General features: G+C 45.5%; 2 protein-coding genes across 2 annotated transcripts; both read left to right on the top strand.

The window, feature by feature from the left end:
• Window positions 1–27,047: 27,047 nt before the first annotated feature.
• LOC140187554 (cytochrome P450 2J2-like) lies at window positions 27,048–59,477 on the top strand. Its single transcript, XM_072242954.1, has 9 exons — window positions 27,048–27,263; window positions 42,208–42,376; window positions 45,491–45,643; window positions 46,333–46,493; window positions 51,354–51,527; window positions 52,263–52,404; window positions 52,801–52,988; window positions 58,738–58,879; window positions 59,296–59,477. Exons 1-9 carry the CDS (start codon window positions 27,054–27,056, stop codon window positions 59,475–59,477), a joined length of 1,521 nt encoding a protein of 506 aa, XP_072099055.1. The 5' UTR covers window positions 27,048–27,053.
• Window positions 59,478–59,966: 489 nt separating this feature from the next.
• Window positions 59,967–71,679, top strand: LOC140187867 (uncharacterized). The gene is made up of 4 exons (XM_072243662.1): window positions 59,967–60,113; window positions 65,238–65,790; window positions 66,804–66,930; window positions 71,497–71,679. The coding sequence occupies exons 1-4, from the start codon at window positions 59,967–59,969 to the stop codon at window positions 71,570–71,572; spliced, it is 903 nt and encodes a 300-aa protein (XP_072099763.1). The 3' UTR covers window positions 71,573–71,679.
• Window positions 71,680–72,089: the final 410 nt, after the last annotated feature.

The following is a 72,089-nucleotide window of genomic DNA, read 5'->3' as shown; positions in this document are numbered from 1 at the left end:
TTCTTGATTGACTCTCGTTTGATTCCATATGTAGTTGATTGTAATTATGACAGTATTGTTATTTCAGATCATGCTCCAATGAAACTTTCCATCAAGTTAATGGACACCTCTTGTACTAGCAGACAATGGCGATTTAACCCTATTTTGCTTCAAGATCAGGACTTTGTCGAATTTATAAAGGAGCAGATTGAGTTCTTCTTTTCAACTAATACTATGGAAGAAGTTTCCAATGGAACTGTTTGGGACGCCTTTAAAGCTTATATCCGTGGTCAGATTACTTCCTATTCGGCCGGTTTGAAAAGACGTGTTAACAATGAAATACTTTTGATGGTTGATAAAATTAAAGAAGTCGATAAAAAATATGCTATTTCTCCCAGTAAGGAGCTGTACAAACACAGAGTTGAACTCCAATTGGAACATAGCTTATTATTAACATCCTTGATGGAAAATCAATTAATGAGAACTAGAAGTGATTTTTATATTCATAGCGATAAATCGGGTAAATTACTGGCCAACCAATTGAAATTTGATTCGGTTAAACGTCAAATTACTAAGATTCGCAAACAGGATGATACTTTCACAGTTGATCATGTTGGGATAAACCAAACCTTTCAAGAATTTTATACCTCTTTATATCACTCTGATTTTCCTCATGATTCTAATTTCATGCATGATTTTTTTAGGTAAATTGAGATTTCCGAAATTATCAACCGAAGAGTCCCTATCATTAGAAACTTCCATTTCAGAGGAAGAAATAATAACTGCAATCTCATCATTGAATTCCGGTAAAGCACCCGGTCCGGAAGGGTTTACAGTGGAATTTAAAAAATTTTTTTCCTCCATTCTTTCTTCTAAGTTGTCTAGAATATTCAAGGAAGCAATCAGTTTAGGTAAATTACCACAATCATTTTACGAAGCCTCTATATCCTTAATTCTTAAAAAGAATAAAGCTCCTACTGATTGTGCATCATACAGACTGATATCTCTTCTGAATGTAGACTCTAAAATTTTTTCAAAAATTCTAGCAACTAGATTGGAGAAGGTGTTACCTCAAGTTATTTCTATGGATCAAACCGGATTTATTAAAAATCGCTATTCATCCTTTAATATTAGGAGGTTAATGAATATTGTTCATACCCTCTCATTTACTACCCCGGGATGTATTATCTCTTTAGATGCTGAGAAAGCCTTTGACAGAGTTGAATGGCCTTATTTATTTAATGTTCTTGAGAAATTTAATTTTAATTTGACATTTATATCTTGGATTAAATTGTTATATTACTCCCCGGAAGCCTCGGTTTGTACAAATAATTATAGATCTCCTTTTTTTCGTCTTTTTCGTGGCACTAGGCAAGGTTGCCCCTCAGTCCTATACTATTCAATATTGCTCTTGAACCTTTAGCAATTGCTATTCGTGACTCGTCAAATATTGTTGGAATTACCCGTGGAAACGAAATACATAAATTTTCATTATATGCAGATGATTTGTTGTTATACATCTCTAACCCGGAGAAGTCAATTCCTGCTATCTTAGATCTGTTAGCTCAATTTAGTAACTTCTCTGGTTACAAATTGAATCTTAATAAGAGTGAATTATTCCCTTTAAATAAGCATGTACCTATTTATGGACGTTTACCATTTAAATTGGTTACTGATTCATTTATATATTTACGGATAACAATTACGAAAAAATATAAAGATTTATTTAAAGCTAATTTTTTACCTTTAATTGATCAGATTAAACTTTTATTTACCAAATGGTTGCCAATCTCTTTGTCTTTGATTGGTTGGATTCCTTATACTCCTGGATGAGGCTTAAAGCTCCAAGTTTAGGAGCCTCTCCCTTAAATGGGACCTGGCAACTTGATCTCTTAGGCTTGGCCAGTGTGGGCTTGCTTGTCCTTGGAGGCAGGGCGGGTCTCCCAAAATTTCCAGGCTGTCCTGAACAAAAGTCTGCACCTTCGTCGGCTGCCGGTCTCGGGAGAGTTGGGGGGTCGGAATACCAAGCCGAACACTTCCTTCTTGCAATGACTTGACCATGCAATGATCCACCCTTCCTTCCAGTTTACAGAATGGTTATGCTGGGACAGCCAATGGTGTCCGAGGATTAGGGGTATGTGAGGGTATCTGATGATATAGAAACAAATGTCTTCCGCTTGCTCTGCTATCTTCATTTGCAAAATGCTGCAGGATCTGCCTGGAACCAGGAAGGTGACCATCCAGGGCTGTGCGGGCATGGGCTGGCTCAAATCATGCAGTGGTATACTGAGTCACCGGGCAGTCCCCAAGTCCAGGTAATTGTCAGCTGCCCCAGTGTCTACAAATCCATTCACTTCTCGTCAGTTCTCACCCCACACCTTCAGCGTTACACCAGAATCCGTGGATTGGGAGTAGTGGCTGCTACCATCACAGTCCTCTCAACACTGGACCGTCTTGACAGTTTCCCGATGGCTGCAGATTCAGACATTCACCCTCCCCAGGTGAGCTGCTTCCCCACAGTAATAGCAGCAACCTCGACTCTGAGGCCAGGACCCCTCATTGGAGGAGAGTCTTGTGCAGTCCATTTGCACGGGCGCGACAGGATCCTGGGCAGGAGACAGGAGGCTCATTGTCAGAGGTCAGGAACTGGAACCATGATGCATTGACGCCGGGCTCGGGAGAGGCCTTTTCGACCTCTTGAGGTGATTCCACTCTCGATCTGCTAGGCAATTAACAAGGCGGGAGAGCTGGTCAATCAGAGACTCCAAGTCCTCTACAGCTCCCCCAAGGCAAGGACATCTTTTAATCCATGGCGGTACATGGTAGCCAAGGCCTCCCCATTCCAGTCAATCCAAAGACCATTGGGTCAGGAAGCTGTGGCAAGAGGATGGTTAGGACCCTGGTATCAGAGGCTAGAATCGAGATTGAAATAAAGATAGGGTTCGAAGCCAGACGTGAGATGAGAACCCAATGTCGAGCTGATGATTGAGCTCCAAACCTCAGTTCAGGTGCTCTTTAAATATTAAAATTGTGGCACCAAAACAGGGCTGCCAGTTAGCCAGGTCAGCCTGTGTCTTTAAAGGGGCTGAGCCAGCCTCCCATAGTCTGGAGAGTAAGAATGTCTATACCTCGGAGGCTGGCATCGTGTAACGTTGAATTGGGTTTGCGAGTCTGGCAGTTGAAACAAAAAGCACTGACTATGAATGGGTGTATTACTCTTTTATGTACAACAGTAAAAATTCCCCCAAATAACAGAAACTACAAAGCTTAATATTCACCGAACATCTTTAGCTGAAAGCGCTCGCAGGGCATACCTTCCCAATGGTCCTGGGCACCGCTCACCTTAAACAAGGGAAGAGAAAGGAAGTACCCACACGTGCTCTCGATATACCAAGGACATTTGTAACTGGATACCAGGCAGCTAGCCAATGGGAAAAGCAGATGCAATTTCTAAACTAACCAATCATGACAAAGCAACTTTCGACAGTCAGAATGAGCCATGCCCCCACAGGTCACATCTCCTCGAAAGTTTCAAATGCAATGATCCAACCCTCAGACTAGTATGATTCTTGTGATCTCCTAACATATAAAATACAAAAGTACAAAACCCAGTACTGTGAACCAAATAATCACCCCAGGACACTGCAGTAGTCCATCAGCCCCTTGGTGCCCCACCGCTCTGGCAAGTGAGGAAATCACTTTAAGAGTCAGGACCTTCCAATTAAACAAAGAGTAGATAAGGAAATATCAGCCCTTAAAGCACTTACTCCACCATGGTTATTAAGTCTCAAGTCCCTTCAGGTTATTACCATACTCTGGGTCAATGTTTGGCTGGAAAAGTCTACTCCCTCTCACCTCCTCCAAAACAGAAGGCCAAAACCCAAGAACCCAGATAATATCCTTGACAAAGGAATCAATATTCGTGGCATCCCTTCCGCAGTGCACTAAGGAGTCCTCATACAAATTCAGCAATCTGACCTGTTGATCCGATATGCAAAATCAAACGCTATCGCCAGGAATGTATCACAGGATCTGCCATCACAACTCAGCATCCACCACTTTGCCATTCTGTAATGCAGGGAGATACAAATACACTTGCTCCTGATTAGTCACTGGATACTTAGAGAACACAAACAGAACAAAATTACTAGAGTTTCTCTCCAAATGCTCAATTCCTTCTGGAGTGTGGGCATCTCATATCCGGAATAAAGTTGCCCTAATTTCTACCCCATCAACTCAAATTTCATATAGCCAGTATGAAATAAGCCATCCTTAAAATCAATTGCAAGGGGAAACAAGTAACAAATTAACACAGTAAACACGTTACAGATTTTTTAAAATACCAAACAAAGTAACTGACTGAAGAAACACATAAAACAACGTAACAGATTAGAATACTAAACACAAAGGCCAGGCTGTACTCCTCTTTGTTTAAAATTCTTTTGGAACTGCAAAATCTTAATACAGACAGTTAATTTCTCACAAAGAAACAGCACACTTATCAGAAAACAACTGAGAAGGGAAAAGCAACTGGAGATATGGAGAACAAGCTGTTGCTCATATAGAAAGCTCCCCTTCTCCACCTATCTGATGAACCTAAAAGAACGTCAGAGACCAATACAGTTTGGTATCAGCAGCGTCGGAGGAGTTTCCGGTCAGCATTGAAATCAACGTTAGAACTGTCTTAGGGATTCCAGCTCTGGATTTTTCCCTCGGGGTTTACTTCCGAAGTCTTCCCCATGAGTGGGTACAGCAGCAAGGCAGCGGAGGTTTGAGATCAGAGTTTTTTATCACCTAGATGAGCTGCCAACCTCGGCTGAGGAGCCCCTTCTGCCCGAAGCAACTAGTATTAATGCGCCAGTAACCCGCCCTTGCCCATTCTCCTGTCAGTAGAAATGGTTCCGTTGGGATTAGTAGCTAAGCCACACGTGAAAGCCAAGGACCTGGACTTGGTTGTCAGAGGCTATCTGAGGTGTACGCCAATGGGAGCATTTAATAGGTAGTGGCAGCTTGTTTCCATTACCACCACCGGCTATAACAACCTTAAGGAACCTGAGAGTCGGGGTGCGAACCCCATTGACAAGCTCCTCTGGGACCCCAGCTCTGAGCAACGGTAAAAACATTTCCTCATGGGACACGCGGGGTCCCCACTTCCCGTCTGCGTATCCGACCTCTATCCCTGGCTACGCGCATCCTCTTCTGCATACTCTAAGCCTTGTAATAATTCAATTGCTGTACTTATAGGATGGCCAACAGCTGGTGCTATTAAAGACAGCACTACTCATTTTATTGGAAAAATTGCAACCATAAGCACGTGTCTTATCATTCCAGAAGTTGATTCAATACCCTCTGGTGGGCTACCACTATCGGGGTACTGTATAATTCTGTGATAAGAGCCCACTGGACTAGAACTTTGGTGCCGCCTCCTCTACTGTGCTCCATTCCGCATGGGGTTTTAAATTCCATTCAGTAAATTTAAATGCTGCCGTTGCTGAACCTATAGTGATGCATTATGCTCGGGGGAAGCAAGCAGTGTTCTCAAGGCGTTATTGATCGCGTGTTTGGACGGTAAGCTCCCTAGGGCACCCCATTCGTCTATTAGGCTCAACCCAGTACCCTTCGTCCCATATCCTCAACAACCAACTGGCCAAAGGCTCCCCAGCCTTTTGTCTGTACCTACTCCCGGGTATGGAATGCGCTGTTCGCGACGATTATAAGACATCAGTACAAAACCATAGCGAATGAATTGGAAAATCTCAGTCAGCACTGTATTATTCTGAGAGAATCGCTATTGGCGTCTCAGAGTACGGCTGAGGATACGAATGTACAGATAGCGTGTGTAGAGCTCTCAGTATTGTATTCATTTGTTAGCCAATGGAAGTCACGTTCTGTTATCTTGTATACGTGTGCTGAGTTGAGGAGAGCGGGCTTTTTCGGGAGGCGAGCAGAGAGGACGGAAGTGTGAGGAACGGACGGGGTTCCCGGGCGGTGGACACCGAACCTCGGGGGTTCAGAGGGTGGCCGGAGTCTCGGAAGGACGTGTGGATGGAATCGGAGGCGTGAGCTCCAACGTATTAAATTGTTATGTGCACAAGACTGATAAGTTACTTATGTGGCGCCTTGTAGTTGTTTCTACTAACCCAACACAATAAAATTTGCTATAAAGTTTAATCCTTTACTCGCACTTTGTATATTGTTTCATATTTGTGCCGTGGCTGATCATTGGGCGACTCACACCTTATCCACACCAAAGCAATTGATCTTTTGGCGGGGTTGATGGCTACTCGCCCTAGGCAACGGGGGGGGGGGTCAGTGGGGGCAAAGACCCTTACATTTGGGGGCTCGTCCGAGACTTGAATTCTGTCAAGATAAGGGTTAAGGCGTCCGGGTTGAATTAAAAGGGATAGACACGGATAAGATCGAACTTTGGTGTGAGATCGAGAATGTTCCGGTTACTCATGCCTGCGTATTAAGAGGGTGGATATACGTACCCCCGATGATGTGTTAATTCGATGTTTGAGTACAGTCAGAGCTATCGGTAAAACTGAGATTGGAAGCAGAAAGATTGGTAAAGCCGGCGACTCAGCCTTTGTGCTGGTACAGACGGGTGCTGGCGTCAAGGACTTGGGACTGCCGCCGTGTATCGGTGACCTCGGTGAGGCGGGACCATGGGGCGTGCACGCTGTCACAGAGGAATGGTTTGAAGAGACACCAGAGGGGATGCCCGAAGCTACGGTCGGAGATTTCAGCGAGCGGGTCCAATCGTTTTTGAGGAACGAAGGAAGGGAGAGGTCAGATTTGAGGAATGTAATTAGTTCTCATTCCCCACGGAAGGGGGAGGGCTCTGAGTTGGCCTCAGCCATCAACTCTTTGGTGAACCGGGCGGTGGAGCCGCGACAGAAGTTAAGAGTTTTCTCAGGGAGGGTACCCATCCGCGATGGGGAGGATGATTACGAGTCCTGGATAGAACATACCTCTCAGTTGCTGGGTGAGTGACAGTGTTCTGAGGAGGAGAAGCGGCAAAGATTGGGGGGCAGTTTGAGAGGGGCGGCAGCTGTCGTGGTGAAAGGGGTGAGAGTTAAACAGCCCCTGGCTTCTTGGAGGGAGCGTCTAGTCGCCTTAGAGGAGGCGTTTGGGCTGACGAGAAGCCCAGGGGAGCTTTTAGGGGCGATTCAGTATCTGCATCAGGAGAAGGGGGAAAAGCTTTCTGAGTATCTTCTCCGACTTGAGCGTAGACTAAATTACTTGAGGCGCCGGGGGGGGGGGGGTCATTTCGGCCGCTGAGGTGGATCGGGTAAGGATCGACCAGGTAGTCAGGGGCGCGCAGAGACATTATGCGATCGCTGAGAGCCTCAGGCAGTCTCGTAGACTCTACGACGTAGGGCGCTCCCCGCCCCCCCCCCCCACATCTTTTGTTCAGTTGCTCAGAAAGGTAAGGGAGGAGTAGGACGAATTGTAAGCGGAAAAGGGCTCCGTTAACAAGGTACAGTCCTGGGTAGTAGCCCCCTGTGGTGAAATGACCGGGGCCAGCTCCACGCGGGAGACACGTAAGAGGGTCGCGGCTGGTGGGGTCCCTCTATGGGAGGGGACTAGTGGAGAAGGCCCCTCCCAGAAGGGACGGACGGCACTGAGGCCAGGCGGAGGCCGGGGTCCGGCGAGGCGAGGCATGTGCTATAACTGCGGGGAAGAGGGGCACTTCAGGCGGGAATGTGAACGGCAGGGAGCCCCTCGGAGGGAGAGTCCCCGGGTGTTCCAGCAGAAAGGGGGGGGAGGGGATCATGAAACTTAGAGGGGACTCAGAGAGGGAACGGACTGGAGTCTCTGGGAAAATACGTTCCCAACCATGTGCCGCGGGATCCTCGCGAGGAAAAGACCCTGTCCCAGAAGGATTGGTGGGGCTCCGATCCAGTGTGTCGATACGGATCGAGGGGATAGATGCAAAAGCCATACTCGACACGGAGGCGCAGGTCACATGACTGTACCGGTCGTTCTACGATCAGTATCTGGCACATTTACCCCTGACACCTTTCAGTTCACTGGAGATATGGAGCGTCAGTGATGGTGATTACCCGTACGATGGCTATTTGTCTGTGAAACTGGAGTTCCTGGAAGCTGAAGTGGGGGTGTCTGAGGCTCATGAGAACCTGGTACTGGTTTGCCCAGACCCCGGTGAGACTGGGGGTGTGTCAATTGTGGTGGGGACCAACACCCCTATTGTGCGGGGACTCCTGGGAGCCTGCAAGGAAAAGGCGGGTGAAGACTTTTTGGAGACCCTGTCAATGCACCCAGTGTTCCAAGCTGCTTTGAGGAAGCGTGGGGTCGCCCTGGGCTGGACGCGGCGTGTGAACGAGGCACTGTGTGGTGTGCCCAGTCGAAGCCCAGGGTTGTGCGGCCGGGTGAAGTAGCGAGAGTGATGGGGATCCCTAGGTTCCCGGGGGTGCCTGAGGGTGAAGCCCTTCAGGTGGACACCCCGGAAGATCTCGAAGGGGCGTCGAGATACCCTGCTGGGGTGCTGGTGCGACCCGAGTTGCAGAAGCCCAAGGTGGTACAGGCACGGAGGCTAATGGTGATCGTCAAGAACACTACTGCACGGGAGGTCATCTTCAAGAGAGGAATGCCTCTGGAGCATTTGTTCCCGGTGACGGTGATGCACAGCGCCGCCGTGAGGCCAGTTGGGGAAGAGCAGTCGGGAAAAAGGCCCAAGTTGACTGCTGAAGCTTTTAAATTTGGGGCATCATCTGTACCGGAGGGTTGGAAGCAGAGGCTGGTGGAGAAGATGTTGACGATGACAGATGTTTTTTCCCTTGACGAAATTGATGTGCGTAGTTCCAGGAGCACTCGCCACACCATACGGGTGACTGAGGATACTCCGTTTAGAGAACGATCATGGCGACTGACCCCTGCAGATGTGGAAGACGTGCGGCAGCATTTGGGCAAGTTTAAGGAGGCCAGGATCATCACGGAGTCTGGAAGTCTGTATGCGTCCCCTATCGTAGTGGCCCGGAAGAAGAATGGGAAGGTTCGTATGTGTGTGGACTATAGAACATTGAACAGGCGCACGGTCCCAGATCAGTACACGGTCCCCAGGGTGGAAGAAGCGCTGGCTTGTCTGAGTGGGGCGAAGTGGTTTACTGTGCTGGATTTGAGGAGTTGGTATTACCAGATCCCGATGAGTGAGGCCGATAAGGAGAAGACAACTTTCATTTGCCCTTTGGGTTATTACCAGTTCGAAAGGATGCCCCAGGGCATATTGGGGACCCCTGCCACGTTCCAGAGGGTCATGGAGAAGACAGTGGGGATATGAACCTGCTTGAAGTGTTGATATATTTGGATGATCTCATGGTATATGGATCCACCTTGGAAGAACACGAAGCGAGGCTAATGAAGGTGCTCACCCGGCTGAAGCAGGAAGAGTTGAAGCTTTCCCTGGACAAGTGCCAGTTCTGCCAGACGTCTGTTAGCTATGTTGGACACATTGTCTCACGGAATGGTGTTGTAACGGACCCTGCTAAGATCAAAGCAGTGATCACTTGGCCGAGGCCCCAGATCGTGAGTACTCTGCGCTCGTTCCTAAGGTTCTGTGGGCCCTATCAGAGATTCGTGAAGGGCTACACCAAGGTGAGTCATCCCTTGAACCAGCTTCTGCGTGGCTACCCTCCCCTAGGACAGAGGGGGAAGGGGAGGACAGGGCGGGAAGTGGGAGAGTATTTGAACCCGTCAGAGCCATTCGGACAGAGATGGGATGACAAATGTGAAGCGGCTTTCCAGTCACTGAAGGAGATGCTGATTCAGGCGCCGGTGCTGGCTTTTGCAGACCCCCGGTTGCCTTATGTGCTACACACTGATGCTAGTCATGAGGGGTTAGGGGCCGTTCTGTATCAGGATCAGGGCGCGGGTCTGAGGCCTGTAGCGTTTGTCAGCCGGACTTTGTCACCTTCAGAGAGAAACTATCCCACTCACAAGTTGGAGTTCCTGGCATTGAAATGGGCGGTGGTGGATAAGGTGAGTGACTATCTCTACGGGGCCAAGGTTGAGGTGCGGACCGCAACAATCCGCTCACTTACATCTTGACCTCTGCGAAACTGGATGCCACAGTCCATCGGCGGCTGGCAGATTTGTCTTCATATGATTTCAGCCTGAAGTACCGGCCGGGGAGCCGGAATGTCGACGCGAATGTGTTGTCCCGACGGGGCCATGAGAAGCCGGGGAAGGACAAGAAGTGGGAGAGTGTTCCTGCATCCGGGGTGAAGGGATGTGCCAGTTTGCTATCACCGTGCAGGCTGAGCAGAAGGAGAGGCCAGATCGAGCAGTGGACTCATTGGGGGCATCCGATGACACTCTGCCCCGAGTGTACTGTGACATGACTGCTCTGAAGACCACGCAGCTGCCAGGGTTAAGCCCTGGGGAAATAGCCGCTGCGCAGCGAGGTGACCCAGACATCGGCCCGGTCTGGCATGCCGTGGATGAGGGGGATGTGACACGGGCGGAGAAGGCCAAGCACGGTTCCGTGTCCCCGTTACTGAAAGAATGGCTTCGATTGAGGTTGAAGAACCAAATGTTGTACCGGGTAACGTCACCCCTGGACCGATCTCGGTGTTGGCAGCTGGTCCTGCCGGAGAAGTATCGGATGGTTGTGTTGAAGTCCCTTCATGATGACTCTGGACATTTGGGAGTGGAAAAGACCTATGGATTGCTCAAGGATCAGTTTTACTGGCCCCTAGTGAGGACGGAGGTTGAAGAGTACTGCAAGTCCTGCATTCGTTGCATACGGCGGAAGACGCTGCCTTGGCAGGCTGCCCCTTTGTCCCACTTGCAGAGTGCGGGGCCTTTGTGTATGGATTTCCTGTCCATAGAACCCGATGCCAGCAACACGGCAAATGTCTTGGTCATCACGGACCACTACACCAGGTATGCTCAAGCTTTTTCTACTGCGGATCAGAGGGCGACTACAGTGGCGAAAGTGCAATGGGAGAAGTATTTTGTGTATTATGGTCTTCCTCGGCGGAGCCATAGTGACCAGGGACGAGGCTTTGAGAGTAAACTCATCTATGAGTTGCTGGGCATGCTGGGGGTTGAGAAGTCGAGGACCACACCCTATCATCCGCAGGGTGATCCCCAGCCGGAAAGGTTCAATCGGACGTTACTAGACATGCTCGGGACTCTGGAGATCAGCAAAAAGAACCGTAGGAGTTGACATATTGGGCATCTTGATCACTCTTACAACTGTCCCCGCACTGAAGCTACTGGTTACTCGCCCTACTAACCTATATTTGGGCGCGAGGCAACGTTGCCCATTGACCTTAGTTTCGGTACTGATGCGGGTGAGGTGTTGCCGAAGCCTTACTTAACTATGTGTCTGATATGAGGCAAGAACTGAAAAGAGCTTACGAGTTGGCCAGGGAGGCTGCCGCTTGGCAGAATCAGGGCAATAAGAGGAGCTACGACCAGAAATTAAAGTTCTCTCAACTCCTGCCGGGAGACGGAGTCCTCATTAGGAATCTGGGTTTTACCGGGGAAACACAAACTGGTTGATCGCTGGGTAGCCACGCCCTATGTAGTGGAAAGTCAGCTGCGAATCCTGCCGGTTTTCCGGGTACGGCATGAGGATGGAAAGGGGCCTGTCAGGATCCTCCATCGGAATCACCTGTTGCCCATGGGGGCAAGTTGTGCGGGTAGAGCAGGAGCCTGAAGAGGTGGCTGCACCCAGTACCAGGACTCTGCGTCCCCACAGGGTGGAGGACTTGCCTCCCCCGGGAGAGACGGGCCCGGGCCCAGCCCCTGCGAGGGATACTGATTCAGAAGATAATGACTGGGAGGGTTGGTGCATTCTGCCGTTCGCTGATGCTCCCGGGATGGAGAAATGGACTCCTGGCCTTTCCCCCACTGGGTTAGAAGGGGCTACTGAGGGGCAGTTCGTGGCACCACAGGGCGCTGGAGGAAAGGATGTAGGGCCTGGACCAGAGATAGACGGATCCGAGGTGCAGAGCGGCTTGGGTGACCGCTCAGGGGAGGATTTGCCTCGTAATTTCAAAGGGTCCCCTGTGGTGTCCGAGGCAGAAGGGGTAAACGAGGGGGTGCGTACGCCTCAGAGAAGTCAGAAACCCCCAGAGAGGTTGGCCTACGTAGCACCCGGGAAACAAGGTGTGATCTCTTCTGTGTTGGGGAGTCAGATCACTGCTTTCTGCACGTGGATTAGGCTGTGTGTTCTGCAGGAAGGGGTGGCGAACTATCTGAGCGTCATCGGGGCATGACTTATTTCGACGGAGGGGGGGAGAATGTAGGGCTCTCAGTATACTAGATGGACTGTTAACTGTTGATCGCTTCCTACCAAAATGACTTCTCTGAAGTGTTATATAAAAATGGCTTCTCGTAATTTTAACTGCTGAGCAAGGGGTTCTCTGTAACTGCAATGTTTCGGTGATACAGTGTGGTAATGGAAATTGTATTAACTTGTTAGCCAATGGAAGTCACGTTCTGTTATCTTGTATATGTGCGCTGAGTTGAGGAGCGCGGGCCTTTTCGGGAGGCGAGCGGAGAGGACGAACGTGTGAGGAACGGACGGGGTTCCCGGGCGTCGGACACCGGACCACGGGGGTTCGGAGGGTGGCCGGAGTCTCGGAAGGTCTTTGTGGATGGAATTGGAGGCGTGAGCTCCAACGTATTAAAATATTATGCGCACAAGACTGATAAGTTACTTATGTGGCGCCTTTTTTTGTAATTCTTCCAACTAACCCAACACAAAAAATTGCTATAAAGTATAATCCTTTACTCGCACTTTGTATATTGTTTCATATTTGTGTCGTGGCTGATCATTGGGCGACCCACACCTTTTCCGCACCAAAGCAATTGATCTGTTGGCGGGGTTGACGGCTGTTCACACCAGGCAACGGGGGGGGGTCAGTGGGGCAAAGACCCTTACACTTGTCAGCTAATGACGCCACATCTCTTAGACGCCGCCCGCCGACATGGATGGCAGCCTGACCCTGTTAAGGTTCGAGCCACGATACCGCGGGGCGATAATCCTACTGTGCGGCTGGGGGATGGGAACGTCTGGGTGGATAATGAACATGAAGGACAGAGGCTAACTTGAACCCCTTCGGTTAATCCTCGAAATGATCGCCCTCTCCCTTGCGTGTCCGAAACAGGACAGACCCGGCCGGTGATCACGTGTTCCCACGCCCGCCTTGGGCGTCATCTTTCCGCCTCTTCTTCCTCCTGGGAGGGTGATAGCTACCGACAAAGGGCTGTAATACCATTGTCTCTTAAATGCCTCTAATTTTTCTACTTCTATCACTACCCCTGGAAGAGAGTTCCACGCCCTCATCACTGCCTGTGTATAAAACTGTATCTGACATGCCCCCTCCCCACGCCATACTTTACTCCAATCCCACTGAAATTTTATGCCTCCTGGAATTAGCCATTTCCACCTTGAGAAACAAAAGTCTCTGGCTATTTACTTCATTCTATTGCGTCTTATCACCTTGTCCTTGTACACGTCTATCAAGTCCAATCTCATGCTCCTTTGCTGCAAAGAGAAAAGTCCCAGCTCAGTCAAGTTATCGTGAAAAGGCATGGTCTCTAATCCAGGCTGCAGTCTCTGCACCCTCTCTAAAGCGTCGACATCCTTCTCATCATGAGATGACCGGAGAATCTGCTGTATCAGCTCCAGTGTCGGATTGGTCTATAAAATTGTTGTTTTCCTCTTGGTTTAATCTTTCCCATGTTTGCTTGTATTTTTATATAATCGTCTATATACATAAGAGGACCAAGACTTCTTTGTCACATTCAATGAGCAGCTGTGAGCAACAACTTTTACTTGACTTCCAAACCTCTGGATCGCAAAATCGTCAAGATCCAAAAACGTGACAGAGGTGGGAGGACGATTGCAATTATTTAAGGACGTGGAAAAATCCCAGACGAAGGGGAAAGCTTTAGTGTGCACGTTTAAAAAGAGATAAGACCATCCAAATAGCTCTTGCTTTAACACACCATCTAAAACAGCAGTTCCAAACCTGTGGTCCACCGACCCCTTGCTTAATAGCATAACCGAGGCTGGGAAGCCCAGATCCAAAGGACGTCATAGAGGAAAAGAAAAACTATTCTTCTTTACCCTGCTGCTTTGGTGAAGTTTAACGTGCATTAGGATTATTATTGTTTGATCACACAAGGTGACAGTACTATTTGTGTGATAGTCCATAGAATATTCATTAATTTGACTGTGTAGTATTGGTGTGGAGTTTGGCTACACGGATTTAGTGATACGACAGTTTTGTTTGCAATCTAGAGATATGAACAAGTGCAGAATAAGTGCTCGATGTATATAATTTCTCGGGGGTTTGACACACTAGGATCACCGGGATCCATCAGTAGTAATCACCCCCAGGTTTCATTGCCCTGGGCAGGAGAGTGACACAGTGAGTAGGGCTGCTGCCTCACGGCTGTGAATCACAATCAGGTTCATAATCATCGGCATGTGACGTGAATTTGTTAACTTAGCAGCAGCAGTTCAATGCAATGCCTTATATAGAAGGGCGGGGTGGGGGTTAAATAAATAAACAAACAAACAAACAAATAAATAAATTACAATATACTTACACAGAATAGATTAAAAATTGTGCAAAAAGCAGAAATACTGATGTAGCCCCCCTTCGGCCACCCTCAGGGTCGCTCAGCTCGCTGTCGTCTAGGGAAACAGCCTCGGCCCAGCCAAACTGGGTAATTAGTTTGTGTGAATGCTGTGTGATGTATCCCACGCCGCCCAAATAACAGACAATACACCAGATACAATTAAATGATTTACAGTTCATAGGTATTACTGGAACTATATAATTAAGAGAGAAGAAATTATAAAAGGACAATAAAAGGCGCCACACTTATCAAAGTTCAATCTCTTCGTGCACAAAAACCGTTGGAGCTCAAGGACCTTCTTTTTCACCCTGCGACCCCTCGGACCACCTCGACCGGCCGCCTGGGGCCAACGGTGGTCGACCATACGCTCCACACGAGTCCGTCTCCGTCTCCTCGCCAGAGAAGACACACTGAAAACTTTCCCCTCTCTTTCAGATAACTGACAGCTGTCGCTACGGTGTAAGTGAACCTGACAGCTCTAACACCGTCACCAGCCCGCCTACTCAAACTTTCAACCAATCTCTGTCGCTCTTCCTCAACCGAGCACTGCCACTCATCTAACAACTGAGCGATCCGCTCCGCCCTCATCTCGCACGCCTCCGCGCCTCTTGGGGTGGACACTAACCCAAGTGCCGGGCGGAGCGTGCCAGAGCGAGAACATTTATTCGCAGACTCTACCTCCAAATCAGACCACTTTTTCCTCTCTCTCCCAACAGCATGGACAGCCCCGAGTTCCACCTCCAACACGTCAATTCCAGCCTGAACTCGAACAAAGTCCGCACCCACCACGCATACAGCAATCACCAGCAAATAACCCACAGACACAGAAATTACAGATTTAAACAGGGCACCCACACAGCACACCAGCAGACTCAATTTCGGACAAAGCCCACACAATGTAGCCCCCTCTGGCCATCCTCAGGGTCGCTCGGCTCGCTGTCGTCTAGGGAAACAGCCTCGGCCCCGCCAAACTGGGTAATTAGTTTGTGTGAATGCTGTGTGATGTACCCCACCCCGCCCAAATAACAGACAATACACCAGATACAATTAAATGATTTACAGTTTATAGGTATTACTGGAACTATATAATTAAGAGAGAAGAAAATATAAAAGGAAAATAAAAGGCGCCACACTTATCAAAGTCCAATCTCTTCGTGCACAAAAACCATTGGAGCTCAAGGACCTTCTTCTTCACCCTGCGACCCCTCAGACCACCTCGACCGGCCGCCTGGGACCAACAACGGTGGTCGACCAGACGCTCCACACGAGTCCGTCTCCGTCTCCTCGCCGAACGCCCTCCTCGGGGTCCGACCCCGTTAGCGGACATCACAGCACCTCGTCCATCTTCTGTCTCGCTCTCCCGCTTTCTGCCCCAAAACCCCGCGCATACAGTATCTTCAAATACACCAAAACCATAACAACTATCCCAATTGGTTAATAGCACTTTCTTATCACACTCTAAAGCAAAAGCAAGCTGCTAGCGCAAAATTTCTCAGCATTTAACACAACAAAGCCGCATTCCCCAGATTAACATAACAAAGACGCCATTTTAATTAGTCTCTGCATGTAACATGAAAGTAGAAACCCCCTTACACTCTCCCCCCACCAAATAACCCCCTTACACTCTCCCCCCACCTGTCCCGTGTCCGGGGCCCCGCCTCTCCTACTTCCTGATCCTGCCGTAACTCAGACTGCCCACAGCTAACCCTCCCCACTACACCTGACTCAGTGGGAGAAGGGCCAAAGGTCTCTTCCTCAATCACGGGGAAGTTAGCGAAAGGCAGCATGTACCACATGTGCAGCACATCATCCTTCGAATCCGTATCCTTCCTCATTCCCTCGATCGGTAGCTGCTGTTTAAGTTTCTCCAAACTGAAACATTTAGCCGGGGCTATCCCTTCGGCCTCCTGCAGTCGAGACGTCAGCTTCTTCCGGGACTCCTTCAACTCTCGCCACAACCTCAGCAGTTCTGACTCAGGGTTCTTGGCCATCTCAATCTGGGACGCAGTTACCCCACCAGCTTCTTCCACACTGACCTGAAAAGCAGCAGTTAAAGAATGTTCAGCCTCCGGTTGTTTCTTCCTGAGGACGTCTTCCAGGTCAACTTTCAGTTTTTCCACTTCATTTAAACTTGCGATAGTCACCTTCAGGTTCCTTTCAAGCGTCCGCCTCCCTTTTCCGAGATCTGTCCTCCATTTCTTCACCTCCTCGGGAGTGTAGTCAAACTCCCCTCCCTGGGCTCTCGGTTTTCTGTTGACCTTAGTTAGAACACTTCCTTGAGCTTCCCCGCCTTATAAGTCTTCCAATCTTTTCTGAATCGACGTCTTGAGTTTCCGCTGATCCTTTCGAAGGTGGGTCATTGTTTCTTCTCGCTGGATTACTTCATCAGTACATGACCGCAGTGCGGTGCAAATCCCCTCTCTTCCCTGTGTCTCATTCAGATTGACGACCTGGGTTTCCATCCCCCGGTCCACCACCGTCTGTCCCAACACCAGGAAGTTCAACTGGTATGTCGGGTCATTTTCCTCACATTGCACCAAACTCCTCCACATTTGACCCTTCGCTTCGGTCGCCCGGACTCAGCCACTCGCCTCGCCTCATAGTCCCCCCAGGCAAATCCAAGCTCCAGGCGGTCATCCACATACGCCAAAACTCCACACACCTTCACTTCCCCCATGGTCTTCCTCATGCCCCACGGGAAGGATGCAGGGGCTCCGGATATGCCCTTGGGCATCTTTTCGGATCGGAAGAATCCGAGGTAACTAGTAACGGCCGTCTTCGGCTCAACAGCCGCACTCCTCAGGATCTGGCAACATCCACCCCTCAGATGCAGCACATTAAACCACGTCGCATCATCCCCACACACGCTGCCTTCATCTTCCACGCTGCCAGGGTCCAGTTGTCGCGACCTCTCTCTCACTGAGGTGTCTTCAGCGGTCAACTCCCCTCCCTCGTGGTGGTTCGGAGCGTCTACTAAGAGGGTCTCACCCTCAGCTACTTTCCCCAAGCCGTACCACTGCTGGGTCTCGTTTAAATTCGGTACTGGCTCAAGGCTGCTGCACACGTCCTCAGAAGCAACTCGACAGGCTGGGTGCCCAGATAATGCCCCCATGAACTCCAGGGTCATCGTCTTCTGGATAACTACTGCCACTAGTACCCAAAGTCTCCGGTGCCCTTGCGGTTGTCAAGGATAAATACTTCAGACACCGGTTGTAAAACGAACTGTACAACAACTTGATCTGTGCCCCGGGGTCGAGGATAGCTTTAGCATCGCTTCCCTCTATCCATAGCGACACCCTGGGGCGTGGCCCCTCTAAACCTTCAGGAAATAGGGTCTTTTCCTTTCGGAAGTTCATCGGTACATTGCTGGGAACGTGCTTCCCCAGAGACCCCAAGTCGTTCCCCCACTGGGCCTCCACTAAGTTTCCCGACACCTCTCTGATCAGCTGATCAACTGAAGGAGGGGCTGATCCCCTGAAATGATCCCCCTGGCACTGCAAGCAATTTAGCCGCCCTCCTAGACAGAGAAGACACACTGAAAACTTTCCCCCCTCTTTCAGATAACTGACAGCTGTCACTACGGTGTCCGTGAACCTGACAGCTCTAATACCGTCACCAGCCCGCCTACTCAAACTTTCAACCAATCCCTGTCGCTCTCCCGCAACCGAGCACTGCCACTCATCTAACAACTGAGCGATCCGCTCCGCCCACGTCTCGCACGTCTCCTCCCCTCTTGGGGTGGACACTATCCCAAGCGCCAGGCGAAGCCTGCCAGAGCGAGAACATTTATTCGCAGACTCTACCTCCAAATCAGACCACTTTTTCCTCTCTCTCCCAACAGCATGGACAGCCCCGAGTTCCACCTCCAACTCGTCAATCCCAGCCTGAACTCGAACAAAGACCGCATCCACCACGCATACAGCAATCACCAGCAAATAACCCACAGACACACACATTACAGATTTAAACAGGGCACCCACACAGCACACCAGCAGACTCAATTTCGGACAAAGCCCACACAATGTAGCCCCCTCTGGCCATCCTCAGGGTCGCTCGGCTCGCTGTCGTCTAGGGAAACAGCCTCGGCCCCGCCTACTGGGTAATTAGTTTGTGTGAATGCTGTGTGATGTACCCCACCCCGCCCAAATAACAGACAATACACCAGATACAATTAAATGATTTACAGTTTATAGATATTACTGGAATTATATAATTAAGAGAGAAGAAAATATAAAAGGACAATAAAAGGCGCCACACTTATCAAAGTCCAATCTCTTCGTGCACAAAAACCATTGGAGCTCAAGGACCTTCTTTTTCACCCTGCGACCCCTCAGACCACCTCGACCGGCCGCCTGGGACCAACAACGGTGGTCGACCAGACGCTCCACACGAGTCCGTCTCCGTCTCCTCGCCGAACGCCCTCCTCGGGGTCCGACCCCGTTAGCGGACATCACAGCACCTCGTCCATCTTCTGTCTCGCTCTCCCGCTTTCTGCCCCAAAACCCCGCGCATACAGTATCTTTAAATACACCAAAACCATAACAACTATCCCAATTGGTTAATAGCACTTTCTTATCACACTCTAAAGCAAAAGCAAGCTGCTAGCGCAAAATTTCTCAGCATTTAACACAACAAAGCCGCATTCCCCAGATTAACATAACAAAGACGCCATTTTAATTAGTCTCTGCATGTAACATAAAAGTCGAAACCCCCTTACTCTGAATATTAAAAAAAAGTGAGGCAGTGTTCACGGGTTCAATGTCCATTTAGGAATTGGATGGCAGAGGGGAAGAAGCTGTTCCTGAATCACTGAGTGTGTGCCTTTAGGCTTCTGTACATGCTACCAAATGGTAACAGTGAGAAAAGGGCATGCCCTGGGTGCTGAGGGTCCTTAATAATGGATACTGCCTTTCTGAGACACCGCTCCCTAAAAATGTCCTGGGTGCTTTGTAGGCAATTACCCAGGATGGAGCAGACTAAATTTATAACCCTCAGCAGCTTCTTTCGGGCCTCTGCAGTAGCCCCGCCCCCTCCCCATACCAGCAGCCTGTCAGAATGCTCTCCATGGTAAATCTGTACAAGTTTTTGAGAGTACTTGTTGACATGCTAAATCTCTTCAATCTCCCAATGAAGTATAGCCACTGTCTTGCCTTCTTTATAACTGCATTGATATTTTAGGACCAGGTTAGATCCTCAGAGATCTTGACACCCTGGAACTTGAAACTGCTCACTCTCTCCACTTCTGATCCCTCTATGAGGATTGGTATGTGTTCTTTCGTCTTACCCTTCCTGAAGTCAACAATCAGCTCTTTCTATGCCTAGCCACACCAGCATGGGTATATACAGCCTGGAGCAGTGGGCTAAGCACACACCCCTGAGGTGCACAAGTGTTGATCGTCAGCGAGGAGATGTTATCACCAGTCCACACAGAATGTGGTCTTCCGGTTAGGAAGACGAGGATGGAATTGCAGAGGGATGTTCAACCCTGACCTCAGCTGCTGTCTAGAGTCCCTGTAACCACATGGTTTCCACCCCCTCCTGGGTCCTCTAGTTTCCTTCCACAATCTAAAGACACAGGAGTTGATAGGTCAGTTTGCCAGTGAACATTTTTAATTGTCTCACTTTATTTGGTCCCAGCGTATAAGTAAGTGGTAAATTGGAGGGACTAGACAACTTCTCTTTCTTTTGTCCCCCGTAGCTTGTGTAACTCTGGGCCAGCTATCTTTGTTGGAATTCCGGATTAAGAAAACCGGGGAAGAAGGAGGGGCAAATTGAAAACCCCTACACATTATAAAGAATGATAAAAATGTGATGAAGGGGAGCTGGGATGAAGCAGGGCCAGATTCTAAACTTCAGTCTTCCACTGGCCATGGACTTCCTGTCAGCCAAGCCTACAACCACCGTCAATGAGCCCACGTCCTGGGATCGCTTCCTATCTTTTGCACTGGCTCCAAGTCATCATCCTGTCCTCCACCCCACCCCACCCCACCCCTAACGTGCCAGGGCGCGTGCTGAAACACACATACACACACACTCATACACACACACACACACACACGCACACACACACACACACACACACACACACACACACACGAGATTGTCAGTAAGTGGTAACTTTTCGACACACCAACCTCTACTGAACAGCTTCAGTGCCTCACCTAGCAAGCAGTCTGCAGCAATCCGAGCGCTGGTTCCTGTAATATTTGCCTGTATGGCCAGCGTTACCCATATCTTCTACGTGAATGAACAGTTCACAACGCGCATTGACCATGTTCACAAAGATCCCAGAATCAGAATCAGATTGGGTTTATTATCATTCACATCCATCATGAAATTTATTGTTTTTCAGCAGCAGAACAACGCGATACATACAGTGGAAATTATTCTATATTCCATAAATAAATAGACAGTGCAAGCGAAGACTAGTGAGATAATGTTTGTGAGTTTATTGACTGTACAGAGATCTGATGGAGGAGGAACATAAGCTGTTCCGAAGCTTTTGAGTGTGAGTTTTCAGACTTCAGAGCCTCCTCTCTGTTGGTGGGAATGAGAAGATAAGGGTCCTTAATGATGGGCGTCACCTTCCTGATGCACCTCTTTCCAGCGTTGGTGCAAATGATCTTATGCACTAGTAACCAATTGGTCCCTGCTGTTGCTATGTTTATGTGTTCCAAAGGTTACCATTGGGATGATGATTACCAGGATTATTTTAGTGTTTCGATACAAAGGGGGCAGAAGTTTAAGGTAAGGGGGAAGTTTAAAGGGGATGTGCAGGAAATGTTGTTCACACTGAGTGCATGTAGGTGCTTGGAATGGACTGCCAGGGGATTTGGCTGAAACAGATACTATGGAGGTATTCATGAGGTAAACGCTGGAATATATGGGTAATACAGGAATGTGGATTAGTCACATGCAAAAGTGAGTTCGTTTCGTTTGCCATTGTGCTTGGCTAAGACATTACAGATCGATGACTGTGTTCTGGGCTTCACGTAATATTCTGCGTCTCTTCAAATATGTTTATTTCGAGATCTATAAAATTTACAACACCACCATAAAAACACTAGAAACGATAGCAATAACTAACACAAACTAAATTAAAATATTCACATCCTTATCTGGGATGCATTTATCTCCAAACCAGGTGAGACGAGCTGCTCTCCCGTGACTCTAGATCGTGATCAGCCGTTTACGTGTAGCTCTCGGTTAGATTTCACTGCTAATGTAAAGGTTTACCTGTGAGTTTAAACTCCTAATGTAATAGTTTCTCTGTAACAGCAGTGTTTGGGTTATGAGTGGAGATAACGGGGGCTTTCGAACGTGCGCCATCCAGTGAGAGGTGTGTTGTTTTTTCCTTGTGTGTCTGAGAGAAGGTATTCGCCGGATTTTGGCTCGGCGGAAGATGGAGAGAGAAGACCCCAAAACGGAGAGGTGGTAGACTGCAGGACTGAGTGGGCGTGAAGTGGGGTCGGGAGTCGACGACGCTCGGGGGAAATCGATGGAGAATGACCGGACGGGAAAGTCGTGAGCTCTCATGTGCGAATTAGAGTGTTTCATTAAAATGGGCCCTTTTCTTTTTGTTTTCTTCACTAACCCTCTAGTCAAATTAAGAATTATAAAGTTCAATTGTTTAATTGCATACGGTGTACTGTTTGTTATTTCGTGGTACTGATTTGTAACGAGGGAAAACATCACGCAGCTTCCACACAAACGAGATTTCACAAGTTTGGGGGGCGGGAGAACGTCTTTCTCCAGACTAACGTAGTCTACCATATCTAAGGGTTACAGACGCATCCCATTAACTCTAGATCACGGTCAGCCATTTACACATCCCCGTGACTCCAGACCACGGTCATCCATGGTGGCATCCCCATGATTCAGACCACGGTCAGCCAATAGACACAAAACTTATTCAAGGATAGATGTTTTTCCTATTATCAATCAATATTGACCACAGAGTGAAAAATATGGAATATAAAGCAAGAATATTGTCAGATCACTCTCCTTTATTAATGACAATAATAATGACTGATAAGGAAGAAGTGACTTATAGATGGAGATTTAATTCAACATTATTAAAACGTTAAGATTTTTGTGATTTTATGATAAACAGATCCAATTTTTTTTTGGATACAAACTCTCATTCAGTGGATGATAAATTTATATAAGGGATGCGATGAAAGCATATTTGAGGGGTCAGATAATAAGTTATACGTCTAAAATTAAGAAAGAATATATGGCAGAACTAGATCAATTGGAAAAAGAGATTACAAAATTAGAAAAAGAATCTCAAAGACATATGACAGAAGAAAAACGAAGACAACTTGTCAATACGCTTCAGACAAATAGAAAGGAAAAAGCATGAGAACTAAGCAAAGGTATTATGAGTTAGGCGAGAGAGCACACAAAATTCTTGCTTGGCAGTTGAAAACAGAACAGGCTTCCAAAACGATAAATGTAATTTGAACAAGTGCAAATAAAATTACTTATAAACCTTCAGAAATTAATGAAACCTTCAAAAGTTTGTATTCTGAATTATATCAATCGGAATCACAAAACGATGGTAATGAGATAGAAAGGTTTTTATCACAAGTACTCTTCCAAAATTGAACTCGGATGAACAGAAGGGATTAGATATGCCTTTTACATTAAAAGAGGTTGAAGAAGCTTTAGGATCACTTCAAAGTAATAAATCTCCAGGAGAGGATGGTTTTCCACCTGAGTTTTATAAAAAGTTTAAAGATTTATTATTTCCTCCTTTTATGGAGTTAATATGTCAAGCAGAAAAAATACATAAATTCACAGAATCTCTCTCAACAGCAATTGTAATAATATTGCCAAAAATAGATAGAGATCCTTTAAAACCAGCATCATATAGGCCTATTTCTTTGTTGAACACGGATTATAAAATAATAGCAAAAATTTTATCGAATAGATTATCTAAATATTTACCAAAATTAATACATATGAATCAAACAGGATTTATTAAAAATAGACAATTGGCAGATAATGTAACTCGGCTACTCAGTATAATTCATTCAGCACAAAAAAGGGAGGAGATGAGTATAGTAGTAGCCTTGGATGCAGAAAAAGCATTTGATAGATTGGAATGGGATTTTTTATTTAAAGTATTAGAAAAATATGCATTAGGAACATCTTTTATAAACTGGATTAAAACTTTAAATACTAACCCTAATGCTAAAGTAGTGACAAATAGTCAAATTGCAACACCATTCCAGTTAAAAAAGGTCAACTAGATAAGGTTGTCCATTATCACCTACTTTATTTGTATTGGCGATAGAACCATTAGCAGAACTAATTAGAATTGATTCAGATATTAAGGGTTTTAGAGTTAATCAGGAGGAATATAAAATTAATCTATTTGTGATGATGTTTTGATTTACTTAACAAACCCACAACATTCGTTACGTAAATTATCTTCTAGATTGGATGAATATGTCAAAGTATCAGGGTATAAAATAAATTGGGATAAAAGTGAAATTTTACCTCTTACTAAGGGAGACTATAGCCAATGTTGATTAGTAACCCAATTTAGATGGCCGGTAAATGGTATAAGGTATTTAGGTATAAGACTTGATAATGATGTAAAGAATTTATATAAATTTAATTATTTACCACTATTGAAAAAATTTCAAGAAGATCTTGACAAATGGATGATACTACCAATAATGTTAGTAGGTAGAGTCAATGTTGTAAAAATGAATATATTTCTTAGATTACAGTGTTTGTTTCAAACACTACCAATACAATTGCCACAGAAATGTTTTCAAGAGTTAAATAAATCTGTGAGAAAATTTCTTTGGAAATGTAAGATGTCAAGAATATCACTGGAAAAATTGACATGGAAGTTTGAGTAAAGAGGGTTACAACTTCCAAACTTTAAGAATTATTATAAAGCAAATCAACTTAGATTTATTGCATCTTTCTTTGACGAACAAAAACTGGCATGGTTTAGAATAGAATTAGATAAGATAGGAGAAAATACACCCGAAGATTTTATATATAAATGGGAATCTAAATGGATACGGGAAAAGAAAGAATCTCCTATATTAAAACACTTGATTGATCTATGGAATAAGATAAACGTTGATAATGAAATAAAGAAATCTTTATTGGCAAGGAGACCTTTGATTCAAAACAGACTTATTCCTTTTACAATAGATAATCAACTTTTATATAATTGGTACCAAAAAGGGATTAGATCTATAGGAGACTGTTATGAACGAGGTATATTGATGTCATTTGAACAATTAATGAATAAATATAAAATATCAAATAACACCTTCTTTTGTTACCTTCAATTAAGGGCTTATTTAAAAGACAGACTGGGTCAAACATTGTTGTTGCCAAAACCCAATGAAATTGAAATTTTAATTCAAAAGGGAAAAATTTAAAAATGTATTTCTTTTATGTATAATTTGATTCAAAAACAGACAATTAAACAAGGAATCCACAAGTCAAAACAAAAAATGGGAAACAGATCTGAATATTAATATTGATGAAACAAATTGGTCAAGACTGTGCCTTGACAGTATGACAAATACAATAAACGTTCGACTTAGATTAGTACAATATATTTTTTTACACCAATTATATATTACAGCGCAAAAAATAAATAGATTAATTTCAAACTTATCTGTTCAATGCTTTCGGTGTAATCAAGAAATTGGTACTTTCTTACATTCTAATTGGTCTTGTTCCAAAATTCAACTTTTTGGATAAATTTAAGCGTTTTATTGGAACAAATTACTGGAACTCAACTTCCACGTAACCCTATATTATTTCTATTGGGTGATATTGAAGGGATAAAACCGAAACTTAAACTGAATAAATATCAGAAAGAATTTATAAAAATTGCATTGGCAGTAGCCAAGAAGGCTATAGCAGTTACCTGGAAATCGGATTCGTATTTAAGTATGGATCGTTGGAATAATGAAATTTCTAGTTGTATTCCACTCGAAAAAATTACTTACAAATTAAGAGATAAATATGATACATTTTTGAATATTTGACGCTCATATTTACAAAAGATAGGATGGCATATTTAGTTGCTCCGATGATAAAGATCTTGGTCCCTTGGGGAAAGTAATAAGTAAATATACTAAATGTATTTTGAATCCCATGGAGCATGTGGAAACTTTCCAATACCCAGGCAGTTCTTCTTTCTTCTTTCTTTTTCTTTTTTTCCCCCCTTTTTTCAGGTAGGGGTATATATCGGGGGAAGGGATAAGGGCAGGGGGAGGGTAGATATTATCATTCTATGTAATCGTTTCGAAAACTCAATAAAAATTATATTAAAAAAAAGAGAATGACCGGACGGGAAAGTTGTGAGCTCCAATGTGCGAATTAGAGTGTTTCATTAAAATTGGCCCCTTTCTTTTTGTTTTCTTCACTAACCCTCTAGTCAAATTAAGAATTATAAAGTTCAATTGTTTAATTGCATACGGTGTACTGTTTGTTATTTCGTGGTACTGATTTGTAACGAGGGAAAACATCACGCAGTATCCACGCAAACGAGATTTCACAAGTTTGGCGGGCCGGAGAGCGTCTTTCTCCAGACTAACGCAGTCCACCAAACCTGAGGGTTACAGACGCATCCCATTAACTCTAGACCACGGTCAGCCATTTACACAGCCCCGTGACTCCAGATCAGGAACTCGGAAGAAAAGACGTGAAGCAATGATTGATCTCACACCTGCCGCAGTACCGACAGTATACAACATTGTGTCAAGACACCAACTAAATGCAAGCGAGAACAGCGCCTCCCGTTATACCTGGATGTTCTGCCAAGAATATTGAGTTCTTCAATTTTAGATAAAATGCTTTCTCCACTGCCCCCTTTTCTCTCTCAAACTGATCTTCACAGTTCCTCCTACACCCACTCGACCAATGCACCTGACCTTTGTTACTAATTTTAACTTTCACCTGCTACGTCCACTCCATCTGTTCATCGTCCACAGAGAATCCTCCCACTAGGTCCCCACCCTCCTTCCGCGGTTTCCATTTGTCCACTCCCTTATTTGGTTTGACGCTCCAATTTTTCATCTCCTATTAGGTTCCTCACCTGCCAGTTCCACCTATCAGCTCCTGTTACTGTTTCTGCTCTTTCCACCTCCATCTGCCAATCACCCCTCCTCACCTGGATCCACCAATCGCTTGCCAGCTCCCCGCACACCTTTATATATCTCCCTCTTCACACGAAGGGAATGTCCATTCCCCTCCAGAAATGCTGTCTGACCTGTTGACTTCCAGGTGATTTTCCTCCTGATCCAGAATCCGGCAATTGCAGTCTCTGGTCTCTGGGGCACACTCATTACATTAAGTGTGAGTGTGGAGCGGCAGTGTAGACATCTCCAACACATCCAATTCACCTTCCTCGCATGCTCTGCGCGCAGTTTGTTTACTGCTCGTTTGCTCTGGAGAACATGGACATCTTGGCTTTCCCGCAGCTCCTGCTCAATCTCTTCGACAGGTTCACGGTGCTGGCCGTGTTCTGCACCGTCCTTTGCTTGGTCTTTGACTTCATGAAGAGGTGGAAGCCATGTGGGAACTACCCTCCCGGGCCCCGGGGGTTCCCTTTCGTCGGGAACATCCTGCAAGTGGATCTGAGCAATCCTCACCTGTCATTCGCAAAGGTAAAAATAGAGAGAGAATGAGATTTTGTTAAGATCGTGGCTCCCAGACCCCAGGACACCATTAACCCTTTCCGTTTCTTGTCTGCTTTTGAATGGCCATCACTCCCATACTTCTATCCTGTTAATTGTGTCTCCTTTACACCTGTTCAATTTGATCCTCCAGTTTTCCTTTGCTCCCTATTTACCTTCATATACATGTTTTAGTACTCTATATCTTCCTCTGGGCTGGGATGGAATGTTTCAAAGGTTCATTTATTATTAAAGTATTCAACTTGAAATTCTTGTCCTCCGGGTCGCCATGAAACCAAGAAGGAAAAGAAAAGCAGCACGATCATCAAGCCCCACCCACACCCCAATCCCTCCTCCGGCACAAAAAAAGGAACAAGATGGAACAGGTACATCGACCAACGGCAGGTAAAGTGCAGCTCAGGAAATTGATGAAAGCCAGAAGCATCCATTTTTTTCAGCTGCTCGGATCCACCAGTTTCCCGTAGCTGGGGACGGCAACTTCAAAGAGAAGTTTTATCCTTCTGAGGAGTGAGGGGAAGGTGTGGTCGGATTTGGTATGTCTAATTAGTCCCCGTCCCCCAGGGAAGAGTGAGAGTTCTGAGTTAGGATGCGCCCTTACCTCCCTGGCGAATAAGTGAAAAAATGCCCATGTCCAAAGTCCCAGTTATGCTCGGCTCCGCCTGTTCTCTGGGGTAACACCCACCCCTAAAGGAGAGGAGGAGTATGAGACTTGGGCGGGGAAGACCTCGCAGTTGTTGGATGAGTGGCAGTGCTCCGATGACGTAATGCGACGGCGATTGGTTGAAAGTTTGAGTGGGCGGGCTGTCGTGAAGTTTCAGTACCCCGTAGCTAAAGCAGTTGATTATATGGGGGCATTGGAAAAGGCATTTGGCACTACAGTACAGGAATTCCAATGGAGCGAATGATGGGGTTACAGATCATGCGGCAGGAGCAGGGGGAGAAGCTTTCTGCTTACATTTTTCGGCTACAGAGGCAGCTAAATTACTTGTGGGGCAGAGGGGCCATTCAGGCGGCTGAGGTGTATCAGTTAAGAGTGGACCAGATGGCAAAGGGAGCCCAGTGCCAGGACCTGATTGCCTGGGGACTCCGACTGTTTCGTAAGACGTGCCCCCTCCCTCTTTTGTTGAACTTGATCAGAGAGGTACGAGAGGAGAAGAATGCGTCGGGGCCGCGGGAGGTCTCCGTCAGCAGGGTACAGTCCTCGACTCCTCGGTAGTGGTCCCCTGCGGTGAAGTGACCACGGATAGCCTGCCCCGGGGAGCGGTAGAGGAGGTTGTGGCCGAGTTGAGAACTGAGATGTCCCGGTTGTTATCCCCGGGTATGACCCCCCCCCCATATGATGGAGCTGAAAGGGGGGCGGATCCTCTGAGGGGACGAGCAATGCGGAGGGCTGCGGGCAGCCGGTGTCACTCGAGAAGGAGAGCGAATCCCCGGGCACCTGAGCAGAGAGAATCGTTGGGAAAGTTTAGTGGAAACCCAGTGAGGGAACGACCAGGTGTCTCTGGGGGAGCACGTTCCCAGCCATACACCAAGGAACCTGAAAGCTGTGCGGCAATTTAAATGTGTGCGTGTGTGTTTTTGTAATAGGCACAATATGAATATTTACAATGGAAGTCACATAATTTTGTTGCTATTTATTAATTGAAGGGTACAGTGAATTACAATACAACAAAGAAAATCTTTCAAGTTTTATAAACTTTACCTCGTCTATCTTTTTTACAAATCCATTGTTTATAAACATTGACCAGATTCATTTGGCATCAAGATGAAAGATACATCTTCATCCTCGTTAGATCATCAGAATGGTCCACCTCTAGTCTGTTTCTGGATTTACATTTGAATTTGTAAAACTGAGTCCAAGTTCGCAGTCAGCACCAGAAACTGGCCGGCGGTTTACTAACAAAGAGCTTCCGACTTCTACTGTTTATTGTTAGTTTGTCAGCGTTTCAAGTTATAATATAAACACGTCGTACAATGTTTCAAAGGAAAAGGCTATTTATTTAGAAAATCCAAATACTGTAATATGCACAATTGAAAGAAGAGATAGTAAGAGATTTGAAAGTGGGAGGGGGAGGCAGAGAAAGCAGGATCTCCAGTGGCCACACATTTTAATTCCACGTCCCTTTCCCATTCTGATATGTCTATCCACGGCCTCTTCTATTGTCAAGATGAAGCCACACTCAGGTTGGAGGAACAACACCTTATATTCCGTCTGGGTAGCCTCCAACCTGATGGCATGAACATTGACTTCTCTAACTTCCGCTAATGCCCCACCTCCCCCTCGTACCCCATCCGTTATTTATTTATGTATTTATTTATTCATTTATTCTATCTCTCTCTCTCTCTCGCTCTCCCACTCTCTCTCTCTCTCTCTCTCTCTCTCTCTCACCCTCTGTCCCTCTCACTATAACTCCTTGCCCATCTTCTGTGCTTCCCTCCCCCTTTCTTTCTTCCCAGGCCTCCTGTCCCATGATCCTCTCATATCCCTTTTGCCAATCACCTGTCCAGCTCTTGGCTCCATTCCTCCCCCTCCTGTCTCTCCTATCATTTCTTATCTCCCCTTCCCCCACCCACTTTCAAATCTCTTACTAGCTCTTCTTTCAGTTAGTCCTGATGAAGGGTATGGGCCCCGAAATGTCCACTGTATCTCTGCCTAGAGATGCTGCCTGGCCTGCTGCGTTCACCAGCAATTTGTGTGTGTTGCTTGAGTCAGTCCTCTCCCCCGCCCACCCCCAGAGTTCGTTCGGTTGAAGACAAGCCGTATTGAGCTTGACTACAGATTTCTGCAACATTCATATACTCTGGTTCTTGGACTATATTTTGATGTGACTGCATTTTACTGATTTACGTGCTTGCTATTTTATATGTGCTGTGTGTGCTTTGTGCTGCGTGTGACTGTTGGTTCTGTGTGTTGCGCCTTGGCATCGGAGTAACGCTGTTTCGTTTGACGGTATTCGTGTGTGATTGACAATTAAACTTTAACCATAAAACCAGCACTATTTTCATCACATAAATATTTCTAAATGTTCCTAGGCGCTCTGATTGCCAAGGGTAAAGGAGAAAAATATCAGCGGCCAGGCATTATAGTAACCCGGGCTGTGGACCGTAGGCTTCACGTTGCTTCCTCTCAGATTACATGAATTAGTCAATTAAAAGCAAAATCGGCCGTTTGGCGCCTCGTACCTGCTGCACCATTCATTAAGTCAGAGTTGATCTTTTACCTCAGCAGCACTGTTTTACACTTCATTCCTTATACATCGGACAATCTGCACAATCTGCAATCTCTGCCTTGAATATACTCAGGGAATGGGCGTGCACAGCCGCTCTCTGGTGACAATCAATCTTACAAAGGTCTATTGTGGGCTGCAGTCAGATTGATCTAGAATTACCAAACCCACAGTTGTTAACGCAGCTTAAATAATTGTACAATGAGTAAATTGCATGTGAATACAATTCTGGCAATTAGAGAACTTGCCCAAACTTCTTTTTATTCATTTAAATGGGATCAAATTACTGTTGTTCAGTTCAATCGTACAGTTTAATTTTGTTTTAGATGCTCTGCTTTGCTGCGTATTCGGCTTATGATGCAGTTTTGTTTTAAAGTGGAGTTCTACTTTCCATTGTAAGTAGTATTGGAGAGCGAAGACCTTACCAAAGTGCAGAAATTTGCCGAGCTGGGTAAAGCTGATATCATTTGGCGGTTTTGGAGTGATCGACCTTTATTGAATCTTCGTTCAAGAAAAAGTGACCTGCATCTAAGATAACTCCTGCCAAAAGAGCAAGGAAGTATGTGCAGGGTTCGCTTGCCAGGAAGAAGGTCAGTTCCTTCAATCCATTTTATTTCCGTCATTGTGAATCCTGTGGACAAGGCAGGTTCCGGCTGGGATCAGCGGTCATGTGAGGTCTTCGAGGAATCTTTTACTTCAGGAAAGTCTCTCCTAATTGACTATATAAATCTCTTGGACTTTGGAATTTACTATTCTAAGAACTGTGGTTGAATTTACCACTTTAAGAACTGTTTTCGCATTTACCCTTTGAAGAACTGTTCCAGAGTTGCCGTATAGCAGTTAACTTCCGGTTAAGTTAGTCGTTTAAATACATTTTGCTACTTTGAGCAAAGTTTAATAAATGTTTGTTTGTATAAAAGCTGACTCAATTCCATATTCATTGTTGCTGGTCACGTGACATAATCTGGGGGCTCGTCCGGGATTTGTTCCGATTTTAAGCTTAAGTGCTTGTTTGTTTATCAACCTGATTTGGAAAAGGGAAAAACCGAATTCTTTTGTTTGATTGGTATGAGGGTGGTATTCAGCAGCAATGAATATTGGCAACTTTATGGATTCGCCTAACCTGGAAGAATTGGCGAAGACGAAAAAAACTCCAGTGGCCCCACTTCAACTGATTCCAGCATTTGGTGAGCCGGTCCAAAATCATTACAGATTGTGTAGGCCCATTAGCAAAAACTAAAACTGTTCATCGTCCGGTCTGTGAAGTCCATATTCCGGTTCACGGTCCGGTCCATTGACCCTTGCTCCAGGTTTTCCTATCTACCCTGTTTCTCTCCTTGTTGAACTAATTGAGGCAGCTGATGCTAGTTGGGGCTGGCTGCATAAATACCTCCAGAGACCACGGCGTGAGTACTGGATTGTTCTTGTCCTTACTCCTTGTATCCTTTCCCCTGCCTTCTGTTTCCTCGCCTGAAGCCTTGCCTTGTCTTGCCAGTAACTCTCACCTCACCTGAAGTTCTCGTCTTGCCTTGCTTCATTAGTAGCCTTGCCTTGTCTTGCTGTCTGGTCCTGGAGCCGCCCTGTACCTAGCTCCTTTCCTGTACCTTGCCTCCGCCCAGGTAAGCCAAGCTGTCTTGCTATTACCTGGGATTGGTTTTGTCCCTTCCTGTCCCTTGCCTCCGCCCAGGTAAGCCAGGCCGTCTTGCCATTACCTGGGGTTGGTTCTGTCCCTTCCTGCCCCTCGCCTCTGTCGGGTGGTGATCTGCACTGTGCCCAGGAGTACCGCGCCCTGCCCAGGTGATCCATGCCCTGCCCAGGAGGAGCCTGCCAAGCCTCGCCTCAAGTCTCCAGTCTCCAGCCTCACCTCACCTCAAGTCTCCTGCCTCCAGCCTCGCCTTGCCTCAAGTCTTCTGCCTCCAGCCTCCAGCCTCACCTTGCCTCAAGTCTGCTGCCTCCAGCCTCCAGCCTCACCTCACCTCAAGTCTCCTGCCTCCAGCCTCAAGCCTCAAGCCTCAAGCCACAAGCCTCCAGCCTCGCCTTGCCTCCTGCCTAGCCCCGAGCCTGAAGACTCCAGCCTCCCGCCTAGCCCCGAGCCTGAAGACTCCAGCCTCCTGCCTAGCCCCGAGCCTGAAGACTCCAGCCTCCCGCCTAGCCCCGAGCCTGAAGACTCCAGCCTCCTGCCTAGCCCCGAGCCTGAAGACTCCAGCCTCCTGCCTAGCCCCGAGCCTGAAGACTCCAGCCTCCTGCCTAGCCCCGAGCCTGAAGACTCCAGCCTCCTGCCTAGCCCCGAGCCTGAAGACTCCAGCCTCCTGCCTAGCCCCGAGCCTGAAGACTCCAGCCTCCTGCCTCTAGCCTCTTGCCAAGCCAAGCCAAGTCTCTAGCCTCTAGCCTCAAGCTTCAAGCCTGTAGATTTCTGCCTGCCATGCCTCGTCCTTGCCTAGTTCTGGGGTCTGAGCCAGAGGCAAGACCCAGGTACTGGGTCTCGTCCAGTCTCTGGCTCAGAGTCCAAGCCCAGGCTCCTAGCTCTTTTGTCCAGTCCTGTTCCAGGTTCCTTGTTTTCCTGTCCATATCCTTACCATCGCCCTGTATCCTAGTCCTGTCCCTAGTACTCCAGTGTCTGTGGCTTGCACTTGGGTCCGTTCCCAGCCGTGCCCTTATGACAAAAACTGGACATCAATATTTGCTGACCATTATGTGCACAGCGTCCAGGTTTCCAGAGGCCATACCTCTTAGGAATATAACAGCCAAAACTGTGACAAAGGCGCTTATAAAATTGCTTACTTATTTTCGGTTGCCTAAGGAAATCCAATCAGATCACGGTAGTAATTCTATGTCTGGATTGTATCAGCAGATAGTTTATAAACTGGGAGCAAAACAGATTACCTCATCTGCATATCATCCAGAATTGCAAGGAGCCTTGGAGAGATTCCATTCTACCCTCAAAACTATGATTAGGACGTATTGTGTGGAAACTGAAAAGGACTGGGATGAAGGCATACTTTTTGCAGTATGAGAGGCAGTACAGGAATCATTAGGTTTTAGTCTTTTTGAACTTGTGTTTGGGCATAGAGTTCGAGGACCTTTGGCCTTGTTGAAGGAACAGTGGATTAATAAAGAGGTACACACTAATTTGCTGAATTATGTTTTAAAATTCAAGGAAAGATTACACAAAGCTTGTAGCTTGGCCAAGGAAAATTTAAAATTGGCTCAGGAGAAGACGAAACCTTGGGATGATAAGGAAGTTAGAATGAGGTCATTTAAGCCTGGAGATAAGGTGTTGGTTCTTTTCCCGGTGCAAACGAACCCATTACAAGCTAAACTTCATCATCCTTAAGAGATTAAATCAAAAGTAAATGATGTGGATTACATGATAACAACCCCAGATCAAAGGAAGCCAATACAGTTGTGTCATATGAATATGATAAAACCGTATTATGAGAAACAGACTGCTACTATGACTGTTGTGGTCAATAATGAGTCTGATCTTTCTAAAAACTTAATGAAAGATTCATCTGAAACTCATTTTAAACCCAACATTATTTCAGCCAGGTTAACAAATTCAACAATTCTGGAAAATGTTGATGAGAAATTGGTTAATTTACCATCAGAGCAGAGAGAGCAGATGAAACAGTTAATTTTTAAATATAGGGATTCATTTCCAGACATTCTGAAAAGAACCACCGTAGCTGCACATGATGTAGATGTTGGAGATGCAGAACCCATAAAGCATCCGTATCGGATGGGACAGGGAAAATATGAACTTGCTGAACAAGACATTAAGTATATGTTAGAGAATGATATTATTAGACCTTCTAATTCAAATTGGAATTCACCGTGCGTTATGGTGCCTAAGCCAGACAATAGTATTGGGTTTTGTACAGGTTACAGGAAGGTGAATGCTGTGACAAAAACTGATGCATATCCAATTCCTAGGGTACATGATTGTGTGGATAAAGTTGGACAAGCAAAGTTCCTTACAAAGGTTGACTTGTTAAAAGGTTATTGGTGTGTTCCATTGACGGATGGAAGTAGAGAGAATTCTGCATTTGTAAACCCCATCCAAGTTATATGAATATAATGTTCTTCCATTTGGGATGAAGATTGCACCAGGTACTTTCCAGCGGATGATTAATACTGTGATTCATGGGTTAAAAGATACAGATGCCTATATTGATGATTTAGTTACAGGAAATAATACTTGGAAAGCACATATTACTGCTGTAGAGAAACTATTTGAAAGACTTTCAAAAGCTAACTTAACTATTAACTTACATAAAAGTGAATTTGATCATGCCACGGTGACCTACCTTAGTTATGTTGTGAGTCAAGGAAAATTAGCTCCTGTTCAGGCAAAAGTTCAGGTAATTTTAGAAGTACCCACTCCAACTGGAAAGAAAACTCTCAGAAAATTCTTGGGTATGGTAGGGTATTACCGAAAATTTTGTAAGAATTTTGCGAACATTGCTCTTCCATTAACTAACCTCTTGAGGAAAAATGGGAAGATTGTTTGGACAGAGCCTTGTCAAGAGGCCTTTGATAAATTGAAAACAATAATATGTAGTCAACCTGTGCTCAAATCCCCTGACTTTGAACACCTATTTTCATTAGCTGTAGATGCTAGTGATGAAGCTGCAGGAGCAGTGTTACTTCAAAGGGATGAGGGTGATGAAGTTGATTGTCCGGTAGCTTACTTTTCTAAGAAATTTAATGCCCATCAAAGAAATTATTCAACTATAGAAAAGGAATTATTATCTCTTGTTTGGGTTTTACAACATTTTGAAGTGTATGTTGGTACTGCTCAAAAACCACTCGTAGTTTACACCGATCATAATCCTTTAGTGTTTCTGAGTAAGATGAAAAACAAAAATAGAAGATTATTGAATTGGAGTTTGATGTTACAGGAGTATAATATTTTGATAACTCATATTAAAGGGAAAGAAAATGTGATCGCTGATTGTCTATCTAGATGTTAATTGTACAATGTAATTTTTTTATGAAGTGGTACTTTAACACTTGTAACACTCCTATTGTATATTAGTTTGCAAAATGCTGAAAGATAATACTGTGTATGTTGTAATTTTTAAACATTTTGCTTTTTTTGTAAAACTTAATTGTTTAAATTTTGCTCCTAAAAGACCAAATTTTTTTTGGAGGGTGGTGTTACATACTTCATGAATATCTTGTGACTGTCTTATGAGGATGATGTAATGGTCTTGCGGAGGTCACATGATGTAATTTTCCCGCCAGTGAGGTCACATGATTACCTGTTCTCAACAGGTATATAAAAAAGACTCCTGATGTGACGCAGTTAGGTTTTTACAGTTTAATTTTGTCTTAGATGCTCCGCTTTGCTGCGTATTCGGCTTATGACGCAGTTCTGTTTTGAAGTGCAGTTCTGAGTTCTATTGTAAGTAGTATTGGAGAGTGAAGACTATACCAGAGTGCAGGAATTCGCCGAGCTGATATCATTTAGCGGTTTTGGAGAGGATCGACCTTTATTGAATCTTCGTTAAAGAAAAAGTGACCTGCAACTGAGGTAACTCCTGCCAGAAGAGCAAGGAAGTTCATGCAGGGTTTGCTTGCCAGGAAAAAGGTTAGTTCCTTCAAACCATTTTATTTCCGTCGTTGTGAATCCTGCGGAGAAGGCAGGTTCCGGCTAAGATCAGCGATAAACGGACGTCTTTGAGGAATTCTTTACTTCAGGAAAGTCTCTCCTAATTGACTATATAAATCTCTTGGACTTTCGAATTTACTATTCGAAGAACTGTGTTCGAAATTATCACTTTAAGAACTGTTTCCGCATTTACCCTTTGAAGAACTGTTCCAGAGTTGCTGTATAGTAGTTAACTTCTGGTTAAGTTGGTCGTTTAAATACATTTTGCTATTTTTAAGCAAAGTTTAATAAATGTTTGTTCTTTTTATAAAACCTGACTTAATTCTATATTCATTGTTGCTGGTCACGTGACACTTTAGATCCTACATCATCATCCTCAACATGTGACATGACATGGGCGATCACGGTCTTCCATCTGTTTTTTTAATCTGAGAAGTTCTAATAAGCTCTTCAAAACTTTTGCCTGTCTATCCCTTGATGTGGTTCATGAATGTCATTGCTTCCAATTGCGACTTTTTCTTCCCTTAATGTTTTCGGTCACTTTAAAACGTTCGAGGTTCTCTTTCCTCAGTACATGTCCCAGAAATTCTGTCTACCATTTCCTGCATGATTGTATCAGCTCCCTTCTTATTCTAGTTTTTTGCAACCAAATATTGCAACACTGAGTTTCGTACCCATAGAAATGATGTTACTCTTTAGTATCCTGTTGAAACACTCGAACGTGCATTTAGCAATCTCAATCCTCCCACTAATTTCAACACCAGCCCTCCAATCAGATGTTATTGTGCTCCCTGCATAATTGAATTTCTATGTTTGTTTAATTGTTTCATTGCCCTCTTTCAGTTTGCATTTCTGTATTTCTTTCTTCTTTGTGACAACCATACATAATAACATATGAACATAAGAAACAGGAGCAGGAGTAGGCCATCTGGCCTGTTGAAAGTGCTCCATCATTCAATAAGATCATGGCTGATCTGGCCATGGACTCATCTCCACCTACCTACCTTTTGCCCATAACCTTTAGTTCCCCTACTATGCAAAATATATCCAACCTTGCCTTAAATATACTTACTGAGGTAGCCGCCACTGCTTCATTGGACAGAGAATTCCACAGATTTACCACTCTCTGGGAAAAGCAATTCCTTCTCATCTCCATCCTAAATCTACTCCCCTGAATCTTGAGGCTATATCCCCTAGTTCTCGTCTCACCTATCAGTGGAAACAACTTTCCTGCCTCTAACTTATCTATCCATTTCATAATTTTATATGTTTCTGTAAGATTTCCTCTCATTCTTCAGAATTCCTGTGAGTACAGTCCCAGGCGATTCAATCTCTCATAGTCTAACCCCCCTCATCTCTGGAATCAACCTGGTGAACCTCCTCCGCACCACCTCCAAAGCCAATATACCCTTCCTCAGGTAAGGAGACCAGAACTACAAGCAGTACTCCAGGTGCAGCCAACTGGTTTCTCTGCTTCAGATAAGGAGTGGAGTAGTCCTTTGATGAAATCAACATTAAACAATGCCTTAATACAGAACTATATCCATTGAAAATGAAGCAAGATTCTGGCTTGCATTTCTACACCCCGTTTGCATGTCTCCTACGTTTCTGGAACATCTTTACTTTCTTATAAGGTTAAAGTCCACTACTCCCTGCAGCTTCATTGTTCCAGCTTATTCGAATTGCTGTACCAGACCACAATGTAACCATTCAGAACACTTTCAACAGTTTATCTGTAGAGGTTTGTTAGAATGTTTGGTTGAGGGGTAGCCATGATCACACGCATGGGCCCCAGCTATGCCGAACTCCTCATTGGCGACGTAGAACAGTTCATGTTTGAAGCATTCCCCAACTCTTCCTCTGCTACGCTGAAGACTGCATTGGTGCTGCTTCATGCTGAGCTGATCGATTTTATCAACTTCCAACCCCAACCTTAAATTCACTTGGTCACATCTTTGACACCTCCCACCCCGTTTTTGATCTCTGTCTCTATCAACCGTTACGTACCTCATGGATATCTGGTAACTGTCTTATGACCATGATATAATTGAGTATCTTATGAGCATGAGGTAATGGTCATGTGATGGTGGAGGTCACATGATGTAATTTTCCCACCGATGTGAGGTCACATGATGACATGTTCTCACCAGGTATATAAAGGGAGTCTCCTTGTGTGACGCAGTTAGTTTTTCTAGTTGAGTTTTAAATTTAGTTTGCTATTTAATTCGTCAGCTACTCCGTTATGCCGTGTATTTGTCTTATGATGCAGTTTCGTTTTAAAGTGGAGTTCTACTTTCTACTGTAAGTGGTATTGGAGAGTGAAGACCTTACTAAAGTACAGGAATTCGCCGAGTTGAGTAAAGCTGATACCGTTCGGCGGTTTTGGAGAGGATCGACCTTTACTGAATCTTCGTTCAAGAAATGGTGACCTGCATTTTGAGATATCCTCTGCTAAAGCAGGAAGGATTGTGCAGAGTCTATTCCACAGAGGAAAAGGTAGGTTCCTATAAACCACTTTATTTCCGTCGTTGTGAATCCTGCGGACAAGGCAGATTCCGGCTGGGATCAGTAGTAACGTCACATCTTTGAGGAATTCTTTACTTCAGGAAAGTCTCTCCTAATTGACTGTATAAATCTCTTGGACTTTCGACTTTACCGTTCTAAGAACTGTGTTCGAATTTACCACTTTAAGAACTGTTTTTGTATTTAACCTTTTAAGAACTGTTCTAGAGTTGCCATATAGCAGTTAACTTCCAGTTAAGTTAGTTACATTTCGCTATTTTTGAGCAGAGTTTAATAAATGTTTGATTTATAAAACCTGACTCAATTCTATATTCATTGTTGACGGTCACGTGACGTAACTGTCAACTGATATCTTCTACAAACCTGCTAATTCCCACAGATATCTCTACTCTATCTCTTCCCACACAACCTCCTGTAAAAGTGCTATTCCCTTCTCTCAGTTTCTTCACCTCAGCCACATCTATTCCCAGGGCCCAACTTTCCATTCCAAGACATCAGAAGTGTCCTCCTTCTTCAAAGAACAGGCTTTGCATTCCTCCACTATTGATGCTGCCTTTACGTGCATCTCCTCCCTTTTGCATACACCCACACTCACCCCGTCCTGCCACAGCCTTAACAGTAATAGAGCTCCTCTTGTTCCCGACCTCCCACCCCATCATCCTCTGCATCCAACATATTATGCTTTGCAACTTCTGCCATTTTCAAAGAGATGAGACCACTTAACATAGCTTTACCTCCCCCTCCCCTTCCTGCAGGGATTGCTGTCTCCATGATTCCCTTCTCCATTCATCCCTCCCGACTAATCTTCGTCCTGAAATCTATCCCTGCAAATGACCTAAGTGCAACACTTGTCCGTACACCTCCTTCCTCACCTCCATTCAGGCCCCCAGACAGTGCTTCCAGGTGAGGAACACTTCACCTGAGAATCTGCTGGGGTTGCCTATTGTGTCCAGTTCTCCTGATGCAGCCTCTTCTACATTGGTGAGACCTGTCATAAATTGGGGAACTGCTTCGTCGAGCATCTCCACAATATCCGCTACAAGCGGGACATCCTGGGTGCCAAACATTTTAATTCTGATTCCCATTCCCATTCCAACGTGTCAGTCCATGGCTTCATCTTGGGACAGGGTGGGGGAGCAACACCTACATTCCATTTGGGTGGCCTCTAACCTGTTGGCATGAAAATGGTTTTCTCCTTCACCATCACAACACCCATCTCCATTCCCAACTCTGACCCTTCACTTCCTCTCACCTGCCTAATACTTAACCCTTGGTACCATCCTCCTTTCCTTTTTCCTATAATCTTTTCTCCTCTTCTATTATATTCCATCTTCTCCAGCCCTTGACCTTTCCCACACATTTGGCTTCATAGCTTCACCTATCACCTTCCAGCTAGCCTCTTTCCCACCTCCCCCACCTTTTTATTCAGGCATCTTCCCCCTTTCTTCTCATTCCTGAAGAAGAGTCTTGGCCTGAAACGTCAACTATCTATTCATTTCCATAGATGCTGCCTGACCTGCTGAGTTCCTCCAGCATTTTGTGTGTGTTGTTTTGGATTCCAGCATCTGCAGACTTTCTTGTGTATATATCCTGGTGTATGTATCTTAGCTGTCCAAATGTTCCAGGGTTGAGTGAAGAAACAATGAGATATCTTCTATGAATTTGACATGCTGGTAGGCAAATTGGAGTGGATCCAAGTCACTTCTCAGTCAGGAGTTGATAAGTTTCATCGCCAACCTCTCAAAGCACGTCATCACAGTGGATATAAGTGCTACTGGACAATAATCATTGAGGCAGGTTACCACGTTCTGCATAGGCACCAGTGTAGGTGAAGCTTGCTTGAAGCAGGTTGGTACCTCTGACTGCCAAAGCGCGAGGTTAAACATCTGAGTGAACACTCCAGCCAATTGATCAGCACAGGTCTTTAGTACTTGGCTAGTTACTCTGCCTGGGCCGGGTGCTTTTTGGGGTTTCATCCTCTTGAAGAATGCTCACACGATGGCCTCAGAGACTGAAATCTTAGGATCATCGAAGGTTGTGGGAGTTTGTGATGGTTCCTTCATGTTTTAACGGTTAAAGTAAGCTTAGAAGACATTGAATTCATCTGGAAGTGAAGCCCCATTGTCACCTATGTCACTTGATTTTACTTTATAAGTGGTGAGAGCATTCAAGGCCTGCCACAACTGTGGAGCATCCTTTGCTGATTTAAGTTTAGTCCAGAATTGCCTCCAAGTGTGCCTGCAGAAAAGGAATCTCAGGGTTGGATGTGGTGACATGTATGCACTCTGATAACAAATTTTACTTTGAACTTTGAGATGGCTTTCCAGAGATCATACCTTGACCTCTTGTAACTTCCTTGGTCACCAGACTAAAATGCCTCTGATCTGACCCTCATTGGATTGTGGAACTCATGGTTCATCCAAGGCTTCTGGTTGGGGAAGACTTGAATAATTTTGTTGGGCAAACTCATCTACAACTGTTTTAATAATGTTCGTAACAACCATAATGTGTTCATTCAGATCCACAGATGAATCCTTGAACACGGCCCAGTCGACTGACTCAAAACAATCTAGTAGTTGCTCCTCTGCCTCGTGCAGCCACCTCTTTGTTACCCTAATTTCTAGAACTTTATTCTTTAGCTTCTGCCTGTATACAGGTTGGAGAAGGACAGCCAAGTGACCAGATTTCTCTGAATGTGGTCTGGGTATGGAATGGTAGGCATTCCTTATCTTAGTGTAACAGGGGTCCAGAGCATTGGGACCTCCGGTGATACAGTTTATACACTGATGGTAATAGGGCAGGGATTTCTTCAAACAAATAGAAGTCTATACCTATGATTTGAAATGTGTTGGGACAGACTGCTTCTTGTTTGTAGATGGCATCGTGCAGTATCTCAAACACTTGGTTATAGTACGCCTCTGGTGGGACGTAAACTCCAGTGAGGATCAAGGATGAACTCCCTGGATAAATGGAATGGATGGTGTTTGATCATTAGCTTGTAAAGTCTGAGTGGGAGCATGAGTTTGACAAAGCCACCACATCGGAGCACCGATGAGAGCGTATGATAAAACACACACCTCCTCCTTTTGCCTATTCTGAACCGGTAGTTCAGTCCATCCTGTGAATCCAGAAACCTTCGGGGCTGATCACCATATCTAGCATGCACCGAATGTCGTTGTGGTTCTCTGGCATCGTATCAGCATTGAGAACGTTTCTCAAAAACTGTGTGCCCCTGGTGCTGCTGCAGCTGGTCTTTCAATGCACCTGTATATTTCTTTTACATGACAATAAATTTGATTTTGAAGCACAGCATTTGTGGCAGGATTTGTTACTGGCCCATCTAGGGATGAATAGTGAGTGGGGAAACAATGACCCAAGGAATCCAGCCTATTGAGTTCAGTGGCAATGGGGCCGGAGAGCTAACAGCAGCAGTGGAGCAGAGTAAATAGGTGCTGGGTCTGACTGAGAACTCAGCGATGGTGCAGTCTCTGTTCTTTTCTGTGTTCGGTCTCTGAGAGTTACGGTAACGTCCTGGTGCTTTCTCTTTCAGCTGTGGAAGAAGTACGGCGATGTGGTGAGTTTAGAGTTTGGATGGACAAACCTGGTGGTGCTGAGTGGCTACAAGACCCTGAAAGAGGCTCTGGTGAAGAAATCGGAAGACTTTGCAGATCGGCCCAGTCTTCGAATCTATGAGAAGTTCTTAGAGCAGCATGGGGAAGGTGAGTGTGAAGCTGGGTGCAAAGACTATCCTGGGCACCAGGTGGAGGGATCAGGAACTGTTGAACTTTGGATGTTTCTGTGAATCAGTACTGCACCCAAAAACCTCACCACCATTTTGGGGGAATGTCACTGTGCTCAGGGAAATGCAGCCAGTGACCCTCGAGGGGCTCAGTAACTGTGTCTTTCAGGATGACGAAAAATTATTCAAACGCCAATGGGTCGCGGAATATTGTCCCCCTCTCTCCCCGGACACACTGGTCACCAGAAACAGTGAGTTCTGTACCGATGCGTGTACTGTGGTCCCTGGATTTTTGGCTGAATTTCCCCTGGACACTCTGGCTCCAGTCTCCCAGGATACACCAAATACTGTGGCCCAGAGGGGGTGAGAGCTGGGGGAAACTTGAACAAGTGCTGCCTGTGTACTTTATTTTCTGTTGATTATATTACAACAGATTATGGTGGGTAGGAAAGTTTTGGATGACCCACTTTTGCATGCAGACCCAGACAGCTCAAAATATCATACTGATTCTTTAGGATCTGGGTAAATATCTAACTGTAAATTAAAACGAATCGGTCCTAGAAGTCAATGAACAGAGAAAGAAGCCCTTCAACAGTTCAATAGTTCCATTTAATATCAGAGAAATGTATAAAATACACATCATGAAATTCTTGTTCTTCACAGACATCTTCAAAAGCAGAGGAGTTCCCCAAGGAATGTGACAGTAAAACTGCTAGAACCCCAAAGAACCCCCTTACTCCCCCCTCCCACACACAAGTAGCAGCAAAGCAACAATGCTCCCCACCCCCACTCACTTCAGCAAAAGAAGTATCAGCTCCCTCCATCCACCAAGCAAGCAACAGAAAAGCCCCCAATAAAGACCATGATCTGTAGTGCACCAAAAACTCCAGGTGTGGCCTCACCAGTACCCTGTACAGTTGCAGCATACCGTCCCAGCTCTTAAGTTCAATCCCTCTTGCAATAAAGGCCAACGTTCCATTTGCCTTCTTGAGAGCCAGCTGCACCTGCAAACCAACCTTTTGTGATTCATGCACAAGCACTCCCAAGTCCCCCTGAAAAGCAGCATGCTGCAATTTGTTACCATTTACATTATAATCTGCTCTTTCATTTTTCCTTCCATAGTGGATGACCTCACATTTACTAACATTGTCCTCCATCTGCCAGACCCTTGCCCATTCATTCCTATCTATATCTCTCTGCACACTCTCCGTACCTTCTGCACAATTTGCTTTTCCACTCAATTTAGTAACATAAGCATTACATTTGGTCCCCTCTTCCAGATGGGTTATATGGTGAGAAGTTGCGGACCCAGCACTGACCCCTGCGGCACACCTCTCACCACTGATTGCCAACCAGAGTAACACCCATGGAGCCCAACTCTCTGCCCTGTATTAGTTAACCAATCCTCTATCCATGCTAATGCATCAGCCCCAACTCTATGCATCCTTATCTTATGGATAAGTCTTTTATGTGGCAGCTTAACGAATGCCTTCTGAAAATGCAAGAAAATAATGTCCACCTGTTCCTCACTGTCCGGTGCAGTTGTTATATCCTCAAAGAGCTCCAGTAAGTTTGTCAATCAGGACCTGCCTTTGCTGAATCCATGCTGTGTCTTCCTGAAGGATCCATTTCTCCCCAGATGCCTTGCTATTTCTTCTTTAATGATAGCGTTAATGAGAGTGTAACGTTCCATTATATTGGCTCGTGTATGTCTAGGAGAAATCCCGCCCAGCACCTGCTTCGACACTCCCCCAGGGTCAGTCGCAGGCCGAGTCAATCCCAAACATCAATCATCAGCCAGCACACCCCGTAACTTTTAACAAATACACTTTATAGATATTACTAATTCTATGACATTAATATGAATTTGATACAGAGAGGAAAGTAATGCAAAAAAAAAAGGCGCCAACGCTTATCAAAGTCCAAATTCTTCACGCTCTACCGTTGGAGCTCAATGGATTCCTGACGACCATCCGGATCCTGTCGACTCATGGCTCGGGACCACCCTGAGTGATCGACCAGAGCCTCTCCGCACGTCCGCGGTCCTCCCCGTCTCTCCTCCGACTCCCCGTCTCTCCTCCATCCTCCCCGTCTCTCCTCCGACTCCCCGTCTCTCCTCCGTCTCCCCATCAAAACCCCCGCACATCCGCTGTCCTCCCCGTCTCCCCTCTGACTCACCCCCAAAACCCCGTCCGCCATCCTCCTCGTCTCTCCTCCGACTCCCCGTCACTCCTCCAACTCCCCGCCTCTCCACCGACTCCCCCTAAAAACCCTGTCCACCGTCCTCCCCATCTCTCCACCATCCTCCTCGTCTCTCCTCCGACTCCCCGCCAAAACTCCAGCTACAGTCGTATCATACAGCATGGTATCCAAAAACAGAATGATACGTAACCACCCATTGGCTAATAGAATGCTGCTATCTCACTTTAAAGTAAAACAAACTCCTAGCGCAAACTCTCTTCAGCGTTTAACACAACAAAGCCGCATTCCCCAGATTAACATAACAAAGCCGCCATTTTAACTCTAACAAAAAGAAAGACCCCGTAGAAGAGCATGGGGTTTGTCGAGTATAGAGCCCCTAAACTGCTGATCAGCTGTTCCCAATATTCTGTTTTCTCCCATGATGCTTCAGTCAGTGGCACTGGCATAGACTCGGATCATCCACAGGGCCATGAACCCTTGAAATCTTGAAGGTGCACTTGTCTTCTAGGCCGCATCCTTGGGATTTCAAAAGGCAGCCGGTAGAGGGTCCCACCAGTGCAAAGAACCAAATTCTGAGGATAACTCCAGGTCAGGGTCTCCAACAGAACCCCATCCACCCTGAAAAGTAGAAAGAGAGAGACATCAAAGGTCAAAATAAAGCTGTTTCTGCAGATGAGCTCGAAGGAGTTGCTGTTAAGCACCATGGTAGCTCTGCCCTTTCTTATAACCTCAGCCCACCATCTCCATGGTGACCATCAATGCTAACCCATTTCCCGGTACTTAGTCTGTAGCCTTCTCTATCTTGCTATTTCAAGTGCTCATTTAGATCCTTGTTGAAGGACTGGATGAAAATGAAGATGAATGAAACGACATTCTCGCTACACCCATCCAGGTATCGTGTTTGCAAAGTACGGAGACTGGTGGAAGCAGCAGAGGAAATTTTCACTCTTGACCCTGAAGAACTTTGGGCTCGGAAAGAAGTCCCTCGAATTGCGAATTGTGGAAGAGGCTGAATTTTTAATTGAAGGTTTTGAAAGTGAACAAGGTGGGTGATCCTGAGGAACAACTGCTGTTCTTTGGTCTTGTGCTAGGGTTGGTGGTCTGGCACTGTTCCCTAGTGTTTATGCCAAGGGAAAGAGGAGCTTTGGATCCAGAGCTAGCACCCAGGATGGAGGATGTGTTAATGTTTAATCTTCCCTTTAAGGTGTAACAGGCCTCCTGTAGATGAATGAAGCTCTTTCAGATGCTTCTGTTGGTGTTCAGAAGCAAATGGCAACTATTTCTATTGACGTTACCCTTCCAACAAAGTGATGTAGTTCCAAACTGCTTCATAGAAGAGTACCCAGATCAAAAACACCAAATTAGTCAACAGAGGTACACTTGGCAATGTGACCGAACCCTGGATCAAAGGTTTCCAGAGGTTCAGAGCTGGAAATGACCTGGGTGAATGGACACACAGAGAGGGAACTGAAGTAAACATCCCTGATAGTTGATCTGAATTTTGGATCTTTTGCTCATAAGGCATCCCCTTAACTCTTGATTCTCCTGTAGGCCAAGTGAATATAGAACTGAGGCAGTGGAAGGTGCAGCTGGTGTTGCGATGAAGAAAATGGTAGAAGTCTCTGGAGATTGGGTCGAAGAAGAGTTCCCAGTGAGTTATAGCACAGGAGAAAGGGGCAGAGATTGCAAAAATTGAAAGAGGTTGAAAGAATTAATTTCTTATTATTTATTCAGGTCTCCCTTTTGATCCACATTTCCATTTAACTTTTGCGACCTCGAATATCATCTGCTCCATTGTCTTCGGTGAACGCTTTGATTACAGTGATAAGAAGTTCCTTCAACTTTTGCACATGCTTGAAGAAAGCTTTGTGTTGGAAGGTGGATTTTGGGGACAGGTGAGTAAGACTGTTTATTCAATAATGCACGAACACTTGTGGACATTGTGGGCTACTGCCGTATTAGTCAGCCGCAAGTTTCCATCAGTCTGTAGTAGTGGAGAGAGAAGAACTGAGTCATTAATGCAGGTGGACAACCTGCAGCTGAGCCCACCAGAAGAAACCAAGTTATCTGAAACTGTTGTCCTTGATGTTGGGTCCAGAAGGTAGGAACAGGTCTGGATGGAAGCTGATGTGATATTCCTTAAGCTGATGTATCAGTGTTGGAGGCCACAGACAGATTGTTCAGAATGGAAGACTAAACTTATGATTTTTCTCTCTCTGAATCCACTAACACTGTCTGATTCGCTGGATATTTCCTACTTGCACATGTTCCTCCCTCTGTCTCTCTCCATCCTCGGTGATCAGTTGGCTTTGTTGACAGTCAATAAAACCATCAGTTCACAAGTTCATCTTATTCCTTTAGCCTGATTAAACCAGCAGTACACACATCATTTCTGCAATCTGCCATTTAAAATTAACTTGTTTTCTGTCTTACGCAATTCTAAGCTGTAGCACAAAGTCTACTTTTCTGTAAGTACCCCGGGCTGCTGAATGTTTCCAGCATTTTCTGTTCTTACTTCAGATGTCTAGCACCTTCAGGTTTTACATCGAGTTTTCAAAATTTTGCGGACAAATATCTTGTGAAATATTGTCATGTGGTGAAAGTAGAGCAGATGTCAGGAAGGAATTCCTTCAGGGAAAGACGACAGGGTTAGAAATGGGTATCTGAGTAAAGAGACTCTCAGTCCTTGTACTTGTGTTGCTCACAGCTGAGGGGAATGAAGAAATGCATTACTGTGTCCTGAAGGTGTTGGGGTGGGAAGGATAGTGGTAACACAAATTATTCTGGCGTGATCTTCCCTCAGGTTCGGCCTTCAAAAGATCCCTGCACTACAAGCGTGCGAGCTATCTTCCAAACTGGCACCCATCGAAAGAGGAGAACAGGTTGTTTGGCACATATAGAACACTGAGAACTGTATGGCAAAGGAACAGATCCTTTGGCCATGATGTTTGTGCCAAGCATGATGACAAATCTCTTCAAACCTATATCATTCTATTCTCTGCAAATTCATGTGCCTATCTAAAAGCTTTCCTCAAAGGTTCTTTGAGATTGTCATAGCCGGAGTTGTGGGGAGGGAGCAGTGGGGATGAACTCCACTACCTATTAAATGCCCCCAGTGGCGTGCATCTCAGATAGCCTCTGACGACCAAGTCCAGCTCCTGGTCTTCACATGTGGATTAGTTACTAAGCCTGACAGAATAATATCTACAGTCAGGAGAAGGGGCCAATGCAAACTACCGATGCCTTAAAACCAATCACTTCAGGCGGATGGAGCTTGTCAACTGTGGTTGGCAGCTCATCAAGGAGAAAGAAAACTCTGACCTCAAATCCCTGTGGCCTTGCAACTATATGCACTTATGGGAAAGGCTTTGGGAGTAAACCCTGAGGTAAAATCCCGAGCTGGAGTCCCTAACGCAGTCTTACGTTGAGGTCAACGTTGACTAGCAGCTCCTGTGTTGCTGCTGGTGACAAACTGTTATCGGTCTCTTCCATTCCTTTGGATTCTCCAGCTGCGTGGAGAGGGGGAGTCTGCTGCACGGGTCGCCACTTGCTAATCGTATCGTACTGAGTAGGCTTGTGTATCGAGACTGTTGTTAGAGAGCTGGGACACAAAATCCATGTTCAACTCCGACCAACGAAGGCCTCATTCAAAAAGCGTCAATGGTTCTCTCATGTCTACTTCCACCACCACCCCCCTCCAACAGTACATTCCAGGCCCCCACCACTCATTGTAAACTAAACATATCCTGCACATCTCCTTTAAACTTTTCCCCCTCTCACCTTGGATACCTGCCCTTCAACATTTTTACCCTGGGTAAACCAACTCACTGTCTTATCTGCTCATAATTTTATAAACTTCAGTCAGTTCTCTTCACAGCCTCTGATGCTCCAGTGAAAGCAGTCCAGGTATAATCCCGTCCAGATAGTGGGGTGCGGCACCAAACCAGGAAATGATTCTGCCCCAGATAAAGGAAGTACTGCTGCCACTGACAAGTGATAGTTACTGTTGTAGGCCACTTGCCTTCATTACTTACACAATAGTACAGCACAGTACAGGCCCTTCAGCCTACAATATTGTGCTGACCCTCAAACCCTGCCTCCCATATAAGCCCCCATCTTAAATTCCTCCATATACCTGTCTAGTCTGTCTAGTAGTCTCTTAAACTTCACTCGTGTATCTGCCTCCACCACTGACTCAGGCAGTGCATTCCACACACCAACCACTCTCTGAGTAAAAAAACCTTACTCTAATATCCTCCTTAAACTTCCCACCCCTTACCTTAAAGCCATGTCCCCTTGTATTGAGCAGTAGTGCCCTGCGGAAGAGGCAATGGCTATCCACTCTATCTATTCCTCTTATTATCCTGTACACCTCTATCATGTCTCCTCTCATCGTCCTTCTCTCCAAAGAGTAAAGCCCTAGCTCCCTTAATCTCTGATCATAATGCATACTCTCTAAACCAGGCAGCATCCTGGTAAACCTCCTCTGTATCTTTCCAATGCTTACACATCCTTCCTATAGTGAGGTGACCAGAACTGGACACAGTACTCCAAGTGTGGCCTAACCAGAGTTTTATAGAGCTGCATCATTACATCATGACTCTTAAACACTATCCCTCGCCTTATGAAAGCTAACACCCCATAAGCTTTTTTAACTACCCTATCCACCTGTGAGGCAACATTCAGGGATCTGTGGACATGTACCCCAAGATCCCTCTGCTCCTCCACACTACCAAGTATCGTGTCATTTACTTTGTACTCTGCCTTGGAGTTTATCCTTCCAAAGTGTACCACCTCACACTTCTCCAGGTTGAACTCCATCTGCCTCTTCTTAGCCCACTTCTGCATCCTATCAATTTCTCTCTGCAATCTTTGAAAATCCTCTACACTACCTATAACACCACCAACCTTTGTGTCATCTGCAGACTTGCCAACCCCCACATCCAGGTCATTAATAAAAATCACGAAAAGTAGAGGTACCAGAACAGATCCTTGTGGGACACCACTGGTCACAATCCTCCAATCTGAATGTACTCCCTCCACCACGACCCTCTGCCTTCTGCAGGCAAACCAATTCTGAATCCACCTGGCCAAACTTTCTTGGATCCCATGCCTTCTGACTTTCTGAATAAGCCTACCATGTGGAATCTTGTCAAATGCCTTACTAAAATCCGTATAGATCACATCCACTGCACTACCCTCATCTACATGCCTGGTCACCTCCTCAAAGAACTCTATCAGGCTTGTAAAACACGATCTGCCCTTCACAAAGCCTTGCTGACTGTCCCTGATCAGACCATGATTCTCTAAATGCCCAGAGATCCTATCTCTAAGAATCTTTTCCAACAGCTTTCCCACCACAGACGTAAGGCTCACCGGTCTATAATTACCCCGACTATCCCTACTACTACAAGGGGACAACATTCATCTCCCTCTAATCCTCTGGTACCATTCCCTTGGACAACGAGGACATAAAGATCCTAGCCAGAGGCTCAGCAATCTCTTCCCTCACCTCGTGGAGCAGCCTGGGGAATATTCCGTTGGGCCCCGGGGACTTATACGTCCTAATGTATTTTAACAACTCCAACACCTCCTCTCCCTTAATATCAACATGCTCCAAAACATCAACCTCACTCATATTCTCCTCACCATCATCAAGTTCCCTTCTCATTGGTGAATACCGAGGAGAAGTATTCATCGAGGACCTCACTCACTTCCACAGCCTCCAGGCACATCTTCCCACCTTTATCTCTAATCGGTCCTACCTTCACTCCTGTCATCCTTTTTCTCTTCATATAATTGAAGAATGCCTTGGGGTTTTTCTTTATCCTACTCACCAAGGCCTTTTTATGCCCCCTTCTTGCTCTTCTCAGCCCCTTCTTAAGCTCCTTTCTTGCTACCCTATATTCCTCAATAGACCCATCTGATCCTTGTTTCCTATACCTCATGTATGCTGCCTTCTTCCACCTGACTAGATTTTCCACCTCACTTGTCACCCATGGTTCCTTCACCCTACCATTCTTCATATTCCTCACCAGGACAAATTTATCCCCAACATCCTGGAAGTTAGAGAAGTCTATATAAATAAATAACAGATGGGGTACGAGGGGGATGTGGGGCTTTAGCGGAAGTTGGAGAAGTCTTCTAATGCCCCACCTCCCCCTCGTACCCCATCCGTTATTTATTTATATGCACTCATTCTTTCTCTCTCTCTCTCTCCTTTTTCTCCCTCTGTCCCTCTGACTATACCCCTTGCCCAACCTCTGGGTTTTCCCCCCTCCCCCTTTTCCTTCTCCCTGGGCCTCCTGCCCATGATCTGCTCATATCCCTTTTGCCAATCACCTGTCCAGCTCTTGGTTCCTTCCCTCCCCCTCCTCTCTTCTCCTATCATTTTGGATCTCCCCCTCCCCCTCCCACTTTCAAATCTCTTACTAGTTCTTCCTTCAGTTAGTCCTGACGAAGGGTCTCAGCCCAAAACGTGGACTGTACGTCTTCCTAGAGATGCTGCCCGGCCTGCTGCATTCACCAGCAACTTTGATGTGCGTTGCTTGAATTTCCAGAATCTGCAGAATTCCTCGTGTTTGGGTTTTCCAAATACTCAGATGGATTATTGGATCTGGCTTCACCAATCCAGCCCATCTGACCCTGCCTTGGTTCTGTTTTCCTGTCAACATTGAAATCTCCGTTCTTTATTTTAAGAAAAGTCGGAGAACTGAAAAGGATGTATTTAATTTCTAAATCTGTTTCCGTTGCAGTTGGTGAATGCGTTCCCCTTCCTGTATTACCTTCCAGGACCGCAAAACAAAATATTTCAAAATCAGCGCAAAATGGCTCAATTTTTGCAAGAAATAATCACAAGTCATAAGGAATCATGGGATCCAAATTATACCAGGGACTATATTGATGCTTTCTTAACACAACAGGAGAAGGTAGGTGGTGATTACTGAAGCATCTGAGAGGCAGTGATTTGTGTCCTTGTATTTCCCACCTTTCTCATGCTGTTGTGTCCTTAGTAGGAAATGTTACTGTAGAATCCTACACTCAGTAGTGGTTTAGGTAGCAAGACCACATCAACTTTCCTCAGGTTCTCACTTGTCTAAACTTCGTGGCTGAAAACCCTCAATAAATCCTTCTTGTGAGTTCTCCAGGACTTTCACACATTTCACAGAGTCCTTCCCATTCTGATCAGGATGCACAACTCTGCTAATCCCAATCCCCTTATTCCTTTCCTTCCCTGTACCTCGCCAAATAATGTTATAATTGCACCAACTTCTACCATTTCCTCTGGCAGCTTGTTCCATATTCTCACTATCCCTTGTGTGGAAAATCTCTTGCAAATGCTTCCCCTCTCATTTTAAACCAATGTCCCCTAGTTCTATGCTCCTAACTCTGGGGGAAACACTGTGACTATCCACCTTATCAATGACCCTAATAAACCTCTATAATATCACCCCTCAGCATCCTGTTATCTAGGAAGCCCACCCAATCTCTCCTTGTAGCTCTGGCCTTCCTTTCCGAGAAATTCCTGACCAGAACTGAATGTTCATTGACACCTCACTGGAATGTTATACTGTTTAAAGCAGGCTGCCTGACTTCAGCACTATTCCTACAAGATAATCCTTCAGTTCTATACATTAACACTACTTTCCCTGACTGCATTTCAGATGAGGAACACACCGAACACAAGTTTCCTGGAGGACAAGATGATTACGTCATTACTAGGCCTCTTTGCTGCAGGTACAGAGACCACATCCACCACCCTAAGCTGGGGCTTGCTCTTCATGGTGTTACATCCAGATGTGCAGTGTAAGTATAACAATGTCTCTGCCAGGCCCTTCACCAGCTGTGCATTGGTGTGAATGGAAGGTGTGGAGAATGAGTGTAACAGTATCGGGAGAGGCTGAAGAATGTTATTAGTAAAACTATTAATTTTCAGGCTAAAGATCCAAATATTAGCAACAGGATTTGAATCTCTAACTTAATGAAACCCCTTTGTTAAACACTAACAGTCTGGTGTTTCTAGGACTTTGTTATTATTGGATCGGTTGCTGTACTTCCTAACATACAGCAGTGACCACATTGCCAAAGTTTCATTTTGTAATAAGACACACTGGGATTTTTAAGTGGATGAAACATATGAATAAAACATGAGTTCCTCCTTTCAGTCAAAGCTTGAAATCTGTTCTTGTTTGGTTCCTGCAGCTCGGGTTCACGAGGAGATTGACAGAGTGATTGGGAAGGGTAGAAGGCCAAGATTGGAAGACCGGGAGGAAATGCCATTCACGAACGCGGTTATCCATGAAACACAACGCTTAGGGAATATTGTTCCAATCTCACTGCCACATGAAACATACAGAGATACCACGGTCATGGGATACACCATCCCGAAGGTACAATCTGGAGTTAATTTTCATCATTCCCTTTCTGACCTTCAATACTCTGAATGATGGAAAGCAGTTACCTAAAAATTGGGCTTCAGATGTTTTTGGTGTGCTAAGTAGGAAATAATGCCCACAGGAGTTTTTACAAGCAATTGTGAGGTTATTGTGAAGTACCTGAAAAGTATCTGTGTATGGTTCACCCAGAACTATGCAGTAAAATGTGAACTATTTCACAAGGCACACAACGCACTAAGAGGAATGACATCCATGCTGCTATACATCAACCCCAGGAGAATATCAGCCCTCAAAGGCACTTTCCCAGTAAGCAGACACAACAGCCATACATAGTGACGGGAAGGGTCAGCCATGTGGGAGAGGTATTTCAGTTTAAGGTCTTTAATCACTGACGTATGCTGTGAAATGTGTTGTTTAGTGACAGGACAAGGCATAAACAATACTACAACTTACGAAATATATAAGTGCAAAAGAAAATAATGAGGCTACACGAATGCCATATCCCTCTAGTCCTATCTGTTCAAGTAACTGGCAAAATGTCTCTCAAATGTTATTCGAGTTCCTGCTTCTGGCAGTTCATTCCAGATACTACAACAGGGTGATAAATGTCCCCTTCAGATCCCCTTAAACCCTCCTCCCTCACCTGTCTTGTCTCCCTTTCTCTTCACCATTTACACTTCAGACTTCAACTACTACACAGAGTCTTGTCATCTTCAGAAGTTTTCTGATGACTCTGCCATAGTTGGATGCATCAGCAAGGGAGATGAGGCTGAGTACAGGGCTACGGTAGGAAACTTTGTCACATGGTGTGAGCAGAATTGTCTGCAGCTTATTGTGAAAAAGACTAAGGAGCTGCTGGTAGACCTGGGAAAGCTAAGGTACCGGTGACCCCTGTTTCCATCCAGGGGGTCAGTGTGGACATGGTGGAGGTTTACAAATACCTGGGGATATGAATTGACAATAAACTGGACTGGTCAAAGAACACTGAGGCTGTCTATAAGAAAGGTCAGAGCCGCCTCTATTTCCTGAGGAGACTGAGGTCCTTTAACATCTGCCGGACGATGCTGAGGATGTTCTATAAGTCTGTGGTGGCCAGTGCAATCATGTTTGCTGTTGTGTGCTGGGGCAGCAGGCTGAGGGTAGCAGACACCAGCAGAATCAACAGACTCACTTGTAAGGCCAGTGATGTTGTGGGGATGGAACTGGACTTTCTGACGGTGGTGTCTGAAAAGAAGATGCTGTCCAAGTTACATGCCATCTTGGACAATGTCTCCCATCCACTACATAATGTACTGGTAGGGCACAGGAGTACATTCAGCCAGAGACTCATTCCACCGAGATGCAACACAGAGCGTCAGAGGAAGTCATTCCTGCCTGTGGCCATCAAACTTTACAACTCCTCCCTTGGAGGGTCAGACACCCTGAGCCAATAGGCTGGTCCTGGACTTATTTCCTGGCATAATTTACATATTACTAGTTTTATTTCTATTTAATTATTTATAGTGCAACTGTAATGAAAACCAATTTCCCCCAGGATCAATAAAGTATGACTATGACTATACAGCAGCTTCACAGGTCACCACATCAGGCTGTTGAGTTGGTAAGGTGGGCAAAGAATGGCAGATGGAATTTAATCCCCATAAATGGACTTTTGGAGAACAAACAAAGTTTGGACAGATTCCAGTGCTCACTTTCAGTTGGGGAGAGGTAAATTTGGAAATAATCGAGATAATCAAGGAATTTGTACAGAAGATGAGATAAAACCTGGGGTAGATCTGTCACCAAACAAACTGAATGGCAGAGAGGGCTTGAGGGGGTGAGTGACCTACTCCTGCTCCTATTTTCTTGCATTCTTATGTTCAGTGGTAAACATTTTTATTCCATATTTTATTCTAGATCTCGCACTTGCTTACTGGAAATCCCATTTTCTCCCACTGGATCATGTACAACTTTCCCTTTCCCCAGCTGGTGTACTGATCTCATTTCTCCTACCCTGTCTAGATATGAACCCCACTTCTCCTCCAGCCAGTGAGAACAGCAAGAAGAGTTTAAAAGGAGACAGCCTGATAGAGCGGGTGTCAGAGGAGTGGGCGATGGAGTAGGAAGGCTTTGGCTCAATGGGGCTTAGGTGATAACAGTTTGAGGTGAGGTAGATTGCCTGAGCAGAATACAGACAAGAAGTATGTGTGTGAGGCCAGTTTTCTGTGCTCGGTGTCAGATCTGGGAGGTCCAGGAGACGCCCAGCCTCCCGGACTGCCACATCTGCATCTAGGAGAAGCAACAGTGGCTGCGCCTCTGGCACAAAGTCTGGCGTTGTGGCTCAGAAGAGTAAGGAAATGAAAAGGATGGCAGCAGTGATAGGGGACTCTATAGTTAAGAGATCAGACAGGCGATTCTGTGGACACAGGAAAGAAACACCAGAGTCCGGGATGTTTCTGATTGTGTCCAAGGTATCGTGAAGTGGGAAGGAGAACAGCCAGAGGTCGTGGTACAGATTGGTACAAACAACATAGGCAGGAAAATGGAGGAGGTCCTGAAAGCAGATGACAGGGAGTTAGGAAGGAAGTTGAGAAGCAGGACCACACGGTAGTCATCTCAGGATTACTGCCTGTGCCACGTGACAGTGAGTATATGAATAGACTGAAGTGGAGGATAGATGCATGGCTGAGGGATTGGAACAGGGGGCAGGGACACAGATTTCTGAATCACTGGGACCCCTTTTGGGGCAGGAGTGACCTGTACAAAAAGGATGGGTTGAACTTGAATCCCAGGGGGACCGATAACCTTGCAGGGAGATTTGCTAAGGCTATTGGGGAGAGTTTAAACTAGGATTGCTGGGGGAGTGGGGGTGGTGGGAACAAACTGAAGAGATGGAGGAAGAGGCGGTTGGCTCACAAATAGAGAAAGCTTGGAGACAGTGCGAGAGAGAGGATAGAAAGGTGATAGAGAAGGGACGCTCTCAGATTGATGGTTTGAGATGTGTATTTTAATGCAAGGAGTACTATGAACAAAGCGGATGAGCTTAGAGCATGGATCAGTACTTGGAGCTATGATGGTGTGGCCATTACAGAGACTTGGATGGTGCAGGGGCAGGAATGGTTACTTCGAGTGCCAGGTTTTAGATGTTTCAGGAAAAACAAGGAGGGAGGCAAATGAGATGGGGTTTGGTACTGTTGATCAGAGATAGTGACACGGCCATAGAAAAGGAGGAAGACATGGAGGGATTGTCTACTGAGTCTCTGTTGGTGGAAGTTAGGAACAGGAAGTGGTCAATAACTCTACTGGGTGTTTTTTATACACCACCCAATAGTAACAGGGAAATCGAGGAGCAGATAAGGAGACAGATCCTGGAAAGGTGTAATAATAACAGGGTTGTCGTGGTGGGAGATTTTAATTTCCCAAATATCGATTTGCGTGTTCCCAGAGCGAGGGGATTAGATGGGGTGGAGTTTGTTAGGTGCATTCAAGAAGGTTTCTGGACACAATATGTAGATAAGCCTACAAGAGGAGAGGCTGTACTTGATCTGGTATTGGGAAATGAACCTGATCAGGAGTCAGATCTCTCAGTGGGAGAGCATTTTGGAGATAGTGATCATAATTCTATCACCTTTACTATAGCATTGGAGAGGGATAGGAACAGACAAGTTAGGAAAGCATTTAATTGGAGTAAGGAGAACTATGAGGCTGTCAGGCAGGAACTTGTAAGCATAAATTGGAAACAGATGTTCTCAGGGAAATGTATGGCAGAAATGTGGCAAATGTTCAGGGGATATTTGTGTGGAGTTCTGCATAGGTACGTTCCAATGAGACAGGGAAAGTATGGTAGGGTACAGGGACCATGGTCTACAAAGGCTGTTGTAAATTTAGTCAAGAAGAAAAGAAGAGCTTATGAAAGGTTCAAAAACCTAGGTAATGATAGAGAGCTAGAAGATTATAAGGCAAGCAGGAAGGAGCTCAGAAAAGAAATTAGGAGAGCCAGAAGGGGCCATGTGAAGGCCTTGATGGACAGGATTAAGGAAAACCTCAAGGCATTCCACAAGTATGTTAAGAGCAAGTGGATGAGACGTGAGAGAATTGGACCAACCGAGTACGACTGTGGAAAAGTGTGTATGGAACTGGAGGAAATAACAGAGGTATTTAATGAATACTTTGCTTCAGCATTCACTACAGGAAAGGATCTTGGTGATTGTAGGGATGATTTGCAGTGGACTGAAAAGCTTGAGAATGTAGATATTAAGAAAGAGGATGTGCAGGAGCTTTTGGAAAGCATCAAATCATTGGGACCGGATGAGATGTACCCCAGACTACAGTGGGAGGTGATGGAGGAGATTGCTGAGCCTCTGGCAATGACCTTTGCATCATCAATGGGAATGGGAGAGGTTCCGGAGGATTGGAGGGTTGCGGATGTTGTTCCCTTATTCAAGAAAGGAAGTAGAGTTAATTATAGACCATTGAATCTTACTTCAGTGGTTGGTAAGTTGATGGAGAAGATCCTGAGAGGCAGGATTTATGAACATTTGGAGAGGCATAATATGATTAGGAATAGTTAGCATGTCTTTGTGAAAGGCAGATCATGCCTTACGAGCCTCATTAAATTTTTTGAGGATGTGACTAAACACATTGATGAAGGTAGAACAGTAGATGTAACGTATTTGGATTTCAGCAAGGTATTTGACAAGGTACCCTATGCAAGGCTTATTGAGAAAGTAAGGAGGCATGGGATCCAAGGGGCAATTGCTTTGTGGATTCAGAACTTGTTTGCCCACAGAAGGCAAAGACTGGTTGTTGAAGGGTCGTATTCTGCATGGAGGTCGGTCACCAGCGGTGTGCCTCAGGGATCTGTTCTGGGACCCCTACTTTTCGTGATTTTTATAAATGACCTGGATGAAGTAGTGCAGGGATGGGTTAGTAAATTTGCTGATGACACAAAGGTTGGAGGTGTTGTGGATAGTGTGGAGGGCTGTCAGAGATTACAGCGGGTCATTGATAAGATGCAAAATTCGGCTGAGAAGTGGCAGATGGAGTTCAATCCAGATAAGTGTGAGGTGGTTCATTTTGGTAGGTCAGATGTGATGACAGAATATAGTATTAATGGTAAGACCCGTGGCAATATGGAGGATCAGAGTGATCTTGCGGTCCGAGTCAATAGGACACTCAAAGCTGCTGTGCAGGTTGACTCTGTGGTTAAGAAAGCATATGGAGCATTGACATTCATCAATTGTGGGATTGAGTTTAGGAGCCAAGAGGTAATGTTGCAGCTATATAGGACTATGGTCAGACCACACTTGGAGTACTGTGGTCACTTCTGGTCTCCTCACCATAGGACGGATGTGGAAACCATAGAAAGGGTGCCGAGGAGATTTACAAGGATTCTGCCTGGATTGGGGAGCATGCCTTATGAGAATAGGTTGAATGAACTAGGCCCTTTTTCCTTCGAGTGACGGAGGATGAGAGGTGACCTGATAGAGGTGTATAAGATGATGAGAGGCATTGAGTGAAGATTGCTTTATTCACTTTGAGCCAACAAACCTCTCAAAGCATTACTAAGCACCCTAAGTTTGTGGTAGCAGTGAAGGTGAAGTGTATTGCAGAATTAGATTGACTATCTTTTGTCTATGATGACTTACAATCATTGGGCTACAAGCCATAGCTCTCAGTCCAAAGACCAGAATATAATTCACTTCATTGCTCTGTGGGTCTGTTACTAATATTTCCCTAATGTATCTCTTTGCTTAATCTTTAGGGAACAATGATCATTCCAAACATTTCCTCTGCCTTGCTTGATGAAGATATTTGGTTGACTCCACATCAGTTTAATCCAGGACACTTCCTCGATTCTGACGGGAAGTTTGTGAAGCCAGAAGCCTTCATCCCATTCTCGGCAGGTAATGTAGGGTTTGTGGATCATTAAATGTACCAAAGTTTGGAGCTGTGGTTGTGGATATCCAACCTTCATCTCCCGTGCTCTGGAGAGGGACGCTGCTGGCTGATTCCTGCATTTGTAGCATTCGCTTCATTAACTTCAAAATTTAAGTTAACTCCCAAAACTCTTTCCCACCACCCCAGCGCTGAAAGAGAACTTCCTGCATTAACTAATTACAATGAATAGAATAAACATTTGTTTAACTTTGATAAAGTCTGGAAGTGTACTACCTCTCTAAGAGATGAGATGGTGTTGGATAAGGCAAATTATATTAGGACTTCGAGACTATATAGGTCGTCACTGTTGTTCAGTGTGACCCTGCTGTGATTGTCACTCTTTTTGCTATGATATTAACCTCTCTTGCCCTTCACCCTACAGGTCATCGTGTGTGTCTGGGGGAGCAGCTGGCAAAGACAGAGCTCTTCATCTTCTTCACGTCCATTCTCCAAAGATTCACGTTGTTTCTCCTGGAAAATGAGGCAAGACCAAGCTACAAGGAAGCTCGGTTCGGAATTACCCTCTGCCCACTGCCCTATTGGCTCTGTGCTAAAGCCAGATAGGGATAGGTATTCACCATCTGGGCTCAGGAGGCTTTTTGCTTTTTGCTTTTTGGCTTTTTGAATAGATATAATGTATTTGGTAGTTGTTTTTATCGACCTTTATATATACTTTCTTGTACTCTGTATTCTTTTATGTAGAAACTAATAAAAATATTCAAAATAAGATATTTATTGTTCATCTTTAACTAGTACTAATTTACCAGTCCTCTTGAGAAACAATCCTGTCCAAGGTTAGGAAGCCTATCATTGAATGAATTGGGACTATGACCTAATCAGAAGAAACAATACTTACTTATGGATACAGCATGGAGTAGACCTTTCCAGCCGTTCAATCCATAGCAACCCGCGACAAACCCAATTATCCCCAACCTAACCACATTTACAATAACCCATTACCCTACCCAACAGGATATGTCTTTGGATCTGGAGAAAACCCACACTTTCCACGGGGGAGCACATACAACGATTCCTTACAGAAAGGGGCCGGAAATGAGGTCCAAACTCCAGAACATCCCGAGCTGTGATAGCATCGTGCTGACCACTTCAATACCATGTTTCCCTGTTGTTGTCTGTGTTAAACTGAGGCTCCTACAGTCCAACCTGATCAATGTAGTTGTGAAATTATCAAATGTGGATGTGAGCATCACTAGACGACAGGCAAGAAAAACACTGACATAAATATTAGAAGGCAGCAAAGGAGTGAGGGTACAAACATGAAAGTGTATCGACGTTCCTCATCCTGGATCTGAGAGGGATCTCTTCGCAGACCCGTCTTTCATCGGCAGACAACTTTTTCACCTGCAACTCATCTAGTTTGTGAAGAATTATGCTTAAGTTTGGAAATCCTTTATAGATCCTAATCTCTATTACAATTACTCCTCAAAATAAATGTGTTCTGCTTGTTTAATCTTTTTTGTAGCTGAAACCATGTCTTCATTAGTTGGAGGGGGGATCTCATCACTCAAATGAGTAATTAGTGACAGCTAAACTCCTTCAGAAAAGAAATAAAGTAGTTAATTATTCTTTGCATTATAGAATGATACAGTATAATCTCCCTGACATGAGGGTGCTGATTGACTTCTATGAGACCTAAGGTCTTGACTTCAGAATGGGCACACGCATTATCATCACAAGATGTAATTTATACAGAAGAAACAAGGAGGGATACTCTTTAACTAGAAAGTGAACAAGGTAGTCATTATTTGTTTAAGTGTGAAATCCTTACTGATGCACAGTATTCCAAACGTACTTTCATGGTTATGTTTCGGGTGGTGCTCCAGAGCAAGACCCCACAGCTTCTAGCAACCAAACTCTGCTTCAACAGGAACCATCTACAAAGACTTGATGGAAAAAAAACACTCTGAAGATGGTCCTACTTTCAGCTAATGGTGAAGCAGGATTTGCGTTTGTTGAGTGTTCTGAGCAGCCATTATACTTTATAATTTATACTTTATTGTCAGCAAACAATTAGTACTAGAACGCATAATCATCACAGCGATATTCGAATCTGCACTTCACACTCCCTGGATTACAAATATTAAATATTAAAAATATTACAAGTAGTTAAAATTAGTAAATATTAAAAATTTAAATTATAAATCATAAATAGAAAATAGAAAAATGGAAAGTAAGGTAGTGCAAAAAAACCGAGAGGCAGGTCTGGATATTTGAAGGGTACGGCCCAGATCTGGGTCAGGATCCGTTCAGCAGTCTTATCACAGTTGGAAAGAAGCTGTTCCCAAATCTGGCCGTACGAGTCTTCAAGCTCCTGAACCTTCTCCGGAGGGATGAGAGACAAAAAGTCTGTTGGCTTGGTGGGTCATGTCCTTGACTATCCTGGCAGCACTTCTCCGACAGCGTGTGGTGTAAAGTGAGTCCACGGACAGAAGATTGGTTTCTGTGATGTGCTGCGCCATGTTCACGATCTTCTGCAGCTTCTTTCGGTCTTGGACAGGACAACTTCCATACCAGCTTGTGATGCATCCTAGTAGAATGCTTTCTACAGTGCATCTATAAATATAAGTGAGGGCTTTAGGGGACTGGCCAAATTTCTTTGGTTTTCTCAGGAAGTAAAGGCGCGGGTGGTCCTTCTTGGCAGTGAACTCTGCTTGTTTGGACCAAGTCAGGTCATTTGTGATATTGACCCGAGGAACTTAAAGTTTTTGACCTGATCAACTTGCGCACCACTGATGTAAACTGGGTCGTGCGGTCCACTACTCCTTCTGAAGTCAACAATCAATCCTTTCATCTTGCTGACGTTGAGGGATAGATTATTGTCTTCGCACCATGCCACCAGGTTCTTAGTCGTGCGGTCCGCTACTCCTTCTGAAGTCAACAACCAATTCCTTCGTCTTGCTGACATTGAGGGAAAGTTTATTGTCTTCGCACCATGCCACCAGGTTCTTAATTTCCTCTCTGTACTCAAACTCATCATTACCCGAGATACAGCCTACAATTGTTGTGTCATCAGCAAACTTATATATTGAGTTTGATGGAAACTTGGCTACACAATCATGGGTGTACAGTGAGCACAGCAGGGGGCTGAGTACACAGTCTTGTGGGGCACCGGTGCTCAGAGTGATTGTAGAGGAGAGCTTGTCCCCTACTTTTACAGCCTGGGTCCTGTCTGTGAGGAAGTTGAAGATCCAGCTGCAGATCTGAGTGCTAAGGCCCAGGTTCCGGAGCTTAGGAATCAGCTTATTTTGAATGATGGTAATAAAGGCAGAGCTGTTGTCAATGAAAAGGAGCCTTACGTATGCGTCTTTATTCTCCAGGTGTAATGTAGGGCCAGGAATGTAGGGCCAGAGAGATGACATCTGCCGTTGACCTGTTGCTCCAGTAGGCGAATTGCAAAGCGTCGAGGTTGACCGGTAGGCTGTGGTTGACGTGTGCCATAACCAATCTCTCGAAGCACTTCATAGCAATTGATATCAGAGCCACAGGTCGATAGTCATTCAGGCATGCCACCTTGCTCTTCTTCGGCACTGGGATTATCGTTGCCTTCTTAAAACACGAGGGGATCTTAGACTGAAGCAAGGAGCAGCTGAAGATGTCAGCAAACACTCTAGCTAGCTTGCTTGCACAGGCCCGGAGATCCCGTCCTGGGACGCCATCTGGGCCCGTCGCCTTCCTTGGATTTATCTTCAGGAAGACCCTTCTAATGTCCTCCTCAGTGACGATGAATCTTGATGCCACCAGGTCCAGTTCATCCGGAGGGAGCGGGACACTCCTCTTCTGTTCGAATCTTGCGTAGAATATGTTTAGTTCGTCAGGAAGAGAAGTGCCACAGTTATTGATATTCCCAGCCTTTTCTTTGCACCCAGTGATCTCATTTAGACCCTGCCATAGTCTACTGGCATCCCTCTGATTAGCCTGGTCTTCCAACTTGTCTCGATATTGCCTCTAGGCGCACTTAATGGCTTTCCGGAGTTCACTCCTGGATTCCGTGTAGCGACTGGTATCCCCAGACCTAAAAGCCACAGCTCAAGCCTTTAAAAGGGACTTGACCTCATAATTCATCCACTGTTTCCAGTTAGGGAATACCCGGATCATCTTGCGAGACACACAGTCCTCCGTGCATTTCGAAATAAAGTCTGTGACAGCTGAGGCATACTCATCGAGGTTAGCTGCCGAGTCCTTGAATACTAACCAGTCCACTGATTCAAAGCAGTCCTGGAGGACCTCATCCGTTTCCTCCGTCCAACGCGACACTACTTTTGACACCGTGACCTCCTACTTCAGTTTCTGTTTGTAAGCCGGGAGGAGGAGTACAGCATGATGGTCCGATTTTCCGAAGTGAGGACATGGGACGGAACGGTAGGCATCCTTGACTGCTGTGTAGCAGTGGTCAAGTATATTCAGGCCCCTAGTGGGGCAGGAGACATGTTGATATAACTTTGGCAGCGCCTTTCTGAAGTTGGCCTGGTTAAAGTCCCCGGCTGTAATGCGCAAAGCCTCCGGATACCTGGTCTCAAGTTCACTGATGTTGGCATACAGTATGTTCAGAACACACTCCATATCTGCCTGGGGCGGATTGTAGACCGCTGTCAGTATGACTGAGGTGAATCCCCCTGGCAGACAGTAGGGATGGCACTTCACCGACAGGTGTTCCAGGTCCGGGCTGCAGGAGCTTGTCAGTGCCACTGTGTCCGAGCACCACCCAGTGTTGATCAGTAGGCAGACACCACCTCCCCTCGTCTTGCCCGAAGACACCATGCAGTACATCCGATGGATCGAAAAACCCTCCGGTCAGATGGCACAGTCGGGGGTGGCAGGGGAGAGCAGACATCCCACCTCCCCCGGAAGATCCGGGAGTCTCCTGCATATCGATAGTGGCTCCCTGACGCCCGGAAATTATATACAATATCCCAGAAATAGATTTTTTTGAGAAGGAGAGGGAGAGCGAGCATCCTGATTGGTCTCTCTTCATGCTAAGAGAGGTCCCCAACCACCGGGCTGTGAGGAAACAATATGATTTGGCGATATGAAACGATATCAGTCATTTGCACCTTTCCTCATTCCCTGTCACGCACTGTTGAACTTGAACGCGCGTGAGGTCATTATGCACGCGTCATCCATGTCAGCACGGGAAAAAGATCAACTCCTCGAGCTTGTAGATGACGGTGGGCTGAAAAGTATGTTTGACATAACATCTCTGCTGGCATTCTGGATCAAAGTCAAGGCTAAATATCCTGAGATAGCCACGAAAGCACTGATAATGTTGTTTCCATTTCCAACATCATATCGCTGTGAAGCGGAGTTTTCTGCAATGAATGCAACGAAAACTAAATTGTGGAATAGACTGGACATAAGGAACCCCCTTTGACTATCGCTGTCTCCCCTCACCCCTCGATGGGAGCGACTTGTTGCACTGATTCAGCGACATTGGTGTGTTGCAATGATTTTATATGTTCATATGGGGAAAATATGCGCTTTGTGTTTAATATCCAAACGTTACTTAAGAAGTTATGATGCTATTGACTTATCACCTATATTCCGGTCGTGATTAACACCCACCACCCCGGTCGGCCAGTCCGCAAGAATAATGTCAATATTAAACCGGTCTGCGGTGCAAAAAATGTTGGGGACCCCTGCTAAGTAGACCTATCGGTTTTCTCTGTGGGCGGGCTTTACAGTCAACCTCAAAAATAATGACTGTTGCTCGCTGCACTGTTTGCAACAGTGACTTTTCTATTGCCCATGGTGGGTTAAAATGTAAAAGACATGTTGAGGTGAGTTTAACAGGTGTCATTACAGCATAGCTAACGTTACTTAAACTAACTGGCTAGCTGCTAAGGAGCTACTCTATTGATATCCTATGTGATGAGGCCAAACTCCCTGTAGACTTGCTTAAAGTTGTAGTAGTATAAACATGATAATATAAGTACATATTTTAATGTCACATTTGCTGCATATACCCAACTTGGTTTACAGATTAGACAAAATCACTAAACAAAGTATTACATACACCCTTGGATGTCGACGGGCGGGGGGGGGGGGGGGAGTGCTACCTCCCTGAAATGAGTTTTTGCAGGGTGGGATGTCTGGGAGAGCCAGGTCTCGGTGAAACAGAATACACAGCAGTTCTGCATCTCCCTGAGTAGGTGAGTCTCCCTTTAAGATCATCCACCTTGTCCTCTATGGCTTGCACATTAGCTAGCAGGATGCTGGGCATTGGGATCCTGAAGCCCCTCAGCTTCAATCTGTCCAGCAGCCCAGCTCTTCTCCCGCGCTTCCTCGGTAAACAGTGCATCTTTCCAGGCTTCCATCGGTGCAGTGTGTTGTCAGCGCTTTGATGTTGGTCGACGCCTCCCGCGGGGAATCGCGTCGTCCGTGCGCTCCGGGTGGCGCCGATTAACGGGGGAGGCTCCGCTGCCACTTCCAGCTGCCGGGGGCCCGGGCTGTCGATTGGGTCGGGCCCCGAAGCCGACACCTATTCCCGGATGGCCGGGATCCTTGCTGAAACAAACCCTTAAGCCGAGTCACGGTTGCGGAGGCCTCCGCTCCAGTCGAGCCGCGGGCTCGATTTCCGAGGTCGGCGGCGGAGGCCTCGCTTCCGGCAGCTGTGGATGGCCACCAACGGGGCTTTACAGTGGTCGCTCCGGGGAAGCGTCTGGGGCACCTTGCGGTCTCCGCCGTCACTTCTGTGTGGCCGTCTGCTCCGGAGAGGTGCTGGTCGGAATGGGTCGTGTCTCCAAGCGCTCCGGCACGGTAGCAGGCCGCGGGTCTGCGGGAACGTGGTGCGCCTCGTTGGTCGGGTCCATTTGCGCTCCGGAGTTTAGGAAGCAGTTCTGGCGCGGTGGTTTCCAGCTCGGTCAGTACCTTCGCCAGGGTGTTGCTGATCTTTATCTTTCTAAATTGGAGGTTTATAAGGGCTTCTCGGGTATAGGATAGTGGAGAGGGCATTTCTCTCGGGAGAGCACACGCGAAGTCGCCAGTTACCGGTGCCATCATTAGCTAGATCATTCGTTCTAGTTGCTATGCATCAGGATTTTCTAAAAGCTAGCTTGCAGGATGAGTTGGTAGTAAGGTAAGCAAATGCAATGTTAGCATTCACTTCAAGAGGACTAGAATGTAAAAGCATTCGTGTATTGGTGTATCCACACTTGGAGTACTATGAGCAGTTTTGCACCCCTTATCTAAGAAAGGATATGCTGGCATAGAGAGAGTCTAGAGGATGTTCAGGAGAATAATGACAGGGTTGAAAGGATTAACATATTACAAAAGTTTATGATTCTGGGCCTCTACCTATTGGAGTTTTTATGAGAATGAGAAGGGGATCTCATTTTAAACCTACTAAATATTGAAAGGAGCAGATAGGTTGGACATGCAGGGAAGTCAACAGTGGAAAAATCTAGGACCAGAGGACAAGGCCTCAGAATAGAAGGACATCCCATTGCAACAGAGATGAGGAGAATTTTTTAGCCAGAGGGTGGTGAATCTGTGGAATTCAGTGTCATAGAGAAATGAGGAGATCTAATCGAATATTGAAAGGCTGACATAGAATTGATATTGAGAGGATCTCTCCAATAGCGGTGGAGTCTAGAACCAGTGGGCACAGGCACGTAGTACAAGGACATCCCCTTAGAAAAGAGATGAGGAGGAATCTAGCCAAAATTCATTGCTGCAGACAACTGTATACAACAGGTCATTTGACGTATTTAAAGCAAAGGTTGATAGGTTCTTGATTAGTAAGGAGGTGAATGGTTACAGGGGAAAGGCAGGGAAATGAGGTTGAGAGGGACAATAAGTCAGCCATAATCAAGTGGTGGAGAAAACTTGATGGCCTGAATAGCCTAATTCTGCTCCTATCCCTTAATGTCATAGGTAGGGTGAAGCTGGTTCCATGCCCAATGACTTGGCTTGCCCCATCACCAACTTCACCACTTCAGAGCAGTCAGTGGGCAGGTTCTTCAATCATGCTTTGGATCTGCCAAACCATGTGGTTTCCTCTGTAAGTAATCGCTTCAGAATTACCGAGTAGTTCCTAGACAATTATTCTGTCAGTGTATTCATTCATCAACTGATTTTTAACTTACAGCAATCAAGCAGAACAAACTTTACCAGAAAGCTGATCAAATTCTTTTAGCATATTGTTTAGTTTGGACCAATCGTTCTGAATATCGTGTTAATTTGCATATTCTGTTATATAGCTGAATGATGGCCTAATTATATAATGGATTGTTGTTACCTTAAATATTGGTTTCCAAACTTGTTTGAAGATATAAAATGAAGGACGTGTAAAGCAAATCCGTCAGAGTCTGAACCTGAAGTGCAACTGCCGACACTAATTTACAGTAGACTTCAAAGTGATAAAATCAAAGAGTACTGTTCTCCTAATGCTAATGAGTGACCCAATATGTAACATCTTGTAACCACTAGAGTAATTGGGAAAATGGAGCCTTTTGAAAGCAACAGTGTGCAGGAACTTTTGGTTGAAATCTGTAACTCTGTTTTGGATGATGGGAATTGAATGGACAACAAGCTGATGAGCAGCAGTCTTTAATGTGAAGAGCTTGAGATATTGGTGGTTGCTTACGAGAGTGCAGGGAGGACACCGATGGGTTTAAAAGGCATGTGTGCACAGTGTAGCAATAAGGCTGATGAGCTGCATGCACAAAAGAGCTGTGTGGTAATAATTTTAAAACAGCTCTAAACCTACAGGCAAAATGCTGGAGGAGATCAGCAGGCCCGGCAGTGTCTGTGGAAAAGAGTACAGTCGACGTTTTGGGCTGAGCCCCTTCGGCAGGAGTGGAGAAAAAAAACTGAGGAGTAGATTTAAAAGGTAGGGGGAAGGGGAGAGAGAAACACAAGGTGATAGGTGTAACCTGAAGAGGGAGAGATGAAGTAAAGAGCTGGGAAGTTGATTAGTGAAAGAGATAGAGGGCTGGAGAAGGGGCAGTCTGATAGAAGAGGACAGAGAGCCATGGAAGAAAGAAAATGAGGAGGAGCACCAGAGGGAGGTGATGGGTGGGCAAGCAGATAAGGTGAGAGGGTTTGGGGAATGGTGCAGGAGATGGGATGGGCATTACGGGAAGTTCGAGAAATCGATGTGTCCAACCTCATCTCTTCCATTTCACACGTGTCTACTCTCACCCCATCCTCCCACCACCCTACCAGGGATAGGGTTCCTCTTGTCCTCACCTACCACCCAGTAGACTCTGCATCTAGCACATAATTCTCTGTAATGTCCACCATCTCCAATGGAATCCCACCACCAAGCACATCTTACCCCCTCCCCCCCCCCACACACACACTTTCTGCCCTAAACAGCCCTTCCAGGTGAGGTGACACTTCACCTGTGAGATGGTTGGGGTAATATACGGTGTCTAAGTGAGACCCGACGTAGATTGGGAGACTGCTTCGCCAATCACCTACGCTCTCTCCACAAAAAAAGCAGGAACTCCCAGTGGCCACCCATTTGAATTCCACTTCCTAATCCTATTCCACTATGTCTATCCATGACCTCCTCCACTGTTGTGATGAGGCCACACTTAGGTTGGAGGAACATCACATGATATCATGTCTGGGTAGCCTCCAACCTTATGGCATGAACATCGATTTCTCAAACTTCCGGTCATGCCCACCCCCTCTCCTTCATCATTCTCCATCCCCTTTCCCTCTCTCACCTTATCTTCATCACCTCCCTCTGGTGCACCACCCAGGTCATGCACTCTTCTCACTGCTTCCATCAAGAGGAAGGTATAGGAGCCTCAGGATTCACACCATCAGGCTCAGGAACCCCTCCAACATCAGGATTTTGAACTGGTGGGGATAACTTCACTCAACTTCACTTGCCCCATCACTGAAATATTCCTACAATGTATGGATTCACTTTCAAGGACTCTTTATCTTATGTTCTAAACATTTATTGCTTATTAATTTTTTACTTTTAAATTTCACTTTTTTTCTTTTTTTATTTGCACTGTTTGTTGTCTTTTGAAAACTGGTTGTCCACCTTTTTGGGTGCAGCATTTCACTGATTCTGTTATGATTATTTGATTTACTGAGTATGCCCACAAGACAACAAATCTCAGGGTTATTTCTGGTAACATATATGTACTTTGAAAGCAAACTTTGTTTTTCTGTTAAAGTTCAAACTAAAGGCAGAGAGAAGTGACAGTACTGATTCAGGAAACTCTCCTTCGAATCCCTTTAAGAGCTCAATGAGTGAAGCCATTGCTTAAGTATGAATGAGGTAATAAATGACTGGGGAGGTTCCTGAGGCCACCACAGACTGAGTGGGAGAAAGGAGGAACCCTGCAAGGACATTACCAGATCGTAAGGACCTGTGATACTGGGGGTCCTCAGCTATCACAGTATGGATTAGAATAACGTTGGTGCTGAGGGAAGAGGTTCTGATCTATGATTCTCTGATAATCATCTTGGTTTTGTTCTGGGAAATGGGAAAGGCCGAGCGGAGCAACTTTCAGAGTGAAAACACTGGGGGAGCATGTTGCAGTGTTCTGGAGTCAATACTGAATTCTACAATTTCAGGTAAGTTGATATCTCAACTTATCAGCCAGCCATCTGTGATATCGCAGAGACACAAGAGAGACTGCAGGTGCTAGAAATCTGGATCAATGCACACAAAACTGGTGGAACCCATCAATCCAGGCAGGATCCATGGAGGGAATTGAACAGTCGATGTTTCCGGCCAAGTGAAGAGACTTCATCAGGATTCCCGAGCTGCTGGCTAACCTGCTGAGTTCCTCCCTCGTTCTGTGTGTGTTGATCTGTCATTTTGTCTCAGTCTGTTTGTTCTTTTTCCCCCTTTGGGAGGTCAGGACACACCCAGCAAGGCCTGTCAGACTTGTTTTTCTGGTCCACATTTCACAAATCTTACTTATTTTCTCTCTGTTCTCACTCGCTAACTGCTCCCAATTACTCAGTGACCAGATCACTTAGTTTACAGTTTATCCCCATGGTTACCCCAGCTTTGTGATACTGTTGTGTGTGTAAGTAAGCAGGGTTAGGTTCCACAGTGAAATAGATACATCTGACTGATTTAGAATAGTACTTTACAAAACATAGTTTGCAACCATTTATTCAGTTAAATCAAACATTGACATCTCACATTGCAAGCAGCACGTTAGGTGTTTCTAAGAAAGTAGAATAATTGTTAAATATAGCCGATACTTCATTCAGGAGTGCACACTCCTCGTATTTTTGCGCCTCACAACTGTAGCACAAGACTGGGGTGACCACGGGGAAAAGCAGCAAACAAGGTAATCTGGTCAGTTTATCTCATTGGAGCCATCAATGGCCAAGAACGACTGTGGACTGAAAGAGCCTGGGATACATCATAAGATAGTTATCAATTTCACATTGGGCAAAATACAAACATTGTTGGACCTTGGGTGGAGGGAGCGGGGGGGGTCATACAAACTTTGTTTAAGAAAAAGTTGCCAAGATATATTTCACAACTGTGTTGTTGACAAGTTCACTTCACTGAATGCCCAGATCGAGGTCCTGCCAGAGGCTCCAATGATGAGAAAAGCACACCATTATAATTTATCTCTACACAGTTACATATATTATTACATTAAATGGGATCACTTTTGGCAAAACTAGTAGTTAGATCACCACCTCCAAATCAAAACATTATTAACAATTGCATGTTGAAGTGCCTTTCCTGATTTGGCAGATGAGTATTGATATCCTCACACCATGTCGCAGTCTCACTTGTGTGTCTACAGTGTCCCTTTCACTTCGAATCCACACATTGATGTCCATAGTGACCAGAAGAATCCATCACCCAGAGACATACCCAATGTAGATTGGGAGACTGCTTCGCCAACCACCAACATTCCATCTGCCAGAAAAATCAGCATCTCCAGGTGACCACCCAATTCAATTCTACTTCCCATTCCCATTCCGACAGGTCACTCCATGGCCTCCTCTACTGCTGCAATGAGGCCACACTGAGGTCAAGTTGGAGGAGCAACACCTTATATTCCATCTGGGTTGTCTCCAACCTGATGGTATGGTTTCTCATACTTCTGGTAATTGCAACCTCACCCCACCTCTCCTTCAGCATTCCCCATTCCCATTTCCTTCTCTCACCTTATCTCCTTACCTGCCCATCATCTCCCTCTTGTTCTCCTTTCGGGTCTCGGCCCAAAACATTGACTGTTTACTCTTTTCCATGGATGCTGCCTGGCCTGCTGAGTTCCTTCAGCAGTTTGTGTGTGTTGCTTTGGTTTCCAGCATCTGCAGATGTTCCTTTTTTCAGTTTGAGGAAGCTGTCTGGGGGTACAGGTAGGGACACTGCCTGAGAGGGCTTGGGGTGATAAACTGGGGAATATCAATGTGCAATCCAGTCCTGAACCTGTGCACCAGGCGATCTCTTGGGGGCCAGCTGGACAGTGGTACCATGATTATCCAGCACTCCAACTGCTCCACCATTATTTTGATCTTTAGTCCTGGGCTGAACCTCTGATAGACCCCGGATGTTAGCAACCTGCTCCCTGCCTTCTTCCTCCTCACCCCAGTCACCTATCTGTCTCTCTCCACACAGAACTCAAGGGGTGCATGATCTGCACAAATCCTACTCTCTGCTCTGCCACAGGAACGATGAAGTCAATCGGTTCTGATGAAGGATCTCAGCCCAACACATGGACTGTTCATTTCCCCCCGTAGATGCTGCATGTCCTGCTGAGTTCCTCCAGCATTTTGTCTGTGCTGCTCAAGATTTCCAGCTTCTGCAGAATTTATTGTGTCTCACGTTAATTCTGCTCAAGCAGAAGATTGACTATCTCAAGCCTCACATCATATCAGTGTTGCCGCATAAGTTGACAGGGTGATTAAGAAGATAGGGTGCATTAGCCTAGCCTTTATTAATCTGGGGTTTCGGTTCAAGAGCTGTGAGGTAATGTTGCAGATCTATAAAGCCCTGAATAGACCATACTTGGGGTATTATGTTTAGTTCTGATTGTGCTGTGTTTAGCTAGGTCTTTTTGGAGAGATGGAAAATTAGAGGTTGTTTGTTACATATAAGAGGCATAGATAGAGAGGACAGCCAGCACCTTTTTTCCCATGACTGAAATGGCTAAGTGGCTAATACGAGAGGACGTACTTCTAATGTGATTGGAGGAAAGTATAGTGGGGGGG

The sequence above is a fragment of the Mobula birostris genome, chromosome 25, assembly GCF_030028105.1.
Source record: "Mobula birostris isolate sMobBir1 chromosome 25, sMobBir1.hap1, whole genome shotgun sequence".
Classification (NCBI taxonomy): domain Eukaryota; kingdom Metazoa; phylum Chordata; class Chondrichthyes; order Myliobatiformes; family Myliobatidae; genus Mobula; species Mobula birostris.
The sequence above is the reverse complement of the archived record's forward strand: the minus strand, read 5'-3'. Positions and strand labels throughout refer to the sequence as shown.

What these genes read in the sequence shown, in the direction of transcription:
- LOC140187867 (XM_072243662.1), top strand. Translation starts at nt 59,967, where the DNA reads ATGAGGTCCAAACTCCAGAACATCCCGAGCTGTGATAGCATCGTGCTG. An exon ending in TGAAATTATCAAATGTGGAT is followed by an intron (nt 60,114 to 65,237) that starts GTGAGCATCACT and finishes GCATCTTTCCAG; the next exon opens with GCTTCCATCGGTGCAGTGTG. An exon ending in GCGCGGTGGTTTCCAGCTCG is followed by an intron (nt 65,791 to 66,803) that starts GTCAGTACCTTC and finishes TTAATGTCATAG; the next exon opens with GTAGGGTGAAGCTGGTTCCA.
- LOC140187554 (XM_072242954.1), top strand. Translation starts at nt 27,054, where the DNA reads ATGGACATCTTGGCTTTCCCGCAGCTCCTGCTCAATCTCTTCGACAGG. An exon ending in CTCACCTGTCATTCGCAAAG is followed by an intron (nt 27,264 to 42,207) that starts GTAAAAATAGAG and finishes TTTCTCTTTCAG; the next exon opens with CTGTGGAAGAAGTACGGCGA. An exon ending in TCTTAACACAACAGGAGAAG is followed by an intron (nt 51,528 to 52,262) that starts GTAGGTGGTGAT and finishes ACTGCATTTCAG; the next exon opens with ATGAGGAACACACCGAACAC.